At 38.0% G+C, this 72089-nt stretch overlaps 4 protein-coding genes across 4 annotated transcripts; 1 reads left to right on the top strand and 3 right to left on the bottom strand.

Moving 5' to 3' along the window:
• The first annotated feature begins 7004 nt into the window (after positions 1 to 7004).
• LOC112651441 (olfactory receptor 4C11-like) lies at positions 7005 to 7937 on the top strand. The gene has a single exon (XM_035701984.1). The coding sequence runs from the start codon at positions 7005 to 7007 to the stop codon at positions 7935 to 7937; it is 933 nt and encodes a 310-aa protein (XP_035557877.1).
• Positions 7938 to 21286: 13349 nt separating this feature from the next.
• On the bottom strand, positions 21287 to 22219 carry LOC112665276 (olfactory receptor 4C11-like). Its single transcript, XM_025434708.2, has one exon. It carries the CDS (start codon positions 22217 to 22219, stop codon positions 21287 to 21289), a length of 933 nt encoding a protein of 310 aa, XP_025290493.2.
• Positions 22220 to 42512: 20293 nt separating this feature from the next.
• LOC112668788 (olfactory receptor 4C46-like) lies at positions 42513 to 43441 on the bottom strand. Its single transcript, XM_025461427.2, is given in 2 exon segments — positions 42513 to 43291; positions 43294 to 43441. Coding segments are annotated over 2 exon segments (927 nt in total).
• A 26394-nt stretch (positions 43442 to 69835) lies between these two features.
• LOC112663630 (olfactory receptor 4C11-like) lies at positions 69836 to 70768 on the bottom strand. The gene has a single exon (XM_025452698.3). It carries the CDS (start codon positions 70766 to 70768, stop codon positions 69836 to 69838), a length of 933 nt encoding a protein of 310 aa, XP_025308483.3.
• Between the last annotated feature and the right edge of the window lie 1321 nt (positions 70769 to 72089).

Here is a 72089-nt window from a genome sequence, read left to right as displayed (position 1 = left end):
ATACATAGATGATGATAGATGATAGATAAGATAGAAATGATAGATAGATGATAGATGATAGATAGATGATGATAGATAGATAGATAGATATAGATAGATAGATAGATAGATGTATAGATAGATGATAGGATAGAAGGATGATATAGATATAGATAGATGGTATACAAAGTGAGGGGGAAATGTATATTATTTCATTTAAATTTGGGTTCTATTGATGGATTGAAGGAAGTACCAGAAACATTCATAAAAAACTCATTTGGCTCTGTCTCTCTTTAATGAACTTAGAGAGAACCACTTTAGCAGGTGGTGAAGCTACTTTCTTTGGCAGCCCGTGTGGCTCACGTGGTTTACCGCCACCTTTCAGCCCAGGGCCTGATCCTGCAAGACCTAGGATCAAGTCCGTCCGTCAGACTCCCTGCATGAAGTCTGCTTCTCCCTCTGCCGTGTCTCTGCCTCTTCCCTCTCTTCTCTCTCTGTGTGTGTGTATGTTGTGAATAAATAAAATAAATCTTTTAAAAAAAGAAGCACTTTCTTCCTGTTTGTCCTTTCCTAATAAAGGAATAGTGTCTATTCACAAGTTAGAGTTAGCAATAGAATATTGATGCTCACAGTGACCAGATAGGATTAAAGCCATGCCTTGAATATGTGGCATGCCAGGTGTAATATAAATGAATCTTTTAAAATTAATTGATTTCTGTAGGATACATGAAACACTAAATCAATGGGATATGAGCACCCTAGATGTTTATAGAAGCATTATCTGCAAGAGTTATTTGCAATGACAAGAGAAAGAGCTGAGAGTATTATGCTAAGAAGCAACTCTAGAAATATGATTTCACTCTTATGTGGAATTTTAGAAACAAAACAAATAACTATCAGGAAAAAAAAGAGAGAGAGGTCAAATAAAGAAACAGACTCTTAAATATAGAGAATAAACTGAATGGTTAGCAGAGGGGAGTGGGTAGGAGGATGGGTTAAATAGATGATGGAAATAGGAATACACTTAGTTGTGATGAGCTGAGCTGTTGATGTAAGTGTTGAATTACTTAAATTGTACTTACCGGAATTTTTATTACATTGAATGTTAACTAAATGGAATTTAAATATCCATTTTGAAAAATAAATAAATAAACTCCTTGATTTCAGTGTATTCAAGGGTACCACGTGCTTAGTAACTGTTGGACAAGAATCCATTTCATGTTTAATTCTGCTTTTCATTATTTACCTGGAAAACCTTTTCTAATACCAATATTTTCCTCCTGTCAAGGATTATTTTAAAACAAGTTCATTAAAATATCACGTTCACCGTTCTCACTAGTTCTATGCTTTCATGGATATTATGAAGCTTAGTGCCTGCATTAGTGTTCCAAAGATGGCATATTGACATACATATATATATATATATTTCAGTTGTAAAATGTTATTTTGATATACATATAATGTGAAAACATCACCACAATGTAAGTAGCATATCTATTTTCTTCATAATAGTTACTCATTTGTGTTGTGTGTGTGTGTGTGTGTGTGTGTGTAAGATTTTATTTAAGATCTATCCTTTTTGTACTTTCAAGTATAACATTATGGCAGTTAACTATAGTGACTATGCTCATGTTATTCATGATCACTCTAGAATTTATATTCACATATCGAATCTCTCATAATTGGTCACCTCTTATTTCCATCCTGGCCATGGTCTCACCATTCTATCTGTTAGAAGGAACTATAGCATTTCAACCTATAAGTGAGATCATGAGTATTACACTTAACATAAAGTCTCCTGTGCCTTTTATGTTATTGCAAATGCAGAACTCTCTTTCTTTTTAAAGTCTGAATCATATATATGTCAACATTTTCTATATTGATTCACTCAGTCAAGGATGAGGTTGTGTTCAACCATGGTCTATTCGAATAATGATGCATTGAACCTAGGAATGCAGATTGCCCTTCACAAAATATGATTTCATGTCCTTTGATATATACCCAACAGTAGGATTGGTGGGCAGTAGTTCTAGCTACAATTTTAGAGACCTCTATGCAATTTTCTCTAATGGCTGTAGTAATTTCATACTCATCAATGACGGTGATGAGATCCTCCTTTATTCTACATGCTCACCAACATTACTGATCTTTTATCTTCCCAAATAGTCATTCTAAAGATGTGGAATTTGATATCTCATGATTTTGATTTGCCTTTCGTGGTGATGAGTGATGCTGAGTTCCTTTTGATGTATCTGTATGCCTTGCAAAAAATGCCTATTCAGTCCCTTTGCTCATTATTGTTAATGAGTGAGATGAATGGAAATTTATAGTCTCTCAATTTTCCTGTAAACCTGAAACTGTCCTTTTTAAAAAAAGTCTATTATTTCAAAAGATATTAAAAAGATACGATTGACTATTAGACAAAAATCATCTAAATTCACTTAAAAGAATATAGAAACTTCTTGATTCTCAGCTTCCTCCTGCCGATAGACTAAACTGGGACATCACCTCTTACCGGATTATAGCACTTTCTAGTCTTTAGACTCAAAATGGGACATAGACTTTGCAGTTCAGTTTTGCAGCATGTGAACAATGGAATATTATTCAGCATTGAAAAGGAAGGAGTTTCTGACCCATGCTACACACAGATAAACTTTGATGACATATTAATTGAAATAAGTTATCTATTTTTAATAAACATATATTTTATTCAGATCTATATTTTTAGGAAAACTGTGGAAATGATACAAAGTTCCCATATACTCTGCTCTCAGTTTCCCCATTTACCATCCTAAATAACGTGGCACATTTTTCACAAATATGAACACACTAGTTTTAACTAACAACTGTACTTTATTTGTTTACTTTGTTTTTAACCAATGCTATTTTTCATTGCCAGAATCTCAGCCAGCATACCACGTTGCATGCAGTAGTCATGTCTTCTTCTCCACCTCCAGACATAACAGTTTCTCCTAATGTTCTTTTCTTTCTTTATTTCAGGTATGATTACATACAGCACTAGTAGTCTCAGGTGTATAGTATAATGATAAAACAATTCTATAGCTTACTCAGTGCCCATTACAATATGTGTAGTCTTAACTTTTCTTGAGCTTTAAAATATTTATTTATTTGTTTGTTTATTTATTTATTTATTTATTTATTTATTTATGAGATAGAGTGTGTATGTGTCTGTATGTGTGTGCAATCAGTGGGAAGTGCAGAGGGAGAGAGAGGGTGAGGCAGAGAAGCAGACTCCAAGCTTATTGTAGAGCACTACTTGGGCTGGATCCTAGTACCTTGAGATCATGCCAAAACAAGAGTGGGAGGCTTACCCAACAGAGCAACCCGGGGGCTCCTCACATTTTTTTGTTTTTCATGAACTTGACAGTTTTAAGGAGAACTACGCCAACATTTTATAAAAGCTTCACATAGAGTTTGTCTGGTACTGTACTCAGGATTAGACTTGGGTTGTGGGTTATGGGACAAAGGTTACTGGACAAAGTGCCATTTGCATCACATCATACCAGTAGGTACATACTTTCAGTGTGACTCATCACCACTGCTTTTAACCTGATCACCTGGCTAAGGTGGTGTTGCTAGATTTCTCCTCTGTAGGTTTAGTCCTCTTTCCTCATTCCACAATGTGACTTTTGGAAGGAACTTAACTTGGGTAGAGCCCACAAATAAGAGATTGAGAATCATCCTGTAACCCTTTGAGAGCAACCTACAAAATCATTAAAAATTCTTTTTTTTAAAAAAAGATATTATTTATTTATTCATGAGACACACGCACACAGAGACACACACAGAGAGAGAGAGAGACAGATACAGAGGCAGAGACACAGGCAGAGACACAGGCAGAGGGAGAAGCAGGCTCCATACAGGGAGCCTGACATGGGACACGATCCCAGGTCTCCAGGATCACACCCGGGGCTGAAGTTGGCACTAAACCGCTGAGCCACCAGGGCTACCCAGAAATTCTTTTTAATGTGAGATTTGTCTATTGTCTCTGATTTATTATTTATTTATATAAGCGGTTATATCAATAACAACTTGTGGATTTTTTAAACAATGAGGTACATTTCAAATCAGTGTCATTGATTGTGTTACTCAATATTTTTTCCCATTTTTTGGCACTAGGCGATGGAAGGGCTTTCCATTGGCTCCCTCTGTAATATTCTCATTACACTGTGAGTGACTGTGCATGTGTGTGTATGTGTTAGCATCCTTATCTTCTAGCATTACAAGGTACTCCAATTCATCTTGCACATTCCCTGCCCCAAACCTAGAATCAGCCATTTCCTTAAGAAGTATTAATTCACTTTCTTGGATAATGATATCAGATACCAAGTTCTGGACTCTAGACCACTAGTGGTAATCACAGGTTTCTCATTCTATTCAAAAGATATTATTTATGACCCTATTTAACACCTTTAATTGCAAGAAGAGATCACCTTTTCCCCATAATCTATTAATACATATTGAATTTTAAGTTCTGTATCACACCTAGTTCATGTGCTTTAATTAAAAGAAAAGGGACACTTTAGGGAATGACTTTCCCCAGACTCCTATATTATGCATCATTCCTGTTTAAATACCGCTGCAGGAAAGGCAAAAGAGAAGCATTTCCCAGTAAAAATTCCATGTGAGAGTTGATTTCAGAAGGTGTGGGATGAAATCAAGACCAACTTTATCTTTGGCATGCAGGCAAGAACCTGAGCCTCAGTGACAGCAAAGAGCTCAGACAGAATTTTAGAACACTTTTTTTGTTCTTTAATTTTCATGTGAGTGAGAAATTCTTTTCTTTATTGAGAAGAAAAGAGGATGACTGAACATCCTAACCTTTGGATAAGCTCATATCGAAACTGGTAAGATTTGTGTTGGGGATTAACTTACTTGTATTTAATGCTCAGAGAAAATTTATCTGATCAATGCTACAGTGCACACCTAACACGTTTTTACGTGTTAAGTTTGTGGAAAGATAGAAGGTTTAGGGAATTTTCTAGAAGTGTTTTACAATCTAAGGTGAGGAGTTGGAATAAAAGAAATGGACATCAGTTCCTGGTGGAGAGATAATCACATAGAAATAATACCTATTTGAGTGTCCCAGAAAATACTCCACAGAGATGATGATTTTACTTTGGAAGGAATAGGAGTCTTTTTCAGTGGTAACTGAGTATTGAATAGGACGGAAGAGTATTGGATTGTATCAAGAGTAAATTCTCCTAAAATTTTCATTCATTTTATGAATACTTATTATTATTAAATATGTACTTCTTTCTAGATGCTTAAAATCAACAGTGAACAAATAAAAATCACTTTCTTTATTTTGCTTCTTTCATGTATGCCACTCTTCTATTATTATGTGAACTATACAAATTTCTAGATAGGTAGATAGGTAGATGGGTAGATAGATGATAGATCAATAGGTGGACTGATAGAATGATAGATAGATAATGCTTTTATAATACTTAATTGTTAGATACCATGAACAAGATTTCATTCCTCTTTACTGGATTTGGACAAAAAATGTATTTGGCCATCTCTGGAAACTACAGTGGAACCTGTAGTGAATGGCAGTGTTGTTGGGGCATGAGGTGTAAAGTCCCTGAGTCCAGAATTGGCTCTACAGCTGACTCACCCACCTTATCAAACACTTAAACCTTCATGTGGCCCTGGGAATCTTGCTTTTCCCGCAGCCCATGTCAGAAGACAGTTTGTATGAACTAGTAATATGCCAAGGTGATTAATAAACAATCTACAAGGATTAGGTTTTTAAAGCTTTATGTTTAATGCAGCATGACTATGGCATATTTTGAACTCTCAAATGAAATATATTATGGAGAAGGTCATCCTCCTAACTTCTATTCCAAGAATGCAACATATAAATAAATGAATATACATACATATACATTGATATGTACGTATATAATTTACTATTATATATAATAATTTAATACATTAATGTATAAATTTAAAGATACAAGGTTTTAGGGGTTCCAAGTGGCTCTCTTGGTTAAACATCTGCTTATGCCCCAGATATGATCTCAGGGTCGGGAATCGAACACTGTATCAAACTCCCTTCTCAGGAGAAAGGCTAAACTTCATCCCTCAGCTCCTCCCTCCACTGAAGTCATGTTTACTCTCTCTCTTTTTCTGTCAGTGATCTCTCAAAAAAAAGTAATAATTGTTTTAATTAAAACAAAATTAAAATGTTTTATGATAGACACTGAGGAGGGCACCTGACGGATTGAGTGCTGGGTGTTACACTATATGTTGGCAAATTGGACTCCAATAAAAAAAGATATACAAAAAAAAAAAAGAAACTGAATTGAGAACTGTAAAAATACAGAAATTATTAAGAATTAGTAACAGTGAATTAAACTCAGTTGAGGTAGTAAAAGATTAAAAAATACGTTTCACAATGGACTGACCAATTGACTGAATATTCACTGCTAAAATATTGATTGTTTATCTCTTGTCCTCTCTGCCTCTCTCTCTCTTTCTCTCTTTTAGGTTTCATTACGGAAAACACTATCAAATGTTTCTACATCATTCCTTGAATGTTCAGAATATTTACTGAAAGATACTTTGCAACTAAACTACTATGTTGAAATAGTATGAAAGTGCATTATGTAAATCATGATGAATTTTCCCCATTTTGTAGAGTTGTATCCAAATAGATCCTTGCTAGAAACTAAAACAACACATTCAGCTCAGAAAGATGCCTTCTCTTGCCGAATCCTCTAAATTAATGTTTATTATGCCTAAATAATCAGGTCTCTATAGTTATTGCTTTATTTCTTGTTTCATAAGCAACCAAGATAATAAGTTGTGAATAAATGTTGTGGTTTCCACTTTATTCAGAAGAAAACAAATGAATGGTGGGGATTATACACTGGTAGTGGCACTTCCATGATCAAACATATGGATTAAACCTCCAAATACAGAGTATTCATTTCACAGAATGATTCCTTGCAGATTAATTATTTCTAACTTGCATTTTCCCCACTTTGCCTGAAATAATGCAGCAAAATAACAGTACTACTGAGTTCATACTGTTAGGATTGACTCAAGATCCTATGAAAAAGAAAATGGTATTTGTAATATTTTTCATTTTTTATTTGGGAACTGTGGTTGGGAATTTGCTTATTATTGTAACCATCAAGTCCAGCCGGACACTTGGGAGCCCCATGTACTATTTCTTATTTTATTTGTCCCTTGCTGATTCCTGCTTTTCAACTTCCACAGCCCCCAGACTAATTGTGGATTCACTCTCTGCAAAAAATATCATAACTTACAATGAATGCATGACTCAAGTCTTTGCACTGCATTTCTTTGGCTGCATGGAGGTTTTAGTCCTCATCCTTATGGCCTTTGACCGGTATGTGGCCATCTGTAAGCCCTTACATTACCCAACCATCATGAGCCGGCGGGTCTGCACCATCCTAATTGTTCTGGCATGGATTGGATCTTTTATCCATTCTACAGCCCAGATTATCCTGGCTTTGAGATTGCCCTTCTGTGGACCCAATTTGATTGATCATTACTGCTGTGATTTGCAGCCCTTGCTGAAACTTGCTTGCATGGACACTTTTGTGATCAACCTACTGTTGGTGTCTAATAGCGGGGGCATTTCCTCAAGCAGTTTTGTGATTCTGATGATCTCCTACATTGTCATCTTGCATTCACTGCGAAACCACAGTGCGGAAGGGAGGAAAAAAGCTCTCTCTACTTGCACTACTCACATCATTGTGGTAATCATATTCTTTGGTCCCTGTATATTCATTTATACACGCCCCCCAACCACTTACCCCATGGACAAGATGGTAACTGTATTTTATACTATTGGGACACCTTTTCTCAACCCACTTATCTACACACTGAGGAATGCAGAAGTGAAAAATGCCATGAGAAAGCTATGGCATATCAATATTACCTCAGAAAGCAGAAGATGAATTGAGGACTTCGGTTGATTACTTAATCTGTACAGATATCAAATATGATACTGTGTATCCTGATTTACACAACACACTCTAATATATCACACCAGAGTTCCTTACTTTTTTCGGTACTTCTGCCCTTAAACTAGTAGCTTCCCTTACTTATATTGCCAGCCTGGTTCTTTCTTTTATTGAGAGCTCACTTCTGATGTTGCTGATTAGGAAACACTGCTCAAAACTCTGTCTACACTCTGGTATGTTAATAAGAAAGATATTTATACAATCACAAGTGTTCAAAAAATGATCATCCATAAATAAAATATTTTATGACTTGTAATTACCTCTATAGAACGTTTCAAAAAAGATATCTTACTGTCTTTTCAACACATTCAGAGCAATGGAACTATTTTTTTTGTGTTAGAAATTCCTTACATTATATCATTAGTTTGTCTTTATTTTTTTTATTTTTCATTTCTTTTTAAGATTTTATTTATTTATTCTTGAGAGACACAGAGAGAGAGAGGCAGAGACACAGGTAGAGAGAGAACCAGGCTCTATGCAGGGAGCCTGATGTGGGACTCGATCCTGGGACTCCAGGATCATGCCCTGGGCCAAAGGCAGGCACTAAACCACTGAGCCACCCAGGGATCCCCCATTAGTTTATCTTTAAAAAGTTCCACACAAGTGAACCAAAGGTCTAAAGGTGTGTGTGTGTGTGTGTGTGTGTATACATATTGTGTATAAATAAGTATACATATATATATACACACACACACACACATACCTTAAATATAAATATATAATATACATAAATCCTTTATATATATATTTCTTATTGTTTCTTTTGGCTATTAACATAATTGATGCATTATGTATGGGATTTTTAAAGTGTTATATTACAAAAATATTGAGATATCCAGCTAATTTGTGTGATTGGTATATAAGTGCTATACCAAGAGAATTCTGTAAGCCAATGAGGGAAGGAGAGAAAATAATCTAGGCTGGCAAGACTAAATAAGAATTTAAAATACACCATAGATACAACATATTTTCTGAGATCAAAGTAGAGAAAGGTAAAACCTAGTTTGAAGGGAAAAAATGGGCAAGATGGTGGAAGAGTAGGGGCCTCAATTCCCCTGGCCCCACCAACTTCCAAAAATAACTTTCAAACTATCCTGAAAACCAACAAATCTGACCTGAGATTTTAAAGAGAGAATAGCCTGTACCCTACAGATAGAAAGGTTTTGGCTTCTAACAAAGTAGGAGGGTGGAAAAAAGTAAAAAAGAATTCAGTCGGGGAGCGTCCCTATGAGGAGCGGGTCTAAGGCGGCAGAGGGAGCCTCGGGACAGGAAATCCCAGCCCCGGAGAAAGGGGAAAATTAAAATTCTGGACCGGATTCTTCCGGGATGGAAAGGCGCTTAGCAAGGGACTCGGGCCGATCGAGGGAGGGGCAATGGAGCCCCCAGGTCCCCGGGGTCACTAACACAGGAGGTGCGCCCCAGGGGAGAGCATGCCACACACCCCGGGCCAAGTGAGGTAAAGGGCTGGAGGGCGCCGGGGGGACCTCGGGGAGAAGCCAGTAGGTCAGGAGGCGGCTCCCTGTGGAGGGGGCTGCACCCTCTGCCTTCGGGTGCTGCGACCCCAGGAGCGCGATTCCAGCAGCGCAGGCCCTGGATCCCAGGGCACCAGGGGGCACAGTCCAGGATCCTGCGCTCCCCCGGGACAGACCGAGGCTGGGAAGGTCCAGGACAGTGAGGACGTTCATGCCGCGGTTGGACCCGGAGCTGTGCAGGTCAGCAACCTGTAACCCCTGGAGCATCCAGGCCCTTGCGGACTGGGAGCTGTGGTGGTTACTGCGGGAGCTGACTTCAGGGCTGGAGAGCTGGCCCCCGTCAGTGTGGTTGTTCTTCCTGGTGTCACTCTGTGCCTGGTACAAAGTGGGGCTGCCAGGGAAAAGGGGCATCACAGGATAAACAGCTCCCACGGAGCCTGGAACCCAGTGGGAGGGAGGGCAGCTCCCCCAGATGCACACACCTGAGAATCAGCACAGCAGGCCCCTCCCCTTCTGGTCCCCCAGAAGACCAGCTGGAAGGACAGGGGAAGAGCAAGTTCTTGACCGAGCAGCGCTGGAAAGCTCCAGGGGAAGTCAAGGGATTTACAGTATATAGAACTAGAAGGCATCCCTCCTTTTGTTTTTTCCTTTTTCCAGTACAACTCGTTTGTATATCAGACTGTAAATTTCCAATTTTTTTTTTTACTTTTCCAACCTTAGCTACAATATTTTACCATTTTTAAGTTTCTTCCTTTTTGACTTTCATATTTAAACCATTAAGACCATTTTCATAGGTCTTAGATATATTTTCCACTTCTAGATTCCCTTCAACATACTCAACCTAATTTTGGGAGATATACAAGATATGTTTTTTTGTTTTGTTTTGTGTTTTTTGTTTTCTCTGCCTCATTTTGTTCTACAATGGTGGAAGTTATTTACCTTCTAAAACATGACCAGAATACACCCAGAACCAAGTGGTATACCATGCTGGATCATTCTGTGAGATTTGTATTCCCATTCTGCCCCCCTCTTTTATCTCATTGGTGCTTTGGTGGTCAGTTTTGGGGCTTTCTACAAGTATTTCCTGTTTATATAAATTTGGGACTGAGTAGATTCTAACATACAGAACTTAATATACACAGAAACAAAAGGATCACCCTCTAGGACCCCTCAGGTAGACTACATTCTCCCTCCACTACACCTTCGTCACCACCAATATTTCCCAATCCCCCTCTCCCTTATTCCTCTCCTTTTTTTTTCTTTTATTTTTCCTCTTTACATTTGCTTTTTTCTCTTCTTTTTTCTTCTTTTTCTTTGGGATCCTTGGCCTTTTATTTTTTACTTTTTTTTTTAAATTTGCTTGTCATTTTAGTGTTCCTTTTGTTTTATTTCATTCTGATCTATGTTCTCAATTTCTAGTCTCTGACCACGGCAGAATCATCTAGGATGAAATTTACTTAGGTTGTAGTTGATATTCTTGGCTCAATCCATTCATACAGCCATTCTGCACTGAGCAAAATGACTAGAAGGAAGAAATTCCCACAAAAGAAAAAATCAGAAACTGTTCTCTCTGCCACAGAGTAACAGAATTTGGGATACAATTCGATGTCAGAAAGCCATTTCAGAAGCACAATTATAAAGCTACTGGTCACTCTGAAAAAAAAAGCATAAAGGATTCAAGAGACCTCATGACTGTAAAATTTAGATCTAATCAGGCTGAAATTAGAAATCAATTAAATGAGACGCAATCCAAACTGGAGGTCCTAACAATCAGGGTTAATGAGGTGGAAGAAAAGTGCGTGACATAGAAGACAAGTTGATGTCAAGGAAGGAAGCTGAGGACAAAAGAGAAAAACAAAAGACCATCAGGAAAGGTTAAGGGAAATAAATGATAGCCCCAGAAGGAAAAATCTACATATAATTGGGGTTCCAGAGAGTGCCGAGAGGGACAGAGGGCCAGAAAAGAATTTGAACAAATCATAGCTGAGAACTTCCCTAACTTGGAGAGGGAAGCAGGCGTTCAGATCCAGGAGATAGAGAGGTCCCCCCATAAAATCAATAAAAACCGTTCCACACCTCAACATTCAGGCTCTCATTCAGAATAAAAAGAGAGATACAGAGCTTCCAAGATAGGCAGAAATTGAAAGAATATGTGACCACCAAACCTATTTCAGCTGTGCAAGAAATAGGAAGGGGGACCCTGTAAAAGAAAGAGGAAGCACCAAGAAATAATCCACAAAAACAGGGACTGAATAGGTATTATGATGACACTAAATTCATATCTTTATATAGTAACTCTGAACGTGAAAAGGCTAAATGATCCTATCACAAAGATGCAGGTTTTCAGACTGGATAAAAAAGCAAGACCCATTTATTTGCTGTCTACAAGAGACTCATTTTAGACCGAAGGACACCAACAGCTGAAAAAGGAAAAGTTGGAGAAACATTTAACATTCAAATAGTCTTCAAAAGAAAGCTGGGGTAGCAATCATCACATCAGATAAAATAAAGTTTATCCCAATGACTGGAGTAAGAGATGAAGAGGGACACTATTTCATACTTAAAGGCTCTATCAAAAAAAAAAAAAAGGATCTATTAAACAAGAGGACCTAACAATCATGAATATTTATGCCCCTAATATGGGAGCTACCAAGTAAAGCAATCAATTAATAACTAAAGTAAAGACATACTTAGAAGATAATACACTAATAGTAGGAGACTTCAACATGACACTTTCCATAAATGACAGATAGTCTAACCACAACATCACCAAAGAAACAAGAGCTTTAAATGGTACGCTGGACCAGATGGATTTCACAGATATATACAGAACTTTCCATCTGAAAGCAACTGAATACACCTTCTTCTCAAGTGCACATGGAACTTTCTCTAGAATACACCACATAATGGGTCACAAATCAGGTCTCAAGCAATACCAAAATATTGGAATCATCCCCTGCATATTTCAGACCATGATGTGTTGAAACTAGAACCCAATTGCCAGAAGAAATTTGGAAGAAACTCAAACACATGAAAGTTAAAGAGCATCCTTCTGAAAGATGAATGGGTCAACCAGGTAATTAGAGAAGAATCTAAAAGATTCATGGAAACTAATGAAAATGAAGATACCACCGTTCAAAATCTTTGGGATACAGCAAAAGCGGTCCTAAGAGGGAAATACACTGAAACTCAAGCATCCCTCAAAAAATTAGAAAAAACTCAAACACAGAAGCTAACCACACACCTAAAGGAACTGGAGAAAGAACAGCAAATAAAACCTACACCAAGCAGAACAAGAGAGTTACTAAAGATTTGAGAAGAACTCAAATTTCTTTGCACTTAAAAATTACCATGATGCTTTTTGTACTTTGAAGTGTACCCCAAAAATGATGAATATAATATGTACTCTTTTTCTTTATTCCATCATGGCTGGTTAATTTTAGAGAAATGAGAAACAACAACCATACACATGCTTAGAGATCAGAAGAATTATAAAACAGATCATCAAAACCAGGATTTGGTTCCTTGAAAGAATTAATAAGATAGATAAAACATTAGCCAGCCTTATTAAAATCAAAGAAAAGCCTCTAATTAATAAAATAATGATTGAAAAAGGAGAGATCAAAACCAATACCAAAGAAACAAAAACGATTTTAAAAATGTATTATGAGCAGCTCTACATCAATAAATTAGGCAATCTAGAAGAAATAGATGCATTTCTGGAAAACCACGAATTACCAAAACTGGAACAGGAAGAAATAGGAAACCTGAACAGGTCAATAACCAGGGAGGAAATTGAAGCAGTCATCAAAACCTTACAAGACACAAAAGTCCAGGGCCAGAAGGCTTCCCAGGGGAATTCTATCAAACATTTAAAGAAGATACAATACCTATTCTACTAAAGCTGTTCCAAAAGATACAAATACATGGAGTACTTCCAAACTCGTTCTATGAGGCCAGCATCACCTTAATTCCAAAATCAGACAAAGACCCTACCAAAAAAAGAGAATTATAGACCAATTCCCTGATGAACACAGATGTAAAAATTCTCAACAAGATACTGGCCAATAGGATCTAACTGCACTTTAAGAAGATTATTCACCATGACCAAGTGGGATTTATCCCCAGATGCAAGGTTGGTTCAACACTAGTAAAATAATCAACATGATAAGTCATATCAACAAGATGAATAAAGAACCTTATGATCCTCTCAAGTGATACAGAGAAAGCATTTGACAAAATACATTATCTGTTCCTCATCAAAACTCTTCAGAGTGTAGGGATAGAGGGAGCATTCCTCAGCATCTTAAAAGGCATCTACGAAAAACCGACAGCAAATACCATTCTCAAAGGAGAAACACTGAGTGCCTTTCACCTAAGATCAGGAATAAGACAGGGATGTCCACTCTCTCCACTGCTATTCGCATAATACTAGAAGTCCTAGCCTCAGCAATCAGGCAACAAAAAGAAAGAAAAGTCATTTAAATTCGCAGAGAAGGGGTCAAACTCTCCCTCTTCACAGATATGGTACTATACATAGAAAACTTAAAAGATTCCATCCCAAGATTGCTAGAACTCATACAAAATTCGGCAGTGTGGCAGGATACAAAATAAATGCCCAGAAATCAGTGGCATTTCTACATACTAACAATGAGACTGAAGAAAGAGAAATTAAGGAGTCAACCCTATTCACAGATGCAGTGAAATGCTAGAACACCTGTACCCCAATGTTTATAGCAGCAATGTCCACAATAGCCAAACTCTGGAAGGAGCCTCGGTGTCCATCGAAAGATGAATGGATAAAGAAGTTGTGGTCTATGTATACAATGGAATACTACTCAGCCATTAGAAATGATGAATACCCACCGTTTCCTTCACCGTGGATGGAACTGGAGGGTATTATGCTGAGGGAAGTAAGTCAGTTGCAGAAGGACAAGCATTATATGGTCTCATTCATTTGGGGGATATAAAAAATAGTGAAAGGGATTATAGGGGAAAGGAGAGAAAATGAGTGGGAAATATCAGAGAGGGAGACAGAACATGAGAGACTCCTAACTCTGGGAAATGAACAATGGGTAGTTGAAGGGGAGGTGGGTGGGAGGATGGGATGACTGAGTGATGGGTACTGAGTGGGGGCACTGGACGGAATGAGCACTGGGTGTTACACTGTATGTTGGCAAATCGATTTCCAATAAAAATAAATAAATAAATAAATAAATAAATAAATAAATAAATAAATAAATTGATAGAAGATAGATAGATAGATAGATAGATAGATAGATAGATAGATAAAAGGAGGGGAAAATGTATATTATTTCATTTAAATTTGGGTTCTATTGATGGATAAAAGGAAGTACCAGAAACATTCATAAAAGCTCATTTGGCTTGTCTCTATTTAATTAAGTTAGAGAGAACCTACTTTAGTAGTAGGAAGCCACTGTCTTGGGCAGCCCGGGTGGCTCAGCGGTTTAGTGCCGCCTTCAGCCCAGGGACTGATCCTGCAGACCCAGGAGCATCAAGTCCCAAATCAGGATCCCTGCATGAAGCCTGCTTCTCCCTCTCTCTCTCTCTCTTTCTCTCTCTCTCTCTCTGTATCTCATGAATAAATAAAATAAATCTTAAAAAAAGGAATTCACTTTCTTTCTTGTTTGTACTTTCTGAATAAATAGTGTCTATTCACGGGTTAGAGTTGCCAATAGAATATTGATGCTCACAGTGACCAGAAGGATTAAAAGCCATGCCTTGAATATGGGCATGCCAGGTGTAATATCATGAATTTTTAAAATTAATTGACTTCTGTGGATACAGAAATACTAAATCAATGGGATATGTGCACCCAGATGTTTACAGAAGCATTACCTGCAAGTCATTTGCAATGACAAGGAAAGAGCTAGAGAGTATTACGCTATGTGAAGCAACTCATAGAAATATGATTTCTCTTATGTGGAATTTAGAAACAAAACAAATAACTATCAGGAAAAAAAGAGAGAGGGGGCAAATAAAGAAATAGACTCTTAAATATAGAGAATAAACTGATGGTTGCCAGAAGGGAGGTGGGCAAGTGGATGGGTTAAATAGATGATGGGTAGGAGGATGGGTTAAATACATGATGGGAAATAGCGATACACTTGTTGTGATGAGCTGAGTATTGATGTAAGTGTTGAATTACTAAACTGTACACCTGGAACTTTTATTACATTGAATGTTAACTAAATGGAATTTAAATATCCATTTTTAAATAAATAAATAAATAAATAAATAAATAAATAAATAAATAAATAAACTCCTTGATTTCAGTGTATTCAAAGGTACTACATGCTAGTAACTGTTACAAGAATCCAGGTTTAATTCTTCATTTCATTATTTACCTGAAAAACCTTTTCAATACCAATATTTTCTTCCTGTCAAGGATTATTTTAAAATAAGTTCATTAAAATATCACGTTTTCACTGTTCTCACTACTTTTTGCTTTCTGGGATATTATGAAGCTTAGTGACTGCATTAGAGTTCCAAAGACGGCATATGGACAAACAAAAATATATACATATTTCAGTTGTAAAATGTTATTTTGATATATATATATATATATATATATATATATATAATGTGAAAACATCACCACAATCTAAGTAGCATTCTATTTTTCTCTATATAATTACCATTGTGCATTTGAGTGTGTGTGTGTAAGATTTTATTTAAGATCTATCCTTTTTGTAATTTCAAGTATACATTATGGCGTTGTTAACTATAGCGACCATGCTATATATTAGATCTCGAAAATTTATTCATTCTACATAATTGAAACCTTATAACCTGTGGGCCAACTTCTCTTCATTTTTCCATCCCTGGCGCCTGGTAACCACTATTCTACTCTCTGCTTCTGTGAAGTGAACTATAGCATTTCAACCTATAAGTGAGATCATGCAGTATTTCACTTAACATAAAGTCTCCCAGCTCTTTATGTTATTGCAAATGGCAGAACTCTCTTCTTTTTAAAGTCTGAATCATATATATCTCACATTTTCTATATTGATTCATCAGTCAAGGATGAGGTTGTGTTCACACCATGGCTATTGCGAATAATGATGCATTGAACCTAGGAATGCAGATTGCCCTTCACAATCATGATTTCATGTCCTTTGGATATATACCCAACAGTAGGATTGGTGGGCAGTAGTTCTAGCTTTAATTTTCTGAGAGACCTCTATGCAATTTTCTCTAATGGCTGTAGTAATTTACATACTCATCAATGGCTTGGATGAGATCCCTTTATTCTACATGCTCACCAACATTACTGATCTTTTATCTTCCCAATAATAGTCATTCTAACAGATGTGGAATGATATCTCATGATTTTGATTTGCCTTTTCGTGGTGATGAGTGATGCTGAGCTCCTTTTGATGTATCTGTATGCCTTTGCAAAAATGTCTATTCAGTCCCTTTGCCTATTTATAAATCAGAGGAGATGAAGGAAATCTCCATAGCTTCTCTCAATTTTCCTGTAAACCTGAAACTGTCCTTTAAAAAAAGTCTATTATTTCAAAAGATATTAAAAAGATACGATTGACTATTAGACAAAAATCATCTAAATTCGCTCAAAAGAATATAGAAAAGAAATAAAATAGGTTATAAAGGGGACAAAAAGTAAACTACAAAAAGATGAACTTATACCAAAATATTTAACAACGACATTAAATGCAAATACACTACACTTGAAAGGCAGAAGTTGTCAAGATGGACAGAATAATCTTCAGCTAAGTTATGGACTAATGATACACACGTCATTATGATAAAGTTCAGAACAAACACCATGCATGATGATTAAATGCTGTATTTCAATTTACAAAGTTATAGAGTAGACAATACAGAGCTCAGCACAGAGTCTGCTTAAGAATCTCTCTCCCTCTGCACCTCGCCACCTGCCAGCACACACATATGTCCTCTCACTCTTAGAAAAATCAAGAAAAAAAATGAAAGTAGATTGTATTTGTCTAGAACTGCTGTTGATGGTGATGGAGAGGAATAAGTGCGAATGGCTATGCAATTTCTTGTTGGGGGGGCAAAGACATTGTAAAATTAGACAGTATTGATAATTTCATAATTTAAATTGTATACCATTAAATTATATACTTTAAATAATTAAATTATATGATATGTGTAGATTCTATGCCAATAAATCCATTAAAAACCGATAAATTATTGAAAACTCATTTTGAAATGATGAGCTATATGTGGTATAATTGAATTTAAATAAAAAGAATATAATTCTTAAAAACCCAGATAAACGTTAAATATAATGATCATTTGTACAGAATAAAAGGCCATCAGGAACTATTACTAAAAATATACTTACCATGAACAGAAGTTACGTAAATGTTGTATTAAAATCACTGCATAATAATGACTTTGGATCTCTTTTAGAATTAAAATGTTAAGTGATAAACATTTCTTTTTTTTTTCTTGGTAATAAATTAATTTTTATTGGTATTCAATTTACCAACACACAGAATAACACCCAGTGCTCATCCCGTCAAGTGCCCCCCTCAGTGCCGGTCACCCATTCACCCCCACCCCCTGCCCTCCTCCCCTTCCACCATAAATAGTGCGTTTCCCAGAGTTAGGAGTCTTTATGTTCTGTCTCCCTTTCTGATATTTCCCACACATTTCTTCTCCCTTCCCTTATATTCCCTTTCACTATTATTTATATTCCCCAAATGAATGAGAACATACACTGTTTGTCCTTCTCTGATTGACTTACTTCACTCAGCATAATACCCTCCACTTCCATCCACGTTGAGGCAAATGGTGGGTATTTGTCGTTTCTAAAGGCTGAGTAAAATTCCATTGTATACATAAACCACATCTTCTTTATCCATTCATCTTTCGATGGACACAGAGGCTCCTTCCACAGTTTGGCTATTGTGGACATTGCTGCTAGAAACATCGGGGTGCAGGTGGCCCGGCGTTTCATTGCATCTGAATCTTTGGGGTAAATCCCCAACAGTGCAATTGCTGGGTCGTAGGGCAGGTCTATTTTTAACTCTTTGAGGAACCTCCACACAGTTTTCCAGAGTGGCTGCACCATTTCACATTCCCACCCAGGGTAAGAGGGTTCCCCTTTTCTCTGCATCCTCTCCAACATTTGTGGTTTCCTGCCTTGTTAATTTTCCCCATTCTCACTGGTGTGAGGTGGTATCTCATTGTGGTTTTGATTTGTATTTCCCTGATTAGAAGTGATGCAGAGCATTTTCTCATGTGCGTGTTGGCCATGTCTATGTCTTCCTCTGTGAGATTTCTCTTGTTTTGCCCATTTCATGATTGGATTGTTTGTTTCTTTGGTGTTGAGTTTAAGAAGTTCTTTATAGATCTTGGAAACTGCCCTTTATCTGATACGTCATTTGCAAATATCTTCTTCCATTCTGTAGGTTTGTCTTTTAGTTTTGTTGACTGTATCCTTTGCTGTGCAAAAGCTTCTTATCTTGATGAAGTCCCAATAGTTCATTTTTGCTTTTGTTTCTTTTGCCTTCGTGGATGTATCTTTCAAGAAGTTACTGTGGCCAAGTTCAAAAAGGGTGTTGCCTGTGTTCTCCTCTAGGATTTTGATGGACTCTTGTCTCACATTTAGATCTTTCATCCATTTTGAGTTTATCTTTGTGTATGGTGCAAGAGAGTGGTCTAGTTTCATTCTTCTGCATGTGGATGTCCAATTTTCCCAGCACCATTATTGAAGAGACTGTCTTTCTTCCAGTGGATAGTCTTTCCTCCTTTATCGAATATTAGTTGACCATAAAGTTGAGGGTCCACTTCTGGGTTCTCTATTCTCTTCCATTGGTCTATGTATCTGTTTTTGTGCCAGTACTACACTGTCTTGATGACCACAGTTATGTAGTACAACCTGAAATCTGGCATTGTGATGCTCCCAGCTATGGTTTTCTTTTTTAAAATTCCCCTGGCTATTCGGGGTCTTTTCTGATTCCTCACAAATCTTAAAATAATTTGTTCTAACTCTCTGAAGAAAGTCCATGGTATTTTGATAGGGATTGCATGAAACGTGTAAATTGCCCTAGGTAACATTGATATTTTCACAATATTAATTCTGACAATCCATGAGTTGGAATACTTTTTCCATCTCTTTGTGTCTTCCTCAAATTCTTTCAGAAGCGTTCTATAGTTTTTAGGGTATAGATCCTTTACCTCTTTGGTTAGGTTTATTCCTAGCATGTAGATGGGTCCTGCTTTTTTTCCAGTCTGACACCCTGCGCCTTTTGATGGGGTCATTAGCTTGTTCACGTTCAGAGTTATTATTGAAAGATTGGAGTTTAGTGTCATCATGATATCTATTCATTCCTTGTTTTTGTGGATTGTTCCACTGGACTTCTTAAAGGGGAATTTTAGGAGTCCCCCTTAAAATTTCCTTCAGAGCTGGTTTGGAGGTTTGGAGGTACATATTCTTTCAGTTCCTGCCTGTCTTGGAAGCTCTTTATCTCTCCTTCCATTCTGAATGAGAGCCTTGCTGGATAAAGTATTCTTGGTTGCATGTTCTTCTCATTTAGGACCCTGAATATATCCTGCCAGCCCTTTCTGGCCTATCTGTAGGGTACAGGCTATTCTCTCTTTAAAATCTCAGGTCAGATTTGTTGGTTTTCAGGATAGTTTGAAAGTTATTTTTGGAAGTTGGTGGGGCCAGGGGAATTGAGGCCCCTACTCTTCCACCATCTTGCCCATTTTTTCCCTTCAAACTAGGTTTTACCTTTCTCTACTTTGATCTCAGAAAATATGTTGTATCTATGGTGTATTTTAAATTCTTATTTAGTCTTGCCAGCCTAGATTATTTTCTCTCCTTCCCTCATTGGCTTACAGAATTCTCTTGGTATAGCACTTATATACCAATCACACAGATTAGCTGGATATCTCAATATTTTTGTAATATAACACTTTAAAAATCCCATACATAATGCATCAATTATGTTAATAGCCAAAAGAAACAATAAGAAATATATATATAAAGGATTTATGTATATTATATATTTATATTTAAGGTGTGTGTGTGTGTGTATATATATATATGTATACTTATTTATGCACAATATGTATACACACACACACACACACACACACACACACCTTTAGACCTTTGGTTCACTTGTGTGGAACTTCTTAAAGATAAACTAATGGGGGATCCCTGGGTGGCTCAGTGGTTTAGTGCCTGCCTTTGGCCCAGGGCATGATCCTGGAGTCCCAGGATCGAGTCCCACATCAGGCTCCCTGCATAGAGCCAGGTTCTCTCTCTACCTGTGTCTCTGCCTCTCTCTCTCTGTGTCTCCAATGAATAAATAAATAAAATCTTAAAAAGAAATGAAAAATAAAAAAATAAAGACAAACTAATGATATAATGTAAGGAATTTCTAACACAAAAAAAATAGTTCCATTGTTCTGAATGTGTTGAAAAGACAGTAGGATACCTTTTTTGAAACGTTCTATAGAGGTAATTACAAGTCATAAAATATTTTATTTATGGATGATCATTTTTTGAACACTTGTGATTGTATAAATATCTTTCTTATTAACATACCAGAGTGTAGACAGAGTTTTGAGCAGTGTTTCCTAATCAGCAACATCAGAAGTGAGCTCTCAATAAAAGAAAGAACCAGGCTGGCAATATAAGTAAGGGAAGCTACTAGTTTAAGGGCAGAAGTACCGAAAAAAGTAAGGAACTCTGGTGTGATATATTAGAGTGTGTTGAGTAAATCAGGATACACAGTATCATATTTGATATCTGTACAGATTAAGTAATCAACCGAAGTCCTCAATTCATCTTCTGCTTTCTGAGGTAATATTGATATGCCATAGCTTTCTCATGGCATTTTTCACTTCTGCATTCCTCAGTGTGTAGATAAGTGGGTTGAGAAAAGGTGTCCCAATAGTATAAAATACAGTTACCATCTTGTCCATGGGGTAAGTGGTTGGGGGGCGTGTATAAATGAATATACAGGGACCAAAGAATATGATTACTACAATGATGTGAGTAGTGCAAGTAGAGAGAGCTTTTTTCCTCCCTTCCGCACTGTGGTTTCGCAGTGAATGCAAGATGACAATGTAGGAGATCATCAGAATCACAAAACTGCTTGAGGAAATGCCCCCGCTATTAGACACCAACAGTAGGTTGATCACAAAAGTGTCCATGCAAGCAAGTTTCAGCAAGGGCTGCAAATCACAGCAGTAATGATCAATCAAATTGGGTCCACAGAAGGGCAATCTCAAAGCCAGGATAATCTGGGCTGTAGAATGGATAAAAGATCCAATCCATGCCAGAACAATTAGGATGGTGCAGACCCGCCAGCTCATGATGGTTGGGTAATGTAAGGGCTTACAGATGGCCACATACCGGTCAAAGGCCATAAGGATGAGGACTAAAACCTCCATGCAGCCAAAGAAATGCAGTGCAAAGACTTGAGTCATGCATTCATTGTAAGTTATGATATTTTTTGCAGAGAGTGAATCCACAATTAGTCTTGGGGCTGTGGAAGTTGAAAAGCAGGAATCAGCAAGGGACAAATAAAATAAGAAATAGTACATGGGGCTCCCAAGTGTCCGGCTGGACTTGATGGTTACAATAATAAGCAAATTCCCAACCACAGTTCCCAAATAAAAAATGAAAAATATTACAAATACCATTTTCTTTTTCATAGGATCTTGAGTCAATCCTAACAGTATGAACTCAGTAGTTCTGTTATTTTGCTGCATTATTTCAGGCAAAGTGGAGAAAATGCAAGTTAGAAATAATTAATCTGCAAGGAATCGTTCTGTGAAATGAATACTCTGTATTTGGAGGTTTAATCCATATGTTTGATCATGGAAGTGCCACTACCAGTGTATAATCCCCACCATTCATTTGTTTTCTTCTGAATAAAGTGGAAACCACAACATTTATTCACAACTTATTATCTTGGTTGCTTATGAAACAAGAAATAAAGCAATAACTATAGAGACCTGATTATTTAGGCATAATAAACATTAATTTAGAGGATTCGGCAAGAGAAGGCATCTTTCTGAGCTGAATGTGTTGTTTTAGTTTCTAGCAAGGATCTATTTGGATACAACTCTACAAAATGGGGAAAATTCATCATGATTTACATAATGCACTTTCATACTATTTCAACATAGTAGTTTAGTTGCAAAGTATCTTACAGTAAATATTCTGAACATTCAAGGAATGATGTAGAAACATTTGATAGTGTTTTCCGTAATGAAACCTAAAAGAGAGAAAGAGAGAGAGAGGCAGAGAGGACAAGAGATAAACAATCAATATTTTAGCAGTGAATATTCAGTCAATTGGTCAGTCCATTGTGAAACGTATTTTTTAATCTTTTACTACCTCAACTGAGTTTAATTCACTGTTACTAATTCTTAATAATTTCTGTATTTTTACAGTTCTCAATTCAGTTTCTTTTTTTTTTTGTATATCTTTTTTTATTGGAGTCCAATTTGCCAACATATAGTGTAACACCCAGCACTCAATCCGTCAGGTGCCCTCCTCAGTGTCTATCATAAAACATTTTAATTTTGTTTTAATTAAAACAATTATTACTTTTTTTTGAGAGATCACTGACAGAAAAAGAGAGAGAGTAAACATGACTTCAGTGGAGGGAGGAGCTGAGGGATGAAGTTTAGCCTTTCTCCTGAGAAGGGAGTTTGATACAGTGTTCGATTCCCGACCCTGAGATCATATCTGGGGCATAAGCAGATGTTTAACCAAGAGAGCCACTTGGAACCCCTAAAACCTTGTATCTTTAAATTTATACATTAATGTATTAAATTATTATATATAATAGTAAATTATATACGTACATATCAATGTATATGTATGTATATTCATTTATTTATATGTTGCATTCTTGGAATAGAAGTTAGGAGGATGACCTTCTCCATAATATATTTCATTTGAGAGTTCAAAATATGCCATAGTCATGCTGCATTAAACATAAAGCTTTAAAAACCTAATCCTTGTAGATTGTTTATTAATCACCTTGGCATATTACTAGTTCATACAAACTGTCTTCTGAAATGGGCTGTGGGAAAAGCAAGATTCCCAGGGCCACATGAAGGTTTAAGTGTTTGATAAGGTGGGTGAGTCAGCTGTAGAGCCAATTCTGGACTCAGGGACTTTACACCTCATGCCCCAACAACACTGCCATTCACTACAGGTTCCACTGTAGTTTCCAGAGATGGCCAAATACATTTTTTGTCCAAATCCAGTAAAGAGGAATGAAATCTTGTTCATGGTATCTAACAATTAAGTATTATAAAAGCATTATCTATCTATCATTCTATCAGTCCACCTATTGATCTATCATCTATCTACCCATCTACCTATCTACCTATCTAGAAATTTGTATAGTTCACATAATAATAGAAGAGTGGCATACATGAAAGAAGCAAAATAAAGAGAGTGATTTTTATTTGTTCACTGTTGATTTTAAGCATCTAGAAAGAAGTACATATTTAATAATAAGTATTCATAAAATGAATGAAAATTTTAGGAGAATTTACTCTTGATACAATCCAATACTCTTTCGTCCTATTCAATACTCAGTTACCACTGAAAAAGACTCCTATTCCTTCCAAAGTAAAATCATCATCTCTGTGGAGTATTTTCTGGGACACTCAAATAGGTATTATTTCTATGTGATTATCTCTCCACCAGGAACTGATGTCCATTTCTTTTATTCCAACTCCTCACCTTAGATTGTAAAACACTTCTAGAAAATTCCCTAAACCTTCTATCTTTCCACAAACTTAACACGTAAAAACGTGTTAGGTGTGCACTGTAGCATTGATCAGATAAATTTTCTCTGAGCATTAAATACAAGTAAGTTAATCCCCAACACAAATCTTACCAGTTTCGATATGAGCTTATCCAAAGGTTAGGATGTTCAGTCATCCTCTTTTCTTCTCAATAAAGAAAAGAATTTCTCACTCACGTGAAAATTAAAGAACAAAAAAAGTGTTCTAAAATTCTGTCTGAGCTCTTTGCTGTCACTGAGGCTCAGGTTCTTGCCTGCATGCCAAAGATAAAGTTGGTCTTGATTTCATCCCACACCTTCTGAAATCAACTCTCACATGGAATTTTTACTGGGAAATGCTTCTCTTTTGCCTTTCCTGCAGCAGTATTTAAACAGGAATGATGCATAATATAGGAGTCTGGGGAAAGTCATTCCCTAAAGTGTCCCTTTTCTTTTAATTAAAGCACATGAACTAGGTGTGATACAGAACTTAAAATTCAATATGTATTAATAGATTATGGGGAAAAGGTGGTCTCTTCTTGCAATTAAAGGTGTTAAGTAGGGTCATAAATAATATCTTTTGAATAGAATGAGAAACCTGTGATTACCACTAGTGGTCTAGAGTCCAGAACTTGGTATCTGATATCATTATCCAAGAAAGTGAATTAATACTTCTTAAGGAAATGGCTGATTCTAGGTTTGGGGCAGGGAATGTGCAAGATGAATTGGAGTACCTTGTAATGCTAGAAGATAAGGATACTAACACATACACGCACATGCACAGTCACTCACAGTGTAATGAGAATATTACAGAGGGAGCCAATGGAAAGCCCTTCCATCGCCTAGTGCCAAAAAATGGGAAAAAATATTGAGTAACACAATCAACGACACTGATTTGAAATGTACCTCATTGTTTAAAAAATCCACAAGTTGTTATTGATATAACCGCTTATATAAATAAATAATAAATCAGAGACAATAGACAAATCTCACATTAAAAAGAATTTCTGGGTAGCCATGGTGGCTCAGCGGTTTAGTGCCGACTTCAGCCCCGGGTGTGATCCTGGAGACCTGGGATCGTGTCCCATGTCAGGCTCCCTGTATGGAGCCTGCTTCTCCTTCTCCCTTGTCTCTGCCTCTGTCTCTGCCTCTGTATCTGTCTCTCTCTCTCTCTCTCTGTGTCTCTGTGTGCGTGTGTCTCATGAATAAATAAATAATATCTTTTTTAAAAAAAGAATTTTTAATGATTTTGTAGGTTGCTCTCAAAGGGTTACAGGATGATTCTCAATCTCTTATTTGTGGGCTCTACCCAAGTTAAGTTCCTTTCAAAAGTCACATTGTGGAATGAGGAAAGAGGACTAAACCTACAGAGGAGAAATCTAGCAACACCACCTTAGCCAGGTGATCAGGTTAAAAGCAGTGGTGATGAGTCACACTGAAAGTATGTACCTACTGGTATGATGTGATGCAAATGGCACTTTGTCCAGTAACCTTTGTCCCATAACCCACAACCCAAGTCTAATCCTGAGTACAGTACCAGACAAACTCTATGTGAAGCTTTTATAAAATGTTGGCGTAGTTCTCCTTAAAACTGTCAAGTTCATGAAAAACAAAAAAATGTGAGGAGCCCCCGGGTTGCTCTGTTGGGTAAGCCTCCCACTCTTGTTTTGGCATGATCTCAAGGTACTAGGATCCAGCCCAAGTAGTGCTCTACAATAAGCTTGGAGTCTGCTTCTCTGCCTCACCCTCTCTCTCCCTCTGCACTTCCCACTGATTGCACACACATACAGACACATACACACTCTATCTCATAAATAAATAAATAAATAAATAAATAAATAAACAAACAAATAAATAAATATTTTAAAGCTCAAGAAAAGTTAAGACTACACATATTGTAATGGGCACTGAGTAAGCTATAGAATTGTTTTATCATTATACTATACACCTGAGACTACTAGTGCTGTATGTAATCATACCTGAAATAAAGAAAGAAAAGAACATTAGGAGAAACTGTTATGTCTGGAGGTGGAGAAGAAGACATGACTACTGCATGCAACGTGGTATGCTGGCTGAGATTCTGGCAATGAAAAATAGCATTGGTTAAAAACAAAGTAAACAAATAAAGTACAGTTGTTAGTTAAAACTAGTGTGTTCATATTTGTGAAAAATGTGCCACGTTATTTAGGATGGTAAATGGGGAAACTGAGAGCAGAGTATATGGGAACTTTGTATCATTTCCACAGTTTTCCTAAAAATATAGATCTGAATAAAATATATGTTTATTAAAAATAGATAACTTATTTCAATTAATATGTCATCAAAGTTTATCTGTGTGTAGCATGGGTCAGAAACTCCTTCCTTTTCAATGCTGAATAATATTCCATTGTTCACATGCTGCAAAACTGAACTGCAAAGTCTATGTCCCATTTTGAGTCTAAAGACTAGAAAGTGCTATAATCCGGTAAGAGGTGATGTCCCAGTTTAGTCTATCGGCAGGAGGAAGCTGAGAATCAAGAAGAATTAATGTGAAAGTGACAAGCCGTCAGACATGAAGAGCTAATGGTTCAGTCTGATGTCCTCCAGGTAGGACAATTCCCTCTTACTCAGGGGAGGTTAGCGTTTTGTGATTTTTCAGGCCTTCATCTGGTTTGATGACAATCCTACATCAGGGAGAGCAATCTACTTTATTCTTCTGCCAATTCAAAAGTTACTATCATCCAGAAAAGTCTCATAGTCACAACCCAAAGCAATAGTCAAAGAAATATTTGTGCACCCTGTGGCCCAGCAAGTTGACACATAAAATTAGCCAGTACAAGTTCATTGCCTATCCACCTAGCACCTATACACATCTCCTTAAACTCTACTTGATCTCAAAATAAAGACAACACAAGGTCATAATTCCACCTAACATCATACAACTAACCTGCATACATACAACTGAAAATGAATCAAAATACCAAAAAAAAAAAAAAAAAGGGAATGTGATGTTGATGTTGGGGTGATTTTTACTTTGTCCTTGATATTCAGTCAGTTGAATACTATAATGGAAAATAGAGATACTACCATCCTATGGTAGAAAGCCAATTTATCTTCAGTTACACGATAAGGTAATTAGAAAAGAAAGAAACTAAAAAAATTTTTTTTAATATATTCACACACAAATATAAAGAGCAAATACAATAATACAGTCTTCACTTCTGTAACAATCACATGATCATAGTTAATATTTATACCTGTTTTCTTCTGTTAATCATTTTGTATTGAATGTGCTTTCAGCAAGTACCAAGCTGGTCATAGTTCCTAAGCTGGTGGAGTGACAAAGAACTTCATTACTAAAGTGTCTGGGTCATTGGTAATTCTGTCTCAATGGCTGTAGTTTTCCATTGACCTTATCACAGAGTTGGTGGCACTAATGGTGGTCCTACAGGATCTCCTGTATTCTTCTATACTCTTCCTTAACTCCATTCAGGAGTAGTTGTCCAATTTCCCTTGGTCGCCAGGATCAATCCCCACAGCCAGCACAGCAACTTACTTCTTTGCCTATTCATTCAAAGTCATGAGTAGCCCAGGGGTGAGAAGGTAGTCTCATCTCTTTGTTCAGTTGAATTTTGTTGTGTCTTCTGCTGGGAGCATTTCTCCCTTTGGAATAAAGACTTCAAAGCAAGAAGAACATAAGTTAATTGGAACAGGAAGTAAACATTTTGCTGGTGGGTCGCTAACGATAATATGAATGGTGCCTCTTCCATTTCTATCTATTGGTTACAGAACTTTATTTGGGAGGAAGAACAATATGTAATGAGTGCTGATTCAGAGCATATATGGCCTTCCAGAGATCTGAACATGCTTGCTCCAGCCCTGGAAAGTATTGTTACTTAGCTGGTAGTATAACTAATTCTGCAAAAGTTCACTGCACCATCTTATCAGGGCAATTGCTTCAAGATAGTATGAAATGTAGTAAGACCAGTGAATTCCATGAGCATGGGACTGACTGTGACACTGCATTGGATGTGAATTGAGTTAATGGATCAGACCCAATGCTGTGTGCAATACTGTAATGGTGGATTAAAAGTTCTCTACAGTCCTTGGATGGTAGTTTTGGCAGAAGAGTTGCATGCAGAGAAGGCAAATCTGTATCCAAAGAAAGTCTCTATGCCATTAGCTACTGCACTTCTATTATGGAAGCAACAATGTAATGAACCTATATCCAGGCTCATCATGCCATGGAATCATGTCCTATGGGGGGCTTGCTTTTGCTGCTGGAAGATTGGGCACTTAGCAGTGGTCATGGTAAGGATAACTTTGGTCAGTGAACTCCATATTGTTGAACTCCTGTACAACCTCCATGCCTGCCACCAGGGCCACTTTGTTCATGAGCCCAATGGGTGATGAGAGAAGTGGTAGGTAAAGAGGCTGAGTAGTATGCACGAAATGTGTCACTCTATCCACTAACCAAGTTAAAATTAAAATTAAAATCCTCCTCCGCTGATCATTCTTTGATGAGCATTCACGGGAGACGTAAATATCTTGTGTGTTTTTACTGATTCAGAAAGGCATGTAAATATATCTCTTCCTCAAATTTTCTTGTTGTTACCAATTTTCCAATAGTGTTTTCTTCATGTCCCTGATCATTCAACTAAATCCTTGGCCCAAGCACATGAATCAGTATACATTGTTACATCTGGCCTTTTCTCTTTCCAAGGAAGTGAACACCAGGTTCATTGCTTAAAGTTCTCCCCATTGAAAGAATTGCCCTTCACTACAGACCTTTGTGGATTTTTCAGAATGGGGCTGTAGTGCTACATCTATTTACTTTTGAGCTCTACCCACATATCACTGCTGAGGCTTTCTGTATACCAAACCAAATCTTTTCCTCTTTTGTCAGTTTAATAAAGTGATCCCCCAACAAGGTTTTGGGCTCAGTCAGGTAGAGAGAAGGTATCATAGCAAAAAGTAGAGACTGTGAGCATTTGGCTACTTCTTCATATGAATTTTCTGCAGTTCTTGCTTGGGCCAGATCACATATATGGTAATCAGTCCTTATATTGGTGTGAAGGGATGTGTTTCAAGATCCTAGGTGGATGTCTGCAACTGTGTAGAGTACTGAATCCTATATATACTTTGCTTTTCTATACATACATACTTGTGATGACGTTTAATTTATAAACTAGGCACAGTAAGAGATTAACAACAGCAATAATAAAATACAAAAATCCACAACAGTATAGTAATACAAATTATGTGAATATGGTCTTTGTCTCTATCAAAATACCTGATTGTACTGTACTCACCTTCCTTCTTATGATAATGTGAGATGACAAAATGCTGTCCTAGTGAGATGAAGTGCTATGAATAACACATACATGGTGAGGTAGCATTAGGCCACTAAAGACCTTCTGAACATATCTCAGAAGGATCATCTGCTTCTGAACATCAGGTAATAGCAACCATGGAAGGCAAAATCATATATAAATGAAGACTATTCTATTTGATAATGGACTGTTGCACGGCATTCCCAATTTTATGGTTTTGGGGGTTAGAAAACACCATGTTCAAGATGAGTAGTTAGGTTTCACAGAGAATTGGTGACCTATGGTTAAGCGTTTAGTCTCTACCAAGGCCCAGTAGCAGGCAAGAGGCATTTCTCAAAAGGAGAGTAGTTGCCTATAGAGGACGTCAGGAATTTGCTCCAAAATCCTAAGGGCCTGCCCTGCAGTTCATACATGGAGGACTGCCAAAGACTCCAGCAGCATCCCTTTCTACCATTGACATATCAAGCACCATTGGATGTGCTGAATCATAGCACCCATGTGGAATAGTAGCTTACACCACAGTCTCGATATGAGACAGAGACATTTCTTTTTTCTGAGCTCCACTCAAATTAGCAGCTTTTTGAGTAACTTAATAAATAGACATGAGTAAAATATCCAAATGAAGACTCTTGGATTCTTGGATTGCCTTCCCTATCCAAGATACCTAGTGTGTATAGTACATCTTTTGGTATCAGAAGGGATAGTTGGACCAACATACACTTTTCCTTAAAAGAGAAATATTTTTTTGTTTTATTAAGTTCAAATTAGCATATAGTGTATTATTAATTTTTTAATAATAAATTTACTTTTTATTGGTATTCAATTTACCAACACACAGAATAACACCCAGTGCTCATCCCATCAAGTGACCCCCTCAGTGCCGGTCACCCATTCACCCCCACCCCCTGCCCTCTTCCCCTTCCACCATCCCTAGTTCGTTTCCCAGAGTTAGGAGTCTTTATGTTCTGTCTCCCTTTCTGATATTTCCCACACATTTCATCTCACTCCCCCTTCTATTCCCTTTCACTATTATTTATATTCCCCAAATGAATGAGAACATATGTTTGTCCTTCTCCGACTGACTTATTTCACTCAGCATAACAGCCTCCAGTTCCATCCACGTCAAACAAATGATGGGTATTTGTCATTTCTAATGGCTAATATTCCATTGTATACATAAACCACATCTTTATCCATTCATCTTTCGATGGACACAGAGGCTCCTTCCACAGTTTGGCTATTGTGGACATTGCTGCTAGAAACATCGGGGTGCAGGTGTCCCGGCGTTTCCTTGCATCTGTATCTTTGGGGTAAATCCCCAGCAGTACAATTGCTGGGTCCAGGTAGGTCTATTTTTAACTCTTTGAGGAACCTCCACACAGTTTTCCAGAGTGGCTGCACCATTTCACATTCCCACCCACAGTGTAAGAGGGTTCCCTTTTCTCCGCATCCTCTCCAACATTTGTGGTTTCCTGCCTTGTTAATTTTCCCCATTCTCACTGGTGTGAGATGGTATCTCATTGTGGTTTTGATTTGTATTTCCCTGATGGCAAGTGTTGCAGAGCATTTTCTCATGTGTGTATTGGCCATGTCTCTGTCTTCCTCTGTGAGATTTCTGTTCATGTCTTTTGCCCATTTCGTGATTGGATTGATTGTTTCTTTGGTGTTGAGTTTAAGAAGTTCTTTATAGATCTTGGAAACTAACCCTTTATCTGATACGTCATTTGCAAATATCTTCTCCCATTCTGTAGGTTGTCTTTTAGTTTTGTTGACTGTATCCTTTGCTGTGCAAAAGCTTCTTATCTTGATGAAGTCCCAATAGTTCATTTTTGCTTTTGTTTCTTTTGCCTTCATGGATGTATCTTGTAAGGAGTTACTGTGGCCGAGTTCAAAAAGGGTGTTGCCTGTATTCTTCTCTAGGAGTTTGATGGAATCTTGTCCCACATTTAGATCTTTCATCCATTTTGAGATTATCTTTGTGTATGGTGCGAGAGGGTGGTCTAGTTTCATTCTTCTGCATGTGGATGTCCAATTTTCCCAGCACCATTTATTGAAGAGACTGTCTTTCTTCCAATGGATATTCTTTCCTCCTTTATCGAATATTAGTTGACCATAAATTTGAGGGTCCACTTCTGCATTCTCTATTCTGTTCCATTGATCTATGTGTCTGTTTTTGTGCCAGTACCACACTGTCTTTGTAGTACAACCTGAAATCTGGCATTGTGATGCTCCCAGCTATGGTTTTCTTTTTTAAAATTCCCCTGGCTATTCGGGGTCTTTTCTGATTCCACACAAATCTTAAAATAATTTGTTCTAACTCTCTGAAGAAAGTCCATGGTATTTTGATAGGGATTGCATGAAACGTGTAAATTGCCCTGGGTAACATTGACATTTTCACAATATTAATTCTGCCAATCCATAAGCATGGAATATTTTTCCATCTCTTTGTGTCTTCCTCAATTTCTTTCAGAAGCGTTCTATAGTTTTTAGGGTACAGATCCTTGACCTCTTTGGTTAGGTTTATTCCTAGTCATCTTATGCTTTTGGGTGCAATTGTAAATGGGATTGAGTCCTTAATTTCTCTTTCTTCAGTCTCATTGTTAGTGCATAGAAATGCCACTGATTTCTGGGCATTGATTTTGTATCCTGCCACGCTACCAAATTGCTGTATGAGTTCTAGCAATCTTGGGGTGGAGTCTTTTGGGTTTTCTATGTAAAGTATCATGTCATTGGCAAAGAAGGAGAGTTTGACTTCTTCTTTGCCAATTTGAATGCCTTTAATGTCTTTTTGTTGTCTGATTGCTGAGGCTAGGACTTCCAGTACTATGTTGAATAGCAGTGGTGAGAGTGGACATCCCTGTCTTGTTCCTGATCTTAGGGGAAAGGCTCCCAGTACTCCCCATTGAGAAGGATATTTGCTGTGGGCTTTTTGTAGATGGCTTTTAAGATTCCGAGGAATGTTCCCTCTATCCCTACACTCTGAAGAGTTTTGATCAGGAATGGATGCTGTATTTTGTCAAATGCTTTCTCTGCATCTAATGAGAGGATCATATGGTTCTTGGTTTTTCTCTTGCTGATATGATGAATCACATGATTGTTTAACGAGTGTTGAACCAGCCTTGTGTCCCGGGGATAAATCCTACTTGGTCATGGTGAATAATTTTCCTAATGCACTGTTGGATCTTATTGGCTAGTATCTTGTTGAGAAGTTTTGCATCCATGTTCATCAGGGATATTGGTCTGTAATTCTCCTTTTTGGTGGGGTCTTTGGTTTTGGAATTAAGGTCATGCTGGCCTCATGGAACGAATTTGGAAGTACTCCATCTCTTTCTATCTTTCCAAACAGCTTTAGTAGAATAGGTATGGTTTCTTCTTTAAATGTTTGATAGAATTCCCCTGGGAAGCCATCTGGCCCTGGACTTTTGGGTCTTGGGAGGTTTTTGATGACTGCTTCAATTTCCTCCCTGGTTATTGGCCTGTTCAGGTTTTGTATTTCTTCCCAATCCAGTTTTGGTAGTTTGTGGCTTTCTAGGAATGCGTCCATTTCTTCCAGATTGCCTAATTTATTGGCGTATAGCTGTTAATAATATGGTTTTAAAATTGTTTGTACTTCCTTGGTGTTGGTAGTGATCTCTCCTTTCTCATTCATGATTTTATTAATTTGAGTCTTCTCTCTCTTCTTTTTAATAAGGCTGGCTAATGGTTGATCTATCTTATTAATTCATTCAAAGAACCAACTACTGGTTTTGTTGATCTGTTCCACAGTTCTTCTGGTCTCGATTTTGTTGAGTTCTGCTCAAATCTTTATTAACTCTCTTCTTCTGCTGGGTGTAGGATCTATTCGCTGTTTTTTCTCTAGCTCCTTTAGGTGTAAGGTTAGCTTTTGTATTTGAGTTCTTTCCAGTTTTTGAATGGATGCTTGTATTGTGATGTATTTCCCCCTCAGGACTGCTTTTGCTGCATCCCAAAGATTTTGAGTGGTTGTATCTTCATTCTCATTAGTTTCCATGAAACTTTTTAATTCTTTCTTTATTTCCTGGTTGACCCTTTCATCTTTTAGCTGGAGGGTCGTTAACCACCACGTGTTTGAAGTCCTTCCAAACTTCTTATTGTGGTTTAGTTCTAATTTCAAGGCATTATGGTCTGAGAATATGCAGGGGAGGATCCCAATCTTTTGGTATCAGTTGAGACCCGATTTGTGACCCAGTAAGTGGTCTATTCTGGAGAAAGTTCCATGTGCACTTGAGAAGAATGTGTATTCATTTGAGTTTGGATGTAAAGTTCTGTAGATATCTATGAAATCCATCTTGTCCAGTGTATCATTTAAAGCTCTCGTTTCTTTGGAGATGTTGTGTTTAGAAGACCTATCCAGTGTAGAAAGTGCTAGATTGAAGTCACCAAGTGTAAGTGTATTATTATCTAAGTATGTCTTAACTTTGGTTATTAATTGATATATTTGACAGCTCCCACATTCGGGGCATATATATTGATGATTGTTAAGTCCTCTTGTTGGATAGATCCTTTAAGTATGATATATTGTCTCTCTTCATCTCTTACTATAGTCTTTGTGGTAAATTTTAGTTTATCTGATATAAGGATGGCTACCACTGCTTTCTTTTTAGGACCATTTGAATGGCAAATGGTTCTCCAACGTTTTATTTTCAGGCTGTAGGTGTCCTGTCTAAAATGAGTCTCTTGTAGACAGCAAGTAGATGGGTCCTGCTTTTTTATCCAGTCTGACACCCTGTGCCCTTTGATGGGGTCATTAGCTTGTTCACGTTCAGAGTTACTATGGAAAGATAGTAGTTTAGTGTCATCATGATATCTATTCAGTCCTTGTTTTGTGGATTGTTCCACTGGACTTCTTCTTAAAGGGGAATTTTAGGAGTCCCCCTTAAAATTTCTTGCAGAGCTGGTTTCTTTCAGTTCCTGCCTGTCTTGGAAGCTCTTTATCTCTCCTTAAATTCTGAATGAGAGCCTTGCTGGATAAAGTATTCTTGGTAGCATGTTTTTCTCATATAGGACCCTCAATATATCCTGCCAGCCCTTTCTGGCCTGCCAGGTCTCTGTGGAGAGGTCTGCTGTTATCTTAATACTCCTCCCTGTGAAAGTCAGGGATTTCTTGTCTCTTGCTGCTTTAAGGATCTTCTCTTTATCTTTGGATTTTGCAAGCTTAACTATTAAATGTCGAGGTGTTGAACGGTTTTTATGATTTTCGGGGGGATCTCTCTGTTTCCTGGATCTGAATGCCTGTTTCCCTTCCCAGATTAGGAAAGTTTTCAGCTATGATTTGTTCAAATACATATTCTGGCCCTCTGGTCCTTTTGGCGCCCTCGGGAACTCCAATTAAATGTAGGTTTTTCTTCCTCAGGCTGTCATTTATTTCCCTAATCCATTCTCATGGTATTTTAGTTGTTTGTATCTTTTTCCCTCAGTTTCCCTCTTTGCCATCAAGTTGTCTTCTGTGTCACTCACTCGTTCTTCCACCTGGTTAACCCTCGTCGTTAGGACTTCTAGTTTGGATTGCATCTCATTCAATTGATTTTTAATTTCTGCCTGATTAGATCTAAATTCTGCAGTCATGAAGTCTCTTGAGTCCTTTATGCTTTTTTCTAGAGCCACCAGTAGCTTTATCATAGTGCTTCTGAATTGGCTTTCTGACATTGAATTGTAATCCAGATTTTGTAACTCTGTGGGAGAGAGGACTGTTTCTGATTCTTTCTTTTAAGGTGAGGGTTTCCTTCTCGTCATTTTGCTCAGTGTAGAGTGGCCAAAAGCAAGTTGTATTGGGAAAAGGAGAAAAAGAGAAGAGAGAAAGAAGGAAGGAAAAGAGTAAAAGAAAAAAAAAAGGAAGAGAAAAAGAAAAAGAGAGAAGAGAAGAGAAAGAAAAAGAAAGAAAGGGAAAAAAGGGTAGGGAAAGCAAACAGAAATCAAAAAGAAAAAAAAAGTAAGACGGGGAATATCTTCTTATTCTGTACACTTTAAACCTTGACTTCCCCTGGAACTTGTCAGTCTAGCTGGCCTTCTGGGGGAGGGGCCTGTTGTGCTGATTTTCAGGTGTTAGCACTTGGGGGAGCTGCTCTGCCCCCTGCCTGGTGCAGGGCTCAGTGGGGGTTGTTTACCCCGTGAGGCCCCAGGAGCAACAGCCCCAGGGGCGGGGCCAGCTCTGCAGCCCTGGAGTCAGCTCCCGCAGTAACTCCGGAGCTCTCCGTCTGCAGGGCCTGGAGGCTCCGGGGCGGGGCCGCTGATCTGCTCAGCTCGGGGCAGGAGCGTCCTTGCTGTCCTGGGCCCTCCTGGCCTCTGCCTGTCCCGGGGGAGGCCGGATCCTGGGCTTTGTCCCGGAGCCCTGTGCTCCGGGGCCTGGGCTGTTGGATTCGCGCTCCGGCCCTGCAGCCCCCCGGAGGAGCCCCCGCCCGAGCCCCTCCCCGCTGCTCCCGCCCCGCAGCCCCCTACGCATGGAGCCTCTTCCTCTGCCCGAGCCCCCCCAGCTGCTCCCGCCCCGCAGCCCCCTCCGCGGAGCCTCTTCCTCTGCCCGAGCCCCTCCGAGCTGCTCCCGCCCCACCCCCCCTCCGCGGAGCCGCCGCCCGAGCCCCTCCGAGCTGCTCCGGGTCCCGCCGTGCGCGCTGCAGCCCTTAGGGAGCTCGGCGCAGTCTCCCGGGGCGCAGGTGTCTGTTAGTGTCCCAGGGAGCCCGAGGGCATCCCCGCCCTCCTGGGTCCTGCTCCAACTCCCTGCGAGCCCCTTTCCGCCCGGGAAGGCTGGTGCAGCTCCTGCGTCTCCGGGACGGGGCTCTCCTGTCCTGGGGACACTCGCCCCGGCCTCAGCCCGGCTCCTCGCGGGGCCCCTCCCCCTTGGAGGCCTTTTGTTTCTTTATTTCTTTTGTCCCCCGTCTTCTTACCTTGATAGAAGCGTGAACTCTTCTCACTGTAGCATTCCAGCTGTTCTCTCTTCAAATCTCAGGCCGAATTCATAGATTTTAGGATGATTTGAAGGTTATCTAGGTAATTTGGTGGGGACAGGTGACTTGGGGACCCTACTCTTCCGCCATCTTGCCTCTCCCTCCGCATATAGTGTATTATTAATTTTGGGGTAAAAATTAGTGATTCATCAGTTGCATAAAACACCCACTGATCCTTACATCAAATGGCCTCCCTAATGCCCATAGCGTACCCCACCTCAACACCAGCAACCTTCAGTTTTTTCTGTATAGTTAAGATTCTCTTACGGTTTGTCTCCCCCTCTGTTTTTATCCTATTTTATATTTACTTCAAAAGAACTATCCTTATATGCTTTATCCCCCTTGGATCGTGGACATTTTACTGAGTTTCAGTTACTTGAGTTTCAATTGTATTTACTTTCCATCCTCTGATACAGAAATGTCCTACTAATAAATCTTAGAGTATTTACATCTTGACCTCTAGATCCAATCAGTGTTTTGTCATCAATATAATGGACCAGTATGGTTATCTAGAAGAATAAAATACAATGGAGATCTCTATGAACTGAATTATGGCATAGTACCAGAGAGGTGACACAACTCTGAAGGAGGGCAGTGAAGGCATATTGCTGGCCTTGTAAGCTGCAATCAAATTGCCTCTAGTGGATCTTAAAGACATGTGTCAAATCATGTGCTACATACCAGGTACCAAAGAATATGTTAATTTACCGAAGCAACAAAACCACATCTGGTACAGCAGTTGCAATTCTTGGAGTCTCCACCTAGTTAAGTTATGAGTATCAACTGTCATTCTCCAAGATCCATCTATCTCCTGTGAAGGCCAAATAAGTGAGTTAAATGTGTATGTTATGGGAATCACTACCTCTATATCTTTCAAGTCCTTGATGGTGGCTCTAATCACCATGATTCCTCCAGGGATGTGGTATTGCTTTTTCTTTACTATTTTCCTAGGTAGAGGCAAATCTAGAGGTTTCCATTTGGCTTTCACTATAATAGCCCTCAGTCTGCATGTCAAATTGCAAGTTTGCCAGTTGCAAAGATATCTCTTCAGATTATGCATTCTGAAGGTGGAGAAGTACCAAAGAATGAGTCCAGTGACCTACTGGACCCATTGCAAACTTTGCCTGAGCTAAAACTCCAATGACCACCTGTCCTCTGGAAACTCCTGCTCTATCTAGGGGAACACTGTTGTTCTGGGTTTCCTGGAATCAGTTTCAGGTCACAACCAGTGTCCAGCAGTCCTTGAAGGTCTAGATATTTTTCTATTCCTCAATGCACAAATTGACAGACAAAAAGGCCATAGGCCTCATTTGGGGAATGCGGTGAAAAAGATTAATATATACATTTTTAGCAATGTCCCAGGGTGCTTCCTCAAGGGGATTCGATCTTCCCTTTATTCTAGGAATTTTGAGTTTATAGACTGGTTCCATCTGGGAATTAATTGCAAGATCACGAATCTCTCTCTTTTTATTTTTTTTAAGATTTTATTTATTTATTCATGAGAGACACAGAAAGAGAGAGAAAGGCAGAGACACAGGCAGAGGGAAAAGCAGGCTCCATGCAGGGAGCCCAATGTGGGACTCCATCCTGGGACTCCAGGATCACACTCTGGGCTGAAGGCAGGCGCTAAACCGCTGAGCCACCCAGGAATCCCACGAATCTCTCTTTTATGATTAAGTTTACTAAGCCTGTACATTTTTGCTAACACAGATCAAGGCTTATATAGTTTTCTTCCCTATTTCACTTCTAGGAGCACCAACATGACAGAGCCAGCACTGTAAATCTGCTTGTATTAATTATCCTGATTGTTATTTTGATTCTTCTGTCCTCTATGGAAAGCATGCCCACCTTGCCTTTAAGAAGCTCCAGTGCTACCACTTGGTAACTGTTATCTGGCATCAAAACACTCCCATTGCATTGGGATTTTCCAGTTTAGCAACACTAAAGGTCTGGCCTACAGACAACAGTGATCAGAGAGTTTTTCAAAGATGCTGGCACTAGCCTGAAAATTTAGTTCTCTGGTCATGACGAAAGGTATGACACCTAGAGACATCTGGGTGGCTCAGTGGTTTAGGGTCTGCCTTCAGCTCAGGGTATGAACTGGGGTCCCCATCTTGGGTCTTGCATTTGGATCCCTGCAGGGAGCCTGCTTCTTCCTCTGCCTATGTCTCTGCCTCTCTTTCTGTGTCTCTCATGAATAAATAAATACATTTTTCAAAAGAAAGGTATGTCTTCTTGACCCTCCCTGAAACGACAATCCATTTTTTTATGACAATCCATTCTAACATTCCGATATCCCCATATCTTTCAATGTGTCCCTCTACATTACATCAAGGCAAATCTGGCATTTCTACTTTGCTTACACTGGGCCCCCTTTAGATTCATGCTTTAGCCACCAACCAAGCAGATATACCATTAGCTTTACCTCAGTCCCCCAGCTATAATGTTACATGAAGAATCTCTGCTTAGTGAACCAATATCAAGAAATTTGGCTTGATTGAACTTTATTTCATGATTATCCAATTTTTTTCTTCATACATTAGAAAACATTTATTTTGGGGTGTACTGTGTTCATGAGTTACACTTTGTACCTCACTATTAAAGGTTGTTGTGTTTTGTGTCTTGTTATAGGTGTAGGAGCAAAGAGGATGGTGGGAGTGAGTACTGAGGAAAATCAGCCCCTTCTCTCAGGTCACCTGCCTTTGAGGGGGAACATTACATTTTCTTAGGCAATTCAACATTAACCCTTTAGTACAAAGAGGTAGAAACCACTTGAGCTGTCAAAAAAAGACTCATTTTCTCTGTTCTAACCTCCTCCCAGTTATTTATTTATTTATTTATTTATTTAAGATTTTATTTATTCATGAGAGACATACAGAGGGAGAGGCAGAGACACAGGCAGAGGCAGAAGCAGGCTCCATGCAAGGAGCCCGATGTGGGACTCCATCCCAGGTCTCCAGGATCACACCCTGGACTGCAGGCAGCACTAAACCGCTGCGCCACCAGGGCTTCCCTCCTCCCAGTAATTTAAAGAAGAGTCTGGTTTTCATTCATGACTTCTTTATCAAATCTTCATCCCATGTCAAGTTCTTCTGTTTATATACTTAGATATTTCTTAAAGTTTCCTATGTCTCTGTGTTAAGTTGGGTTCCCAAATGCATACTCTGAGATGGGGATTCTCATGAAAGTGATTTATAAGGAGAAGGGTTGAGGGAAGCTACTACGATATAGGAAGAAGTGTGTGGCCCCAACTGGGGATTGACTTCAGCCTGATGCCACAGGAATCTAGGGTATACACCGTGATACAGGACTGGCTCCACCCCGAGGCAAAGGAACCAGCCTGATGTCTATTGGCTGCTACCGTGTCCCACAGTGGTGGGTATAGCCTATAATTTTGTTCTGGTGCAAATGTACAGAGAAGGTGGGGCTTTGAGCTCTGAGCTGTTTGTAGCCCAGACACAGAGCTAGGAGACACTGGAGGAGTGAAGGAAGTGGATCCAGACTCAGCAGTGCCTACCACCTTCAACATCGTCACTGGCACCACCAGAGTTCAGGCTCCATCCTTTCACACCCACATCATGACAATAACATCCTGCTGCCACTCTTGTTCCCTTCAATCCACTTCCCACACTGATAACCCATACAGCTATCATCTCAAGCTCGAATCCAGCTGCATCACTCACTGGTTCAAAAGGCCTTCCAATGTTTGCCCCATGCTATTGTGAAGTAGGCTTTAACGTGATCGTGAGACCCTTCTGCATCTTTCCTGTTCTGGTCTCACCAGGTTCATGTCCTGCTATTTACCCATATAGGTTGGTTCATTTTGTAGCATACTGCCTGGCACATGGTGAGAGTTTAATAAATGATGTTGAATTTATAGATATATTAACACCTATGGTCACACTGCATTCACCAGAATTCCTGCATACTGATTTTCACCCCTGACCTTTGTAATGTATTCTCTCTCTTAGGAATGCTCCTACTCCAACTGAAGTGTACATATTCACTCTGCTGACTTGATTTCCAGTTTGAAATTCCATTTCATATGTCCTTTCCTCTTGGAACATTTCCTGAACCTTTCTTGTATGTCCCTAATTCATCCTTTCCTAGCACTTTGTGCTGCCACTACCTTACCCTTTATAACAGGGTGTTGTCATTTTCTGTTTTCCTCTGGGTTTCTTTCAGTGGATGTGAAGCTCTGTGAAGGCAAGACCCAGGTTCCCCTATTTAGCACTGAAGCCCCACAATCATCAGTGTTTCTGATATATTATTCTTCAGACTCAAGATGTTGCTATTGATTAATGGGTGATGGATAGATGGGATCAATGGAATATATTTATCCTGAAATTGTTTTGTGTGTGGGTTGAGCCACATATTTTAAAAAATATTCTTTCATGATGATATGTTACCACAATGTAAACTAATTAACAGAGAAGAATAACATGGACAACTCATGTTCATATGATGTAATCTTGCTGAGAGTAGGTTCAGTTTCAGTTACTTGAATCGAGATGAGAATGTCAGGTTCAATTTCTTTCTCATTACATGGTTTAAGCAGGAGTTAAAACAAATTGTGGTCTGTTTAACAGACCCAGCTAGAATTCTTGAATCCAAATCAGACAAAATAGGAAGATTATTCCCTACAGCTCAATATATTTTTTGTTCTACGTTTTATTTACTTTATTGATCTTTCTTTATAGTTTTATTTTTTAGTTATTATTTATCATGCACTAGTCATTTTTCTAATTGTATAAAATATTCTAGGTAGCAGGCAAGATCTCTATGGAGTATAAATATATATTAAAAAGTAGGAATTCTCATCTGGCATTGAAATGATCTTTGATTTGAGTCATCGCATTTTCTAACAGCTTATCAGCATAAGATGGGTGACATGACAATGATAGGATTCTGAAGCCCCCAAGTAAATTTTCTTTATTTTATTTTATTTTACTTTTTACAAGTAAATTTTCAAATAAAGTATCATATTCTTCACCTACTCCATCAGTGTTAATGGGCTTTCACTTTTATTTCCTAAAGTAAATACAAACCAGAATATTGCAATGAGCTTATTATCCACAACAATGATAACTAAAATTGACCTGAGTTATTACTGAAATATCCTTGGAATTTAGTTATAAGTAATGAATTAATAGAAATACAATATATAATCATCTATATTATTATGATATATAGTACATGTACATAATGATTTAACATGCATATGTATAAGATATATATTGTATATATAGATATTTGTATCTATATCTTATATATGTGGTCCAGCATAAAACCTAGCTCAATAAGTGGTAAGAATTAGAATCATCTTTCTGTCCTCATTGTCTGGCACTGTATCACAACATTTAAGAGCATGGTCTGAGAAATCAGGTAGTCTCTGATTAGTGAATCTTCAGTATAATTATTTTGATAATTCCCCCTTTCTGTTTCCTCACCTATAAAATGGGGATAATAGCAATGCCTACTTCTTTGGATTGTTATAAAGACTACTGCTCAATATCAATATATTTTTAATTTTTTAAAAATGATTTTATTTATTTATTCATAAGAGACACACAGAGACAGGCCTAAAGACACGGGCGGAGGAAGAAACAGGCTCCCTGTGGGGAGCCTGATTCCAGATCCCGGGATCATGCCATGATGCAAGGCAGATGCTCAACTGCTGAGCCACCCAGGTGTCCCTATTTTTAATTTTTAAAATTAGGATGAAAGCTTATGAATCCATGCATATGAATGAAGCTCATGAAACAAGCCCCAATTTGCTAGCATTATTCAAATATGCAAAGAGAGATCCTGAGCTAGGGTTATTTTTCCATTTCTTGCACCCATTTTTGCTCTTGAAAACAAAATAGCAGTCATTGTTGTTGTTGTTGTTGTCATTTTTTATGTCATAGGTATTCCTTGCTGAGATCATCCAACATGTCTGTTTGACTTTTGCCTCAGTTGAATCACTGTTGAGCTCCAGATACATTTATTTGTCACCCACACTAGCATTCCTACTACACAGTTTCCTAATGGCATTTTTCATCTGGTCATTTCTCAAGGTATAGATTAAAGGATTTAACATGGGAGTTATTGTAGTATAGAACACTGCAACTGCTTTATCAATGGATAAAGTAGCTGCGGGTCTCATGTACACAAATATGCAGGGCACAAAGAATAGGACGACCACTGTGATGTGAGAGACACAGGTGGAGAGGGCTTTGCGCCTCGCCTCCAAGCTGTGGTTCTTTAGGGAGCGCAGAATGACCACATAGGAAACCATGAGGAGGAGGAAGTTTAAGACACAGATGAAACCACTGTTGGCAGCAACAAAGAACCCAAGAGTGTGGGTATCAGTGCAGGCAAGATTGAGCAAAGGATTCAGATCACATATAAAGTGATCTATGACGTTAGGGCCACAGAAGGGTAGTGGGATGATAAAGAGGATCTGTATGGCTGCATGAAGAAAGCCTCCCACCCACACCACTGCCATGAGCAGGCCACATAGCCGCCGATTCATGATGGTCATGTAGTGCAGTGGCTTGCAGATGGCCACATAGCGGTCATAGGCCATCACAGTAAGCAGGATGACATCAGCACCTCCAAAGAAATGTTCCCCAAAGATTTGGATTATGCATGCATTGAATGGGATGGTCTTCTTTTCACGGAGTGACTCTATGATGAGGGTGGGGGTATTGACAGAAGAATAGCAGGCATCAATGAGGGAGAGATAGGCCAGGAAAAAGTACATGGGGGACCCGATAATGGGCTGGCAGTGATAGTGACCACGGTGAGCACATTTCCTACCACAGAGACGATGTAGATGACCAGAAACACAACAAATATGATTTTCTGCATCTTTGGATTCTCTGTGAGCCCCAGTAGCACAAATTCTGTCACGTTGTTCCTAATCTCCATTTTTTCGTATTATGCTTAACTACATGACCTGAAAAAGAAATCCCTTATGTTAATGTAACCTTGCATTTAGTAAGCTTCCACATCTAGTAAATGTAGCAGCCTGTATTCTAATGAGAAGTGGATTCTCATGAGGTTTTGTGAGATAGCAAGTAAGTTCTGAGTTCTTGAAGATCACCTAGGCATACTTCATCATCTGAGATGATAAAGAGCCTATCTTGAAGGAATCATACTGGCAGCTAAGTTTCAAAAGAGTGGTAAAGAATGGATGTTCAAGCTATGAATGGAAAGCTAGGAATTCTTTCTTTACCCTTAGGAAATGGGGAACCATGGAAGGTAACTGAATAGAAGTGGAAGAATGACCAGGGGTTGGAAGAATGGTGACTCTTGGATATAACTCTGTGAAAGTCCTTTGTGTGTCTTGGATGAAGTTGAATTAGCTTCAGTTAGGGGATGTCAGCCAGAGACAGAAAGCCCAGTCACAGAACATTTATAATAGTTAACAAAAATGTGGAACAGTGTGTTTCTTATGAGAATGTAATACAAGGCTCCAGGAGCTATTATAAAAGAGTAGATAATACAAGTTTTCAAAATCCCAAAATATTATAATAACTGATAAATATATTTTAAATGATTGATTACTATGTGCATGGCATGGTAGTAACCTGTGTGGTTAGCATTGTTTCATACTTTTTTGCAAGAGACGAAATGATTGCAGATGTTCAGAATAATAATAAAGATAATATCAACTAAAATGTAATTATATATATTTTATAATAATTATATCAACACAAATGTAGACACTTGCTGTGTTCGTTTTTTTCAGAAATGTGGTTGTTTAATCCTCACTACATTCCTGTGAAATAATTACCACTATCATACTTCCTTTACACAGCAGGAGATACAAACATAGAGAAGTTAAGAATCCTGCCCTAGATCAAGCAGATAAAAATGAGGAGAGCCAAGACTAAATCAAATTTTACTTGTGACCTTTTTCCTTCAAATTATTAATCCTTGCTCTACATTGTTCTGTGATAATAAACAGTGTAAACTAGTAATCTCTTTTGACATGACCATAATCAAAGGACTTTAATGGTACTTCAGAGGCAAATATATATGAAGTAATTTCATCAAGACACACACACACACACACACACACACACACACACACACGTACCACACACTGCAGTCTCCAAATATTAATGAAAATGAGGTACTGCTTTCATTGAAGAGCACTTTTACCTTGGCCTCTCATGCAGCCCATTTCCTCCCTACCCAATCCTCTTAAAAACATGGGTCTCCAGAGTTTTCTGTACAATGTTGAAAATGACTACCATGGTCGTTAAGTGTACTGTATTGGTTTGAAATCAGAGAGACCCGATTGGAATCTTGCCTTTTCCACTTGCAACTTCTTTTATCCAGGGTACATTTCCTGGGACCTTATGTTCTTGTTTCCTCATCTCTAAAGTGAGAATGATCATATCCACATCCCAGGTGCTGTGAGAATTGATTGAGTAAATGTATATGAATATCCCCACCGCATTACTGTGAGCACACGAAGAGCTTTCACGTATTTTTGTGACTGTATTCACACAGAAGATAGGAAGAATTGGTAATTGACTGTAATCAGAAAACATTTAATCACGCAATAATCTCTGGAAGAATTATCTCTAATTTTACTTTTCAGCATACCACAGAGACTCACGTTATGCATAGTAATTAACCTTAGGAAGGACAGTCTCTGGTCATGCTTGGACTAAATGACTAATGATTTATGTCATCTATAAACATATTTATATATCACTGTGTGGGGGGCATACTTACATTTAATCTTCATGCTCATGATTAGTCTTGAATGTTAAAGGAGGCATCTTATGTCAAAATAGGTGTCTTGTGACCAAAAATTGGGTTCCAATTTTTATAAAATCTCATAAAATCTCTATAAGCCTCAACATTTTCATTTGTCTGTTTAAGTTAATGACATTTACTAACTATCTTCTGACTAATGGGAATATGGTTATAATATTACTGTTTGTAAGCTGTTGAAACATAATGATTACTCTTTATAGAAAATACCAATGTTTAAGATGCTTCAATGCTGCTGAAAACCTTACCTTATAGATGATCACAGTGATGTTTAGGATTTTTCAGAAATAATTCCATCTTCAAGCTGGCCTCTTCTTTAATAGTAAACTTTCAGTATGAAAGATAGAACACACCTCAGACACAGACTATTGAGGTAATTTGATAACAAATCAAAGGTCCTTGAAAAGGTGTTTCTCCTAGTCTCAATCTTTCCTTCTAGCCTAAAGCCTCAAAATTCCTTATTGAGAATCTGGGATTTGAATTTGGAATGAATTCTTTTGAAACACTATGGAGACATGATCTCCAGATGGCTCTGGTCCCATAGACAAGAGGCAAGAAATGTGGAGGAAACACTTTCAAATGGGTCATTCTTCTCATAATGAATCTTGCTCTAGGAACGTAAACCCCCCACAATATTTTCCTTTGGCACTGCATGGATATTTAAAGACGTTTCCAAAAAAGTTCAAGGACCTTGGCTTAGAACTGCTGTTTTCTCTCTCTGGAATTAATTATCTCCTTTGGTGGAAAGGCTTGGTCTTAGAAACAGGTATGCTGAAGAGACATGTTTGAAAATCACCCAATTTCGAATAGGGAATTGCATTCCCTCTGCTTGGAACCCAACCATGCAAGAATCCCCTTTCTCTTTGTGAACTTTAGTTTCCAAGAAAGCTAAATATCATGGGAGTAGGAAAATGGCATAATTTGAGTGTGGAGACCTGTAATGTTTTAACCTGTTGACTCGGGTCACAGAGAACCTGCCTCCCTAACAATATTAAAACATTTCTAGAAACCTGTTATTGATTGCATTAGAGCTAGTGCAGTGAGGGCTTAAAATCAGTGGAATGGCAGTTATTAAAGTCCTTGTCTCCAAACGTTGTTTTTCATTTTCATCAGAGGGCTATGAAATTAAACGGAAGCTCTAATAGGCTCCTAATTAGTAATCTCTGGGACTCATAGTAATCTCTATGAACTCATGGGTTCATAAGGAATACTAGGCAACATTAAAATTATGGTGAGATATCAAAATACAAGCAGAAAGTTCTCATTTTAATCACAAGAATTGTTCCATATTTTTTGTCACTTGGTATTGTTATTTTCCACGTCATCATTCAAGGAGGTATGTGCTGATATATTATTGTGGTTTTAATTTGCTTTCCCTGATGACTAATGATGTTGAGCATTTGTTTGTCATTTGTACATTTTTAAAAGTATATTTAGAGTCTAGTTACTTAACATACATTATAATAATAGTTTCATGTGTAGTATATAGTGATTCAAAACTTCCACAACACCTGGGTCTCATTACAGGTGTTCTTCTTAATTCCCATCATTTACTGTCACCCACTTCCCTTCTAGTAACCATCATTTTGTTCTCTACGATTAAAATTCCATTTTTTTGCCTCCCTCTCCCCCTGCCCCCATACTGTATGTTTTATTTCTTATTGTACATATGATTGAAATCTTTTAGTATTTGTATTTCTCTGACTGACTCATTTTACTTAGCATAATTCTTTCTAGCTCCATTCATGTCATTGCAAAAGGCAAGATTTCATTCTTTTTACGGCTGAGTAATATTCTATCATATGTATATATCATATATATATTATATACATGTAAATATATACCAGGTTTTATATCTACCACATCTTTGTTATCCATTCATCAGTTGATGGATACTTGGGTTGTTTCCACAATCTGGCTATTGTAGATAAACATTGGGATGCACTATCCCTTTGAGTTAGTATTTTTGTATTCTTTGAGCAAATACCTACCAGTGCAATTTCTGGATAGTTGAGTACCATCCAAGTACCATCTATAAATAGAACTTATAAAACTCAATACCCCAAATACAATTAATTCAATTAACAAAGGGGCTGAAGACTTCAATAGGCATTTTTCCAAAGAAGACATTCATATTGCTAATAGACACATGAAAAGAACCTCAACATCACTTATTATCAGGGAAATACAAATCAAAGCTATAATGAGATCTCACCTCACACTTGCCAGAATGGCTAAAATTAACAATACGAGTGCCAAGAGATGGGGATGGGGATGAGGAGAAAGGGGAACCCTCTTGCACTGAGTGGGAATGCAAAGTAGTGCAGCCACTCTAGGAAATGGTATTAGGGTTCTCAAAAAGGTAAAAATAGAACTACGCTATGATCAAGCATTTGTAGATCTTTTTCTGGAAATTTCTTTTTTGCGTCCTTTGTACAATATAAAGATAGTCATTCTGGGTTTCTAATTACTAAAGTCTGAACGTTCTTTATATATTCTAGGTATAGGCCTTTTAATCATATATATATATATATCTTATATATTAAAAATAAATATAAAGTATATGTTTATATAAAATTTATATATATAATATATATAAATTGTCTGTAAAATGTTTATATATTTATACTTTATAAAATTGTTTGCGTGTCTATATACATAGTTTTTTCCTAGTCCATGGATTGCTTTTTCATTTTTAGAAAGATGTCATTCAGGGAGTAAAAGAGTTAAAATATTAACAAGTTTCAATTTTCAGTTTTACTTATAGCTCATGCTTACTGGGAGATATTTATTTAAAGATTTTACTCATTTATTCATGAGAGACAGAAGGGAGTCAAAGGTATAGGCAGAGGGAAAATCGACTTCTTGCAGGGAGCCTGATGCAGGACTCCATCCCTGGATCCTAGGATCGTGCCCTGAGGCTAAGGCAGCCTCTCAACCATTGAGCCACCCAGGTATCCCATTGTGAGATATTTAATAAACATTGATCTACCCCAAAGTTTAAAATACTCTTTCTAGTATTTTTATAGGTTTGTTTTTAACATGTAGGTCTCTGACTCATTTTGAGTTAATTTTGGGGTATGATATGAAGTAGTAGTTGAGGTTCATTTTTTTTTTCCATATGGGTATGTAATTGACCCAGCATAATCAGTAGGGAAAAAAGTCTATTCTTTCCTTCATTGAATTACCTAGACATCTTTACTAAAAAATCATACATTTAGGTCTGTTTATGGACACCTAATATTTCAATGATCTATATGTTTATCCTTATAGCAATACCACACAGTACTGTTTATGAGAGCTTAATATAAATCTTTTAATTAGATAGATTAAGTTCTTTAACTTCTCTTTTTTCTCCTCAGATTAAGTCTCTGTTCTCTTTTTTCCTTCCAGATTTTACATAAAAGTGATAGCATACCATATTTGTCTTTCCCCTTTTGGCTTCTTTTATATAGCGTAATGCTCCCAGTTTACCATGTCATTGCAAATGGTAGGATTTCCTTTTTTTAAATGGCTGAATAATATTTATCTTCTTTATTCATTCATGTATTGAAGAATTTTTATGTTTTCCCCATATTACAGCTTTTGTGAATAATGTTAGAGTAAACATGGGTGTGCAGTTATCTTCATGATACTGATTTTTTAAAAAATGACTTTTTTTCTTAAGCCTCACACATAGGTGAGGCTTAAGCTCCAGGCCCTAGGATCAAGGGTTTCATGCTCTACAAACTAAGACAGCCAGGCGCCCCCAAGGTACTGAATTTAAGCCTTTTAAATACACCCACAAGTAGGATTGGCACATCATATCTACAGTAGTACATTTTAAATTTTTTTGAAATCTCACCATATTATTTTCCCTAATGGCCGTGCCATTTTGAATTTTCACCAACAGTGTATAAAAGTTTTCTTTTGTCCACATTCTTGCTAATATTTGTTAGCTTTAGTGTTGTTTTAAATAACAGTCTGAACAGGTGTAAGGTGACACTCAATTGTAGTTTTGATTTACATTTCCCTGATAGTGATGTTGAGCACCTTTTCATATATCCTTGGCCATTTATAAGTTTTCTTTGAAAAAAATGGCTATTCGTTTTTTTAGCTCAATTTTAATTGAATTATTTACTTACTTGCTATTAAGTTGTATGAATTCAGTATGTGTTTTCTTTTTTTTAATTTATTTTTTATTAGTGTTCAATTTACTAACATACAGAATAACACCCAGTATGTGTTTTCTTTTATGATTTTTAAACTTATCAGTTACATATTTTGTGAATATTTCCCCATTCTGTAGTATGCCTTTCAATGTCCTGTTGCCTTTTCTGTGCAGAATTCATTTTTTTTAATGTAGTCCCACTTGTTCATTTTGCTTTTTTTTTCTGTTTTTTTTTTCTGTCTAATCCAAGATATAATTTTCAAGACTAATGTCAAAAATCTTTTCTCGCTGTTTCCTTTGGGTAATTTTATCTTATTAGGTCTTCTGTTTAAGACTTTTATTCACTACAAGTTAATTTTGTGATTCGTATAAGATAGGTATCCTATTTTATTCTTTTTCATGAATATCCAATTTCCTCAAAACCTGTTTTTGAAGATTCTATTAATTCCTTATTGTGTGTTTTGGAACCCTTGTCAAAAATCAGTTGACTGTATATGTGTATGTAATTGTCTTGGTTCTTCATTCTGTGACACTGGTCTAAGGTGCTTGTTTTTTATGTCAATATCATACTGATTGATTATTATACCTTTGTCATATAGCTTGAAATCAAGTATGGGATATCCCCAGATTTTTCTTTTTTTAATATATTTTTAATTGAAGTTAGATTTGCCACCATATAGTATAACACCCTGTGCTCATCCTGTCAAGTGCCCTCCTCAGTGCCTGTCACCGAGTCACCCCATACCCCCGCCTACCTCCCCTCCACTTTCCTTGTTCATTTCCCAGAGTTAGGGGTCTCTCAGGAGGTTGTTTTGTCACCCTCACTAATTTTTCCCACTCATTTTTCCTCCTTTCCCCTATAATCTCTTTCACTATTTCTTATACTCCCCATATGAGTGAAACCATATAATGATTGTCCTTCTCCAATTGACTTACTTCACTCAGCATAATACCTCAGCATATTCAGGTTATTCTTCTTTCTCAAGATTGCTTTGGTCATTCAGGGTATTCTTGTGGTTCCAAAGAAACTAACACTAGTTTTTTTTTCCTCTTCCTGTGAAAAATGCCTTTGGAATTTTGATCAGGATTGCATTGAATCTATAGATTGCTTTGGGTTGTCTGGACATTTTCACAATATTAATCTTACTAATACATGAGCACAGGCTATCTTTCCATTTATTTATGCATTCTTCCATCTGTATCATCAGTGCCTTATGGTTTTCAGTCTACAAGCCATTCCCTTCCTCAGTTAAATTTATTCCAAAGTATTTTATTGATTTTGAAGCTATTGTACATGGGATTGCTTTCTTCATTTCTTTTTCAAGTAGGTTGATGTTTGCATCTGAAATGCAACTGATTTGTGTTAATATTTTTATCCTTCAACTTTATTGAATTCACTTCTTATTTCTCATATATTTTTGGTGGAAGCTTTAGGATTTTCTATGTATGAGATCATGTCATTTGTTAATAGAAATAGTTTTACTTCTTCCTTTCTCAATAGGATGATTTATTTATTTTTTAACCTAATTTCTCTAGTAAAAGTCTTTTCATTAAACATTGAACATAAATATTGAGAATGGACATCCTGGTAAAGTTCTGACTTTATGAGGGAATTATTTTTTGAATTGTGTTTGCTGGATGACAAAGTGATTTTTTAAAGTTATTTTTCAGGGACACCTGGGTGGCTCAGTGGTTAAGTGTCTGCCTTCAGCTCAGGTCATGATCCTAGAGTCCCAGGATTGAGTCCCACATCAGGCTCTCTGCATGGAGCCTGCTTTTCCCTTTGCCTGTGTCTCTGCTTCTCTCTGTGAGTGTGTCTCTCAGGAATAAATAAATAAAATCTTTTAAAAAATAAAGTTATCTTTCTAAAATCTATATTATCTTCTATGCGTGGTTATTGAACTGTCTCTTGTATTAAGGATGACATAGGGAGGAACATGAAAATTGTTTTTACATATTAAATTGAGCAGTAGAAGAAAACATGTTTCAAAAATGTTTGCTACTCCCTTGTAAAGAAGTATAACCGTTACTAAGAAGACATAGGGAGATACACTTTTATTGTTTTCCATTATGAACTAAACTAATTAATTCAACTGGAAAATGAGAAGGGATTCCATATTTTTATCATTACTGAAGGCTCTAATAAAAATAATATCTGTTGTCTTGCAGCAGCAAGTTGTAAATGTAAAAAACTATAAAATTCCGAGAGTGGTTGACTGCCAAGGCTGTGATCATATGTCTATGAAATAGAATGGTATAAACCAGATTTATCCTTAATGAAAGCGGGGAGAATCTAGGTTCTAATAATTTTTAGTCATCTTTTCCAAGAATCCAAGAGTAGATTTTCTGAGTTCTTCTGTTTGGGATTGACCCCGAGGACCTTATTCAATAGGAATAAATGTATAAAGCCAAGGATAGAAGCTAAAATACGATTTCATATACCCTGCTTCTTGGTCTTTGAGAGTAATTAATTTATAACCTTTACCTTCTTAGGGACCAGGTATAAGAAAATATAAGTATACCAAGTATCATCCAGTCCTGCTGCTTCCAAATTAAGTGCTCAGATGTGCTACTGACTGTAATAATTACAAGACGAGCTTGTTATAATTATAGATTTTGAATACCCCATAACTATCACCTAATGGATTAGAAACTCATAGCACAGATATTGTTATCTGTTCAAACATTTCTCCAAATGACACCCATGATCAAACAAGTTTGAGAAACATTGATCTAGTCGTCATTAAACAATGAACAGGTGGAAGTCCATTGAGATTCGAAGCTGGGACAATAGGCATGATTTTGTGTGCTTCCAGGGCCAGGGTTTCTTAATTATAACTTCTACCAAAAATGGTGATAACTTAGGTCTTTCTTATCTTTACTCTGTGAATGCATCAACATCAGAGATTTTTTTTAAAGCACTATGTGCAGTTCTTAATGAAATATATACACACAGAAACACACACACACACACACAAACACACACTCCACCATAAATACCCAGGTACAAGCAATAACTAGAATAATCAGATTTGTAAAAAAAAGACAATTAAAAAAATGAGAGTAATGTTCAGTGATGTGTTCATTTGTTAGAGAAAAATATATATGAAATTCCGTTTTCAGGAAGTGAAGGAGAGATGTGTGATACATGGATCACTGTATTCAGTAAAACCTGTTTGATTACCACATTGGAGAAAATGTCTTTTCCTAGCCATACATTTCAGTATTTTATTTGTATTGTTTGAATCAAGTCACCTACTCATATCGAATGTTCTTGTTTTCATTCAGTTTCTTCAGTTTTTCATTTTAGTTCCTTTATGTAGGTTGGGGACTACTAGCTACAAGAGAGGTCATGATTAGTCAGGTAGCAGAACATATGAATGGGATCTTAGAACTACAGTGAGGATCTTTAATGTGATCCCCCCCCCCCATTACTTACTTTTTTAGGTAAAGAAATGAATCCTAGAGAATGGAAAACTTTCTCTCGAGAGCAGAGGATTAGAATAGGTGCTTTGTTTTTTAAGTGTGTTTTATCTCTTTTTCATAGGCACATACCACCCCTCCCTTTGGAGCCTTGCTAGGTTTAGTTTCTACTGTGTTTTGCAGGACTTAGATCAGAACCCTATAGCTCAGATCTCTGTTATTTTCCTGTATCCTATTGTGTATCTAACATATCCATACTGAGTGCTCACTACATTTCTGTCACAGTTCTAAATGCTAGAAAGTGACCTTAAATATTTCACAGTAGACCCTCATTCTTTAAGGAAAATGGAAAAGAGGTCAAAATGGGAAGAAGAAACAGTGGTGCCAAGTCCTGGTGAGCTTCTGAGTTTAAGAAGATACCTATGGCCTAGATCATTCAGAAAATTTATCTACTAAAAAATTATCTATATATGAAATATCAGAAAAAATATAATAAAGCTGATGATAAATAATATCTCAGTTGTGCAGCATGTGTTATTTTCTTTTTACCTCCAAAACCCATATAAGCTTATTATTACTGTTTTCATTGAACATATGAGAAAATTTAAGATCATCCAGCTTAAATATTATGTTCAATAGTTTCCATTAGCCTCTGAGTAAACCTTCCTGCCCCATAGTCTTTTCATTGCAGTCCTTACTTCTGAAATGTGAGTCATTAAAGTTGGCTCTTGACCACTAATATTCTTTCCTATTCTTCTCCTATCCTACACTTTCCATTCTCCTCATTCTTGCTTTTCTTTTTTTTCTCTTCCTACTTTCATCAAATCTACTTCCTTTTTCATACAATGTCCAACACGCCAGACCCTTCCCACTTTCTACTCTCAGAGGGAACTTACAAGCTTCTTACCCCTGGCTAGTTTTATCACATACAGAGCTGATTTCTTGACCTCATTAGATCTTTTAAGAGAGACTATGTGTTCCTTTTCCAATATGTAAATAGCCACAAAGTGGAAAACTGTAGCAATTGACTTTTCCTTCCCACTGGCCAAAGTTTACCCCACTGTGGGCCATTTGCACTGTTCTCTGGCCATGTCACTGGACCAGGCCTGCAGTTGAAGGAAATACAGAGCCCAAATTAGCAGCAGGGACATTCATACAGAAAACAAGCTTGATGGGATAGCCACTGAGCAGCTTTAGGTTCCAATCATGTCGCACAGTACTTACTACCTCAGCAGCACAAGGGATATCTGTGGATAGGGTTCAGAAGTGCCCACATGGATGTGAGCTAAAGTCCTGTCAGGTCAGGCCCCTGAGTGACCTAAAGATGAAGAAGAGTTTCCATAACTCTCTTCATTTATGGTCTCTTAGTATCATGATGAAATATAGGCCACTGCTAAGACATCTCTGGCTACAAGCAAGAGGAATGCAGGAATCTGAGGGATGCATAAAAATTGGGGTGTCACGCTTGATCTGCCTCACACTCAGCTGTTAGCTCTCAGTTGCTTGAATGGTCAGGTGACATTCACCTTCACCCCAAAGGGATTTGACTCTTTCTTTGCCTTTGTCAGTAGGTCCTCCTGAAACTAGTCATCTTTATAGTAACATAATGAAAGATTTGGAATCTTTGTTCCATATAATTGTATGTTCCTTCCCAAATTTAAAGGCCCATAAAATACTGTGTCTCTTTTCAAGTGATAGGAGATGTGAATAGAAAACATTTCTTTTTGATTTTGGGATCTCTACAATCCACAGGCCACAGGACTTTTAAGAACTCTACCCATGTGATAGTCCCCTGAAACTTCACAGTGTTTATCTTCTACTTTCTGCCTTGTGTGAGCTTAGTAGGTGTGTAAGTTACTACTGCTATATACTGGGAACTACCACTAAACCAAAAATTAGTGGCTTACAACTACAAATTTAATCCTGGAATTAGTTTTATTTTTTTAAGTATATTTATTTATTATTTGTTTGTTTATTTGCTTGTTTATTTATTTATTTAAGAGAGAGAACATAGAAGGACAGTGAGAGGGAGAAGTAGATTCTGGTTGGCTAGATCCCAGGACCGTGAGATCCTGACCTGGGCTTAAGGCAGATGCTTAAGGGTTCGAGCCACCCAGGCACCCCCACCCCAATTAATGGTTTTAAATTGCAAAATCAAAACTTAAAAGTTAATTTATTTCTTTTTTAAAGATTTTATTTATTTATTCATGAGAGACAGAGAGAGAGAGGCAAAGATATAGGCAAAGGCAGAAGCAGGCTCCCCGCAAGGATGCCAATATGGGACTTGATCCTGTGACTCCAGGATCACACCCTGAGCCAAAGGCACAGTCTAAGCTGCTGAGTCACCCAGCCATCCCAAAACTCAAAGGTTTAACATAAAAGCAATTTATTTGAATGATTCTGCAATGTGGGTTGGATTCAGCTGTGTGGTCCTTCTCCTGGTTTCACACTGAAACATTCTCAATGGCATGGATGGAGTATGAATGGAGTACATGGCCCAAGATGGCCATGGATGGAGTATGAATGGATTACATGGTCCAAGATGGCCTCATTCATACAACCGGATGTCTGCTCAGGTATGTCTGTTCTCATTCACTCTTCAGGATTGTAGATTGGGCTATATCACACCATAGTTGTTTCAGGGCATTGGCTGTTTCACAAAAGCAAAAGTTTTAAATCCTTTCACACCAACTTTTAGGGATTATACAACATGATTTTTACCTCCTTCTCTTCATGTGGTTAAAGGTTACATGCGACATGTGTCACAAGTTTAGCGCAGACAAAAGCATGGAGACATAGGTTCCCTCCTTATTAAAATTAAAATCAATTAGCATAGAATATTTTTAATGGCTTCAGGTATAAAAACTAATGATTCAATATTGTATATATTTCAAAAGGATCATCTCAAAATCTAGGTAGCATCCACCACCACACATTGTTATAATTTTTTTCTTGTGATAAAACCATTTAAGAGCTACTCTTTGCAATTTTCAAATAAACAATATAGTGTTAACTAGAGTTACTGTGTGTACATTATTATATTCAATTATGTAAGATTTTATAACTGGAAGTTTCTTCCTTGATCACCTTCACCCATTACATATACCCTTCCTACCCCTCACTCTGGCAACCTCCAATCTGTTCTCTGTATCTGTGAGTTCAGTTTATTGATCCTTTTTTTTTTAAGATTCTACATGTAAATGAGATCATATGGTATTTGTCTTTATGTTTATTTATTTAGCATAAGGCCCATAATGATCCATCTATACTGTTACAAATGGTAATATTCAAAGGCAGACCAATATCTAATTTTTATGAGGGCAGACATTGGGGCTGTTTTGTTGGAGCTAGACCTGTCAGGATCTCCTGACTATATAATGTTTGGTCCTCACACTCCTCAGCTCCAGTTGGGGCTTTGTGCTGTGCTCCTCAAACCCTTGGGGCATGTACTTCTCCAGCAGCACAAAGAAACTTCGCCTTTAGTGGGTGCCACTGGGCTCTACACTTGGCTGTTGAAGCAGATATCCTGGATATAGGTCACATGGCACCATTTTGCAGATTAGAAACAGATGACCTTTTCTTATGCCACAACCTATTTATTTCCTGATAACAAAAGTTCTGAGTTATTCTGTATAAATGAATCAAATTATCAAATGAAATGTTGATCACTTAACATTTTAGTTCTAAAAGAGATCCAAAGTCATTATTATGCAGTGACTTTTAATACAACATTTACATAACTTCTGATCATGGTAAGTATATTTTTAGTAATAGTTGCTGTATGGCCTTTTATTCTGTACAAATGATCATTATATTTAACTTTTATCTGGGTTTTTAAAAATTATTTTCGTTTTATTTAAATTCAATTGGACTACATATACCTCATCATTCATTTCAAATGCAGTTTTCAATAATTTATCTGTTTTTAGAAGCTTATTGAAATAGAATCTATACATATCATACAATTCAATTATTTAAGGTATATAATTTGATAGTATGCAATTTAAAGTCTGAAATAATCAACACTGTCTAATTTTACAATATCTTTGCTCCCTCAACAAGAAATTGCATACCCATTAGCAGTCATTTATTTATTCCTCTCCATCACCATCAACAGCAGTCCTAGACAAATACAATCTACTTTCATTTTTTTTTCTTGTTTTTTTTCTGAGAGTGAGAGGACATATGTGTGTGTTGGGGGGTAGTGAGGTGCAGAGGGAGAGATTCTTAAGCAGACTCTGTGCTGAGCTATGTATTGTCTACTCTATAACTTTATGTAAATTGAAATACAGCATTTACTCATCATGTATGGTCTCTTTGTTCTGAAGGTTATCATACTGACGTGTGTATCGTTAGTCCATTACTTAGCTGAAGATTATTCTATCTTGGCAACTTCTGCCTTTCAAGTGTAGTGTATTTGCATTTAATGTCGTTGTTATTTTGGTATAAGTTCATCTTTTTGTAGTTTACTTTTTTCCCCTTTATAACCTATTTTATTTCTTTTCTATATTCTTTTAAGTGAATTTAGATGATTTTTGTCTAATAGTCAATCGTATCTTTTTAATATCTTTTGAAATAATAGACTTTTTTTAAAGGACAGTTTCAGGTTTACAGGAAAATTGAGAGAAGCTATAGAGATTTCCTTCATCTCCTCATTTATAAATAGGCAAAGGGACTGAATAGGCATTTTTGCAAAGGCATACAGATACATCAAAAGGAGCTCAGCATCACTCATCACCACGAAAAGGCAAATCAAAATCATGAGATATCATTCCACATCTGTTAGAATGACTATTATTGGGAAGATAAAAGATCAGTAATGTTGGTGAGCATGTAGAATAAAGGGATCTCATCTACACCATTGATGAGTATGTAAATTACTACAGCCATTAGAGAAAATTGCATAGAGGTCTCTCAGAAAATTAAAGCTAGAACTACTGCCCACCAATCCTACTGTTGGGTATATATCCAAAGGACATGAAATCATGATTGTGAAGGGCAATCTGCATTCCTAGGTTCAATGCATCATTATTCGCAATAGCCATGGTGTGAACACAACCTCATCCTTGACTGATGAATCAATATAGAAAATGTGACATATATATGATTCAGACTTTAAAAAGAAGAGAGTTCTGCCATTTGCAATAACATAAAGAGCTGGGAGACTTTATGTTAAGTGTAATACTGCATGATCTCACTTATAGGTTGAAATGCTATAGTTCACTTCACAGAAGCAGAGAGTAGAATGGTGGTTACCAGGGGCCAGGGATGGGAAAATGAAGAGAAGTTGACCCACAGTTATAAGGCTTCAGTTATGTGGAATGAATAAATTCTAGAGATCTAATATATAGCATGGTCACTATAGTTAACAATGCCATAATGTATACTTGAAATTACAAAAAGGATAGATCTTAAATAAAATCTTACACACACACACACACACACACACACACAAAATGGTAACTATATAGAGAAAATAGATATGCTACTTACATTGTGGTGATGTTTTCACATTATATGTATATCAAAATAACATTTTACAACTGAAATATATATATATATAGTATGTCAATATGCCATCTTTGGAACACTAATGCAGGCACTAAGCTTCATAATATCCATGAAAGCATAAACTAGTGAGAACGGTGAAAACGTGATATTTTAATGAACTTGTTTTAAAATAATCCTTGACAGGAGGAAAATATTGGTATTGAAAAGGTTTTCCAGGTAAATAATGAAAAGCAGAATTAAACATGAAATGGATTCTTGTAACAGTTACTAAGCACGTGGTACCCTTGAATACACTGAAATCAAGGAGTTTATTTATTTTTTTCAAAATGGATATTTAAATTCCATTTAGTTAACATTCAATGTAATAAAAATTCCAGGTGTACAATTTAGTAATTCAACACTTACATCAACACTCAGCTCATCACAACAAGTGTATTCCTATTTCCCATCATCTATTTAACCCATCCTCCTACCCACCTCCCCTCTGGCAACCATCAGTTTATTCTCTATATTTAAGAGTCTGTTTCTTTATTTGACCCCTCTCTCTTTTTTTCCTGATAGTTATTTGTTTTGTTTCTAAAATTCCACATAAGTGAAATCATATTTCTAGGAGTTGCTTCACTTAGCATAATACTCTCTAGCTCTTTCCTTGTCATTGCAAATAACTCTTGCAGATAATGCTTCTATAAACATCTGGGTGCTCATATCCCATTGATTTAGTGTTTATGTATCCACAGAAATCAATTAATTTTAAAGATTCATTATATTACACCTGGCATGCCCATATTCAAGGCATGGCTTTTAATCCTCTGGTCACTGTGAGCATCAATATTCTATTGGCAACTCTAACTTGTGAATAGACACTATTCCTTTATTAGGAAAGGACAAACAGGAAAGAAAGTGGCTTCCTTTTTTTTAAAAGATTTATTTTATTTATTCACAAGATACACACACACAGAGAGAGAGAGAGAGAGAGAGAGAGAGAGGCAGAGACACAGGCAGAGGGAGAAGCAGACTTCATGCAGGGAGTCTGACGTGGGACTTGATCCTGGGTCTACAGGATCAGGCCCTGGGCTGAAGGTGGCGGTAAACCGCTGAGCCACACGGGCTGCCAAAGAAAGTGGCTTCCTACTGCTAAAGTAGGTTCTCTCTAACTTCATTAAAGAGAGACAAGCCAAATGAGTTTTTATGAATGTTTCTGGTACTTCCTTTTAATCCATCAATAGAACCCAAATTTAAATGAAATAATATACATTTCCCCCCTCACTTTATATACCATCTATCTATATCTATATCATCTATCTATCTATCATCTATCTATCATCTATCTATCTATCTATCTATCTATCTATCTATCTATCATCTATCTATCATCTATCTATCTATCATCTATCATCTATCTATCTTCTATCATCTATCATCTATCATCATCTATGTATCTATGTATCTATGTATCTATCATCTATCTATTTCTTTATTTATTTTTATTGGAAATCTATTTACCAACATACAGTGTTAACACCCAGTGCTCATCCTGTCAAGTGCCCCCACTCAGTGCCTGACACTCAGTCGTCCCATCTCCCCGCCCACCTCGCCTTCAACTACCCCTTGTTCGTTTCCCAGAGTTAGGAGTCTCTCATGTTCTGTCTCCCTCTCTGATATTTCCCACTCATTTTTTCTCCTCTCCCCTATAATCCCTTTCACGATTTTTTATATTCCCCAAATGAATGAGACCAAATAATGTTTGTCCTTCTCCGATTGACTTACTTCCCTCAGCATAATACCCTCCAGTTCCATCCACATTGAAGCAAATGGTGGGTATTCATTGTTTCTAACGGCTGAGTAATATTCCATTGTATACATAGACCACATCTTCTTTATCCATTCATCTATCGATGGACACTGAGGCTCCTTCCACAGTTTGGCTGTTGTGGACATTGCTGCTATACACATTGGGGTGCAGGTGTCCTGCCGTTTCACTGCATCTGTGACTTTAGGGTAAATCCCCAGCAGTGCAATTGTTGGGTCCTAGGGTAGCTCTATTTTTAACTCTTTGAGGAACCTCCACACAGTTTTCCAGAGTGGCTATACCAGTCTGGATTCCCACCAACAGTGCAAGAGGGTTCCCCTTTCTCCATATACTCTCCAACATTTGTTGTTTCCCATCTTCTTAATTTTTACCATCCTCAGTGGTGTGAGGTGGTATCTCATTGTAGTTTTGATTTATATTTTCCTGATGGCAAGGGATGCAGTGCATTTTCTCATGTGCTTGTTGGCCATGTCTATGTATTCTTTGGTGAAGAATTATTCCCATTTCATGATTCAGTTGTTTGTTTCTCTGCTGTCGAGTTTAATCAGTTCTTTATTTTTGGATACTAGCCCTTTATCTGATGTGTCATTTGCAAATACCTTCTCCTATTCTATAGGTTGTCTTTTCGTTTTGTTGACTGTTCATAGATATATCTTGCAGGAAGTTGCTGTGGCCAATTCAAAAAGGGTGTTGCCTGTGCTCTCCTCTAGGATTTTTTTAATAATACATTTATTTTTTATTAATGTTCAATTTGTCAAAATAACAGCCAGTGCTCATCCCGTCAAGTGCCCTCCTCAGTGCCCGTCACCCATTCACCCCCACCCCCTGCCCTCCTCCCCTTTTACCACCCCTAGTTCATTTCCCAGAGTCAGGAGTCTTCATGTTCTGTCTCCCTTTCTGATATTTCCTACCCATTTCTTCTCCCTTCCCTTCTATTCCCTTTCACTATTATTTATATTCCCCAAATGAATGAGACCATATAATGTTTGTCCTTCTCCGATTGACTTACTTCACTCAGCATAATACCCTCCTCTTCCATCCACATTGAAGCAAAAGGAGGGTATTTTTCATTTCTAATGGCTGAGTAATATTCCATTGCATACATAAACCACATCTTCTTTATTCATTCGTCTGTCAATAGACACCAAGGCTCATTCAACCGTTTGGCTATTGTGGACATTGCTGCTATAAAAATTGGGGTGGAGGTGTCCTGCCCTTTCACAGCATCTGTGTCTTTGGGGTAAATCCCCAGCAGTGCAATTGCTGGGTCCTAGGGTACCTCTATTTTTAACTCTTTGAGGAACCTCCACACAGTTTTCCAGATTGGCTGCAACATTTTACATTCCCACCAACAGTGTAAGAGGGTTCCCTTTTCTCCGCATCCTCTCCAACATTTGTGGTTTCCTGCCTTGTTAATTTCCCCCATTCTCACTGGTGTGAGGTGGTATCTCATTGGGGTTTAGATTTGTATTTCCCTGATGGCAAGTGATGCAGAGCATTTTCTCATGTGCGTGTTGGCCATGTCTATCTATGTCTTCCTCTGTGAAATTTCTGTTCATGTCTTTTCCCATTTCATGATTGGATTGTTTGTTTCTTTGGTGTTGAGTTTAATAAGTTTTTTATAGATCTTGGAAACTAGCCCTTTATCTGATACGTCATTTGCAAATATCTTCTCTCATTCTGTAGGTTGTCTTTTAGTTTTGTTGACTGTATCCTTTGCTGTGCAAAAGCTTCTTATCTTGATGAAGTCCCAATAGTTCATTTTTGCTTTTGTTTCTTTTGCCTTCGTGGACATATCTTGCAAGAAGTTACTGTGGCTGAGTTCAAAAAGGGTGTTGCCTGTATTCTTCTCTAGGATTTTGATGGAATCTTGTCTCACTATTAGATCTTTCATCCATTTTGAGTTTATCTTTGTGTATGGTGAAAGACAATGGTCCAATTTCATTCTTCTGCACGTGGCTATCCAATTTTCGCAGCACCATTTATTGAAGAGACTGTCCTTTTTCCATTGGATAGTCTTTTCTGCTTTGTCGAATATTAGTTATCCATAGAGTTGAGGGCCCATTTCTGGATTCTCTATTCTGTTCCATTGATGTGTCTGTGTGTGTGCCAGAACCCCACTCTCTGGATGATCACAGCTTTGTAGTACAACTTGAAATCCAGTATTGTGATGCTCCCAGCTCTGGTTTTCTTTTTCAATATTCCCCTGGCTATTTGGGGCTCTTTTCTGATTCCACACAAATCTTAAGATTATTTGTTCCAACTCTCTGAAGAAAGTCCATGGTATTTTGATAGGGATTCCACTGAACGTATAAATTGCCCTGGGTAGCACTGACATTTTCACAATATTAATTCTTCCAACACATGTGCACGGGATATTTTTCCATCTCTTTGTGTCTTCCTCAATTTCTTTCTTTCTTTCAGAAGTGTTCTGAAAAGTGTTCTTAGGGTATAGATCCTTTACCTCTTTGATTAGGTTTATTCCTAGGTATCTTATGCTTTTGGGTGCAATTGTAAATGGGATGGACTCCTTAATTTCTCTTTCTTCAGTCTCATTGCTAGTGTATAGAAATGCCACTGACTTCTGGGCATTGATTTTGTATCCTGCCACAGGCCTAATTGCTGTATGGGTTCTAGCAATCTTGGGGTGGAGTCTTTTGGGTTTTGTATGTACAGAGTCATGTCATCTGTGAAGAAGGAGAGTTTGACTACTTCTTTGCCAATTTGAATGCCTTTTATTTCTTTTTGTTGTCTGATTGCTGAGGCTAGGACTTCTAGTACTATGTTGAATAGCAGTGCTGAGAGTGGACATCCCTGTAGTGTTCCTGATCTTAGGTGAAAGGCGCTCAGTGTTTCTCCATTGAGAATGGTATTTGCTGTGGGCTTTTCATAGATGGCTGTTAAGATGCTGCGGAATGTTCCCTTTATCCCAACACTCTGCAGAGTTTTGATCAGAAATGGATACTGTATTTTGTCAAATGCTTTTTCTGCATCCTTTGAGAGGATCATAAGGTTCTTGTTTCCTCTTGTTGATATGACCTATCATGTTGATTATTTTACTAGTGTTGAACCACCTTCCATCCCAGGGATAAATCCCACTTGGTCATGGTGAATAATCTTCTTAATGTATTGTTGGATTCTATTGGCTAGTATCTTGCTGAGAATTTTTGCATTTGTGTTCACCAGGGATATTGGTCTATAATTCTCCTTTTTGGTAGGGTCTTTGTCTGATTTTGGAATTAAGGAGATGCTGGCCTCATAGAACGAGTTTGGAAGTAATCCATCCCTTTCTATCTTTTGGAACAACTTTAGTAGAATAGGTATTGTTTCTTCTTTAAATGTTTGATAGAATTCCCCTGGGAAGCCACCTAGCCCTGCACTTTTATGCCTTGGGAGGTTTTTGATGACTGATTCAATTTCCTCTTTGGTTATTGGCTTGTTAAGGTTTTCTGTTTCTTCCCTTTCCAGTTTTGGTAATTTGTGGTTTTCCAGAAATGCATCTATTTCTTCTAGATTGCCTAATTTATTGATGTAGAGCTGCTCATAATACATTTTAAAATCATTTGTAGGGATCCCTGGGTGGCGCAGCAGTTTGGCGCCTGCCTTTGGCCCAGGGCGCGATCCTGGAGACCTGGGATCGAATCCCACATCGGACTCCCGGTGCATGGAGCCTGCTTCTCCCTCTGCCTCTGTCTCTGCCTCTCTCTCTCTCTGTGACTATCATAAATAAATAAATTAAAAAAAATAAAATAATAAAATAAAATCATTTGTATTTCCTTGGTATTGGTTGTGACCTCTCCGTTTTCATTCATAATTTTATTAATTAGAGTCTTTTCTCTTTTGTTTTTATAATGCTGGTAATGGTTTATCTATCTTATTAATTCTTTTAAAGAACCAACTCCTGGTTTTGTTGAACTGTTCTATAATTCTTCTGAACTCTGTTTCATTGAATTCTTCTCGAATCTTTATTAACTCTCTTCTCCTGCTTGGTGTAGGTTTTATTTGCTGTTCTTTCTCCAGTTCCTTTATGTGTGTGGTTAGTTTCTGTATTTGAGTTTTTCCATTTTTTTGAGGTATGCCTCAAATGCGACGTATTTCCCTCTTAGGACCGCCTTTGCTGTATCCCAATGATTTTGAATGGTGGTATCTTCATTCTCATTAGTTTCCATGAATCTTTTAAATTCTTCTCTAGTTTCCTGGTTGACACTTTCATCTTTTAGCAGGATGGTCTTAAACTCCATGTATTTGAATTTCTTCCAAATTTCTTTTTGTGATTTAGTTCTAGTTTCAAAGCATTATGGTCTGAAAATATGCAGGGGAGAATCCCAATATTTTGGTATCGGTTGAGGCCTGATTTGTGACGCAGTATGTGGTCAATTCTGGAGAAAGTTCCATGTACACTTGAGAAGAATGGGTATTCAGTTGCATTCAGATTAAAAGTTCTGTATATATCGGTGAAATCGATCTGGTTCAGTGTATCATTTAAAGTTCTTGTTTCTTTGGAGATGTTGTAACTAGAAGATCTGTCATTTGCAGAGTGCCGTGTTGAAGTCTCCTACCACTAGTGTATTACCAGCTAAGTATGTCTTTATTTTGGTTATTGATTGCCTTACTTGGCAGCTCCCACATTAGGGGCATAAATATTCGTGATTGTTAGGTCCTCTTGTTGGATAGAGCCTTTAAGTATGATATAGTGTCCCTCTTCATCTCTTACTCCAGTCATTGGGATAAACTTTAATTTATCTGATATGAGGATTGCTACCCCAGCTTTCTTTTGGGGAACATTTGAATGGTAAATGTTTCTCCAACCTTTCCCTTTTCAGGCTGTAGGTGTCCTTCTGTCTAAAATGAGTCTCAAAAATAAAAAATAAAAAATAAATAAATGAAATGAGTCTCTTGTAGATAGCAAATAAATGGGTCTTACTTTTTTATCCAGTCTGAAACCTTGCATCTTTGTGATAGGATCATTTATCCCTTCACGTTCAGAGTTACTATTGAAAGATATGAATTTAGTGTCATAATAATATCTATTCATTCCCTGTTTTTGTTGATTATTTCTTTGTGTTTCCACTTTCTTTTACAGGGTCCCCCTTCCTATTTCGTGCAGAACTGGTTTGGTGGTCACATATTCTTTCAGTTTCTGCCTATCTTGGAAGCTCTTTATCTCTCTTTTTATTCTGAATGAGAGCCTTGCTGGATAAAGTATTCTTGGCTGCAGGTTCTTCTCATTTAGGACCCTGAATATATCCTGCCAGCCCTTTCTGGCCTGCTAGGTCTCTGTAGAGAGGTCTGCTGTTAATCTAATATTTCTCCCCATATAAGTTAGACATCTCTTCCCTCTTTCTTCTTTAAAGATAGATTTTCTCTTTATCTTTGGAATTTCCAAGTTTCACTATTAAATGTTGAGGTGTTGAATGGTTTTTATGGATTTTAGGGGGGGACCTCTCTCTCTCCTGTTCTGAACATCTGTTTCCCTCCCCAAGTTAGGGAAGTTCTCAGCTATGATTTGTTCAAATTCTTTTCTGGCCCTCTAGCCCTCTTGGCACTCTCTGGAACCCCAAATATATGTAGATTTTTCCTTCTGGGGCTATCACTTATTTCCCTTAACCTTTCCTGATGGTCTTTTAATCGTTTTTCTCTTTTTTCCTCAGCTTCCTTCCTTGCCATCAACTTGTCTTCTATGTCATGCAATTTATTCCACCTCATTAACCCTCATTGTTACCAGTTTGGATTGCATCTCATTTAATTGATTAATTTCAGCCTGATTAGATCTAAACTCTGCAGTCATGAAGTCTCTTGAATCCTTTATGCTTTTTTCCAGAGTGTGGGCGACCACGAACTAGCTGGAGTAAGTGAACCAAGGCCCGGACTTGCATCCTTCATTCACTCAAAAGGTTCAGGAGCCTAAAGGGTGAATGGTTGGTAGACGCTTGAGAAAGGGCTTGAGCAATGGTTCTCAGGGCTCGCTTGTACGTGATCGCCCACATAACACAATAGATACAACTTATTCTGACCTGGTCATAAATGTAAATAAGGGTCTGTCTTTCCTGCTGGTCTGTTTACCATACCTAATATTCCTTTGAAGTATGCACATCTGGAGCAACAAGCTTATCTATTTACCAAGGTCTTCTGGAACCGTGAGTCTGTCTTGCATGCTGAGAAAAGGGAACTTTGGAGGGTTTCACAAACCTGCTAAAAAATAAACACCATCTTGGCTTTGTTTAGCTCATGCTATAGAATGTTGTAAAACCTTGAAAAAGCTGGCACTGCTTGGACATCATCCACTGTGTCCCTCCTGTCCCCATCTCTTTACTTTTATTTTCGTCATCCCCTTATCCTCAGGACCCTGATCGTGTTGTCGCAGTGCGCACAACACCAGAGCCACTAGTAGCTTTATAATTTTGCTTCTGAAATGACTTTCTGACATTTAATTGTAATCCAAATTTTGTAACCCTATGGCAGAGAGTACTATTTCTGATTCTTTCTTTTGTGGGGAGTTCTTTCTTCTAGTCATTTTGTTCAGTGCAGAGTGGCTGTATGAATGGTCTGAGTCAAGAACACCAAGCACAACCTAAGTAAATTTAACCCTAAATGATTCTTCCAATGTCAAAGACCAGAAGACATAGACCAGAAAGTAATAATACAAAGGAGCACTAAAGTGACAAACAAATTTTAAAACAAAGTAGTAGGGCAGTCCTGGTGGCACAGTGGTTTAGAGCCACCTTCACCCTTGGTCTGATCCTGGAGACCCCGGGATCAAGTCCCACATCTGGCTCCCTTCATGGAGCCTGTATCTTCCTCTGTCTGTGTCTCTGCCTCTCTCCTCTCTGTATCTGTCATGAATGAATAAATAGAATCTAAAAAAAAAAAAAAGCAAAGTAGTAAAAAATAAAAGGCCAAGAATCACAAAGAAGAAGAAGAAAAAAGAAGAGGAAAAAAGGAAGCATAAGAGGAAAAAAAAGAAAAAAAAATAGGAGAGGAATTAAAGGGGGGGGGGAACTGGGAGATGGTGGTGGTGATGATATTGTAGTGGAGGGAGAATGTAGTCTACCTGACAGGTCCTAGAGTGTGATCGTCTTGGTTCTGAGTATATTAAGTTTTGTATTTTAGAAGATGCTCAGTCCCAAATTTATATAAACCAGAAATGCTTGTAGAAAGCCCCAACATTGATCACCAAAGCATAAGTGAGATATAAAGAGGGGGCAGAATGGGAATGAAGAATCTCACAGAATGAACCCATGCTGTATATACCACTTGGTTCTGGGTGCATGCTGGTCTTGTTTAGAAGGTATTAACTTCTGCCATTGTAGAACAAATGAGGCAGAGGAAACAAAAAACACAAAACAAAACAAAACAATAACATATCTTATATATCTTCTAAAATTAAGTTGAGTATGTTGAAGGGAATCTAGACGTGGAAAATATATCGAAAAACTGTAATTGTAGAAATATGAAAGTGAAAAAGGAAGAAAAAATGGTAAAATATTGTAGCTAAGGTCGGAAAAGTGAAAAAAAAAAAACACCTGGAAATTTACAGTCTGATATAAAAACAAGTGGAACTTGAAAAAGGAGAAAAACAAAAAGGAGGGGTGCCCTCTAGTTCTATATACTGTAAATCCCTCAACTTCTCCTGGAGCTTTCCAGCGCTGCTCGGTCAAGAACTTGCTCTTCCCCTGTCCTTCCAGGTGGTCTTCTGGGGGAGAGGCCTGTTGTGCTGCTTCTCAGGTGTGTGTACCTAGAGAGCTGCCCTCCCTACCACTGGGTTCCAGGCTCAGTGGGAGCTGTTTATCCTGGGAGGCCCTAGTCCCCTGACGGCCCCGCCCCTCCCAGGCACAGGGTGACACCAGGAGGAACAACCCCACTGGTGTCAGCCAGCTCTCCAGCCCTTGTGTCAGCTCCTGCAGTAACTCCCGCAGGTCCCAGTCAACAGGAGCCTGGATGCTCCAGGGGATCGGGGGGCGCTGACCTGTACAGCTCAGGGCACCCTGCAGCAGGAGCATCCTTGCTGTCCTGTGCTCTCCCCACCTCCGCCTGTCCTGGGGGAGCCGCAGGATCCTGGCCTCTGCCCCCTGGTGCCCTGGGATCCTGGGCCTGTGCTGCTGGAATCTTGCTCCCTGCTTCCTGGCGGTGAAGGCAGCAGGGCACAGCCCCCTCACGTGGAGTCGCTGCCTGAGCTGCTCCCGAGGCCCCACCGGGCGTGCTCCAGCCCTGTATCGCGCTTGGCCAATGGTGTGTGGGGCGCTCTCCCCTGGGCGCACTTCCTTTGTGACTCCGGGAGACTGGGGGCTCCACGATCCTGCACCAGTTCCCTGCTAAGCGCCTTTCCATCCTGGAAGAATCCCGTGCAAAATTTTTAAGTTCGCCCTTCTCCGGGGCGGGGCTTTCCTGTCCCTGAGGCTCCTGCTGCCCCCTTAGTCCGACTCCTGGTGGGGCCCCTCCCCCACTTGATTCTTTTTTATTTTTCTCCACCTTCCTACCTTGTTAGAAGCCAAAACCTTTCTCTCTGTAGGGTACAGGCTTTTCTGTCTTTAAATCTCAGGTCAGATTCATAGGTTTTCAGGATTGTTTGAAGTTATCTTCTGTAACTTTTAGAATTTGTGGAGCCAGGTGAATTGAGGCTCCTACTCCTCTGCCTTCATGCTCATTTTTTCCTTCAAACTAGGTTTTACCTTTCTGTACTTCGATCTCAGAAAATATGTTGTATCTATGGTGCATTTTAAAATCTTATTTAGTCTTGCCAGCCTAGATTAGTTTGCCTGCTTCCATCTTTGGCTTATAGAATTCTCTTGGTATAGCACTTATATAACAACCACACAAATTAGCTGAATATCTCAAGATCTTTATAATAAAACACTTCAAATATCCTATGCATAATGTGTCAAATACGTTATTAACCAAAAGAAACATTAAGAAAAAAAAATATATCTATATATACACACTTACACACCTTGAGGCCTTTGGTTCACTTGTATGGAACTTTATAAAGATAAACTAATGGGGGAATCCCTAGGTGGCTCAGTGGTTTAGTGCCTGCCTTTGACCCAGGACATGATCCTGGAGTCCCAGGACCGAGTCCCACATCAGGCTCCCTGCATAGAGCTTGCTTCGCTCTCTACCTGTGTCTCTGCCTCTCTTTCTGTGTGTCTCTCATGAATAAATAAATAAAATCTTAAAAAAATTAAAAAAATAAAATATAAAGACAAACTAATGATATAATTTAAAGAATTTCTAATGTCCCCCCCCCAAAAAAAAGTCCCATTGCTCATAATGTGTTGAAAAGACAGTAGGATACCTTATTTGGAACGTGCTATACAGGTAATTACAAGTCATAAAATATTTTATTTATGGATGATCATTTTTTGAACAGTTGTGATTGTATAAATATCTTTCTTATTAATATACCAGAGTGTAGACAGAGTTTTGACCAGTATTTCCCAATCAGCAACATCAGAAGTGAGCTCTCAATAAAAGAAAGAACCAGGCTGGCAATATAAGGGAAGCTACTAGTTTAAGGGCAGAAGTACCGAAAAAAGTAAGGAACTCTGGTGCGATATACTAGAGTGTGTTGGGTAAATCAGGATACACAGTATCATATTTGATATCTGTACAGATTAAGTAATCAACCAAAGTCCTCAATTCATCTTCCGCTTTCAGTGGTAATCTTGATATGCCATAGCTTTCTCATGGCATTTTTCACTTCTGCATTCCTCAATGTGTAGATGAGTGGGTTGAGAAAAGGTGTCCCAATAGTATAAAATACAGCCATCATCTTGTCTATGGGGTAAGTGGTTGGGGGGCGTGTATAAATGAATGTACATGGACCAAAGCATAAGACTACTACGATGATGTGAGAAATGCAAGTAGAGAGAGCTTTTTTCCTCCCTTCCGCACTGTGGTTTCGCAGGGAATGCAAGATGACAATGTAGGAGATCATCAGAATCACAAAACTGCTTGAACAAATGGCCCCACTATTAGAAACCAACAGTAGGTTGATCTTATAAGTGTCCATGCAAGCAAGTTTCAGCAAGGGCTGCAAATCACAGCAGTAATGATCAATCAAATTGGGTCCACAGAAGGGCAATCTCAAAGCCAGGATAATCTGGGCTGTAGAATGGATAAAAGATCCAATCCATGCCAGAACAATTAGGATGGTGCAGACCTGCCGGCTCATGATGGTTGTGTAATGTAAGGGCTTACAGATGGCCACATACCGGTCAAAGGCCATGAGGAGGAGGACAAAAACCTCCATGCAACCAAAGAAATGCAGTGCAAAGACTTGAGTCATGCATTCATTGTAAGTTATGATATTTTTTGCAGAGAGTGAATCCACAATTAGTTTGGGGGCTGTGGAAGTTGAAAAGCAGGAATCAGCAAGGGACAAATAAAATAAGAAATAGTACATGGGGCTCCCAAGTGTCCGGCTGGACTTGATGGTCACAATAATAAGCAAATTCCCAACCACAGTTCCCAAATAAAAAATGAAAAATATTACAAATACCGTTTTCTTTTTCATAGGATCTTGGGTCAATCCTAACAGTATGAACTCAGTAGTACTGTTATTTTGCTGCATTATTTCAGGCAAAGTGGAGAAAATGCAGGTTAGAAATAATTAATCTGCAAGGAAACATTCTGTGAAATGAACACTCCATATTTGGAGGTTTAATCCATATGTTTGATCCTTGAAGTGCCACTACCAGTGTATAATCCGCCATTCATGTTGTTTTCTCCTGAATAAAGTGGAAACCACAATATTTATTCACAACTTATTAACTTGGTTGCTTAGGAAACAAGAAATATATCAATAACTATAGAGACCTGATTATTCAGGCATAATAAACATTAATTTAGAGGATTCGATAGAAGACGGCATCTTTCTGAGTTGAATGTGTTTTTTCAGTTTCTAGCAAGGACCTATTTGGATACAAGTCTACAAAATGGGGAAAATTCATCATTATTTACATAATGCACTTTCACACTACTTCAACATGGTAGGTTAGTAATAAAGTATCTTACAATAAATATTCTGAACATTCAAGGATCATGTAGAAACATTTGATAGTGTTTTCCTTAATGAAACCTAAAAGAAAGAAAGAGAGAGGCAGAGAGGACAGGAGATAAACCATCAATGTTTTAGCCGTGAATATTCAGTCAATTGGTCAGTCCATTGTGAAACGTATTTTTTAATCTGTTACCTCGACTGAGTTTTTATTTTTGTTATTTTTGTTATTTTTTATTTTTTATTGGTGTTCAACTTACCAACATACAGAATAACCCCCAGTGCCCGTCACCCATTCACTCCCACCCCTGCCCTCCTCCCCTTCTACCACCCCTATATCGTTTCCCAGAGTTAGCAGTCTTTACGTTCTGTCTCCCTTTCTGATATTTCCCACACATTTCTTCCCCTTCCCTTATATTCCCTTTCACTATTATTTATATTCCCCAAATGAATGAGAACATACAGTTTGTCCTTCTCCAATTGACTTACTTCACTCAGCATAATACCCTCCAGTTCCATCCACGTTGAAGCAAATGGTGGGTATTTGTCATTTCTAATAGCTGAGTAATTTTTTATTTATTTATGATAGGCACACAGTGAGAGAGAGAGAGGCAGAGACACAGGCAGAGGGAGAAGCAGGGTCCATGCCCCGGGACCCCGATGTGGGATTCGATCCCGGGTCTCCAGGATTGCGCCCTGGGCCAAAGGTAGGCGCTAAACCGCTGCGCTACCCAGGGATCCCTCGACTGAGTCAGCTGTAGAGCCAATTCTGGACTCAAGGACTTTACCACCTCATGCCCCAACAACACTGTCATTCACTACAGGTTCCACTGTAGTTTCAAGAAATGGCAAATACGTTCTTTGTCCAAATCCAGCAAAGAGGAATGAAATCTTG

The sequence above is a fragment of the Canis lupus genome, chromosome 18, assembly GCF_003254725.2.
Source record: "Canis lupus dingo isolate Sandy chromosome 18, ASM325472v2, whole genome shotgun sequence".
Lineage (NCBI taxonomy): Eukaryota > Metazoa > Chordata > Mammalia > Carnivora > Canidae > Canis > Canis lupus.
This window is presented reverse-complemented; position numbering and strand designations above follow the sequence as displayed.

Coding starts and splice junctions, on each gene's coding strand:
- LOC112665276 (XM_025434708.2), bottom strand. CDS start 22,219: ATGCAGCAAAATAACAGAACTACTGAGTTCATACTGTTAGGATTGACT.
- LOC112663630 (XM_025452698.3), bottom strand. CDS start 70,768: ATGCAGCAAAATAACAGTACTACTGAGTTCATACTGTTAGGATTGACC.
- LOC112651441 (XM_035701984.1), top strand. CDS start 7,005: ATGCAGCAAAATAACAGTACTACTGAGTTCATACTGTTAGGATTGACT.